Genomic DNA, 70,563 nt, shown 5'->3' on the forward strand with positions numbered 1-70,563 from the left:
CCCCCACCTCCTTCTCCCCCTCCTCCTCTTTCTCTTCCTCCTCCTCATCTTTTTCATTCTTTTATTTTGTGCTGGCACTAGGGCTCGAACTTGGGGCCTTTTTCTCTCACTTGGTTTTTCTGCTCAAGGCTGGTGCTTGTGCCATGGCTCTGCTTTCCTCCTCCTCCCCATTCTCCTTCTTGGTAGTACTGGGGTTTGAATTTAAGGCTTCAGACTCACTAGACTGTTGCTCTACCCCAGCCCTTTTTGAGTTTTTTTTTTTTTTTTTTGGTTGGTCGTGGGGCTTGAACTCTGGGCCTGGGCGCTGTCCCTCAGCTCTTCAGCTCAAGGCCAGCGCTCTACCACTTGAGCCACAGTTTTCTGCTTATGTGGTGCTGAGGAATCGAACCCAGGGCCTCATGCATGTGAGGCAAGCACTCTACCACTGAGCCACCTTCCCAGCCCCTTGAGATTTTTTATTTATTTATTTTTTAGGTGGGGTCTTGCTTTTGCCTAGCTAGCTGGACTGGAATCACCTTACCTAATCATCCCGTGTTATTGGGATTACACTTGGGATACCCTGACTTGTTTGTTAAGGTGGGGGGTGTCTCAGTTTTTAATCCCTATATTCTTGAAGAATACGTTCATCCTATGCAGCAGTGGTCTGACCCATAGTCCCATGTGGAGCTACTCCATAATTGTGGGGCTCCCTAGATCCCAGATGGCTTTGGGTATGCATCCTCTTCCTCACCAGCCTTTCCCAAATTCTCCATAGCAGAGCCCCAGAGACACTGTCAGCCCCGTCAGCTTCGCTGTCCACCCTTTTCAGGACCAGACTTGGCTTCTGAATAAAGGCTACACTGTCCACAGGCAGCCCCAGCCAGGGGTTGAGCATGGTGGATTGTCTGTAGAGCCTGGCCAATTTTTGCCAAGTTCAGACTCTTCTAATTAGAAGACCTTCACTCAAGCCTCGCATTGCATTGGCGGGGATGTGGTCATCTCATGCCTGCCCCAGGCACTTGATCTCTGCCGGGTCCTGTCCTTAGCCTTTTAGTCTTCCCTGGGTTATTACATCGTGTCCCAACTGGCTCTCAGCCCTGGCTTCCCCCGACCCCCAAGGGTATTGGAATTGTACCCCTGAACATGTCACTAGTATCAACAACGAGGATGCAATCTGTGTGCTACTGGTTGACTTACCCGGTGTAGTTTATTCACCTGTAGGCTCTGTTTCTACCAAGGGCTCCCTATCCCCAGTCTACAACATGGGTGGGATGTAGAGTCAACTTTCCATTATTATTATCCAGGAAGTGAGGACCTTGTATTTGCTTTCTCCAGAGAACAAAGGTGTGTGTGCGGGAGGGGGGGAGCGGGGTGGTGTGGACTAAGCTTTTCTTCCCCTAGCTCCTACTGCTTCCCAACCCTAGTGATGGCTTCTCAGACAGTGAGCAGAAGAATCTACAGGGCTTTCTGAAAATCTCGTCTTGGTGCTACCTGTGTTCCACGGAGAGGCCCCTGTACTGATAAACACACGCATCTGAACTCATCACAGGGAGGATCAAACCGAGCTGGAGGTAGGGGATGAGACATGCAAAAATGGACAGCCCGGGGGAAGGCGGGGAATGGAGGGCTTTTAGTTTCCTTTGAGTTCCGCTTGCAAAATCAGAGCAAACCAAACCTCCTGTCAGGGGTTCCTGCCCGCCTTGGACCCTCTGCTGGACCATCTCCAGTCTCCTGCCCTCCGGCAAGAGGAGAACCCAACGGTGCAGTCTGCCGCGGGGCTGGAGGAGTAGGCTCTTAACGCAGCGGGACCTTTCAGATGTTCAGTCAGTGACATCCGCAGGTCGTGCCTGCCAGCATCTGTTCAGAGAGACACAGCTTCACAAACTCCCTGGGCTGGAAGGGACATTGGAGGTCATATCTATCATCTAGCCTCTGCAGAGGCTGGCATTTCCAGACCAGTTCTAATCATCCAAGAGTTTTTTTCTCTCTCTGCAGTTGAAACATTTTTTCTGACTTCCCTTGAAGACATTGCTAAAGACAGGGTCTACCTGCTATATTCTTTCCCAATGAGGGGGGGGGAAATGCACTGTATCTCACTGTATCTCATATGCACACATGTGTGTCCCCAGATTTGGGGACACCGGTCCCTTTTGTTCTTCCTACTACCACTATGAGTGTAGTCTCCATGGTTACAGCAGCTTCTCAGAGGTGCCTGGGTTTTTATTCCCCCCACCTTCCCCATCTTCCCCTAAATGTCTAATTGGTGAATAATCAGTTTAGGGAACGTGCCGGGAAGTTTCCGTCGGCATACACATTTCAAGACATAGATTTTATATATTCAAAATCCTCCCCCCTCCAAAAAAAATAAAGTGCATTGACAGGCATTTTTGGCACATTCTTTTTTTTTTTCCTCCCACTATAAAAAGAAATTTGGATTGACTTTAAAAAATTTCAAGTTAAACAAGATTCAGCGAAAAGAGATACGGCCTTTATGCTCTTCAAAGGATGTGAGCCGGAGAGAGGCTTGGAGCTAACCTAATTATGTTTTCTTTAATGTGGAATAGCTATTTGTCTGACATTTCATTTGCATCTAGTATCACATTCAGATAGCTGGGACATTGATTTTTTTTTCTAGGGCACTCTTTGAACATGAAAGTGTATTTTTTCCTTCTTTTTAATATTTTTCCCCCTCATAAGAGCAGGGAGAAGCATGGATCGATCATTACAGGGTTGGATAAAAATGAATATAAATTTTATTGAAAAACAACCCCAGCAACAATGTGGAGAAAGCATGTTCAACAAGTCATCGGCCCACACAATACACACATCATGAGAAGTAATCACCTCTTCACGTTTCCAGCTACTTACTTCAAATGAAATTAAACAGACCCCTGATAAGCCGACGTCTGCCACCTGATGTGTACACTACCTTTGAAATCTTTGCCAATAGCCAGTGATGTGGTCCTAGGGTTAACCCCGTGTTTACTGTGGGCGAACTGGTGTCTTTTCGAGACTTAATTGGTTTTAGAGAGCCCCTAATCCTTCCAGTGAGCACGGCTTGGAAAACTCCAGAGCCAATGGGAAAACTTTGCTCCTTTTCAAGCCCCTTTGAGGAAGAGAATTTCACAAAACTTTCTTGGCAACACGTCCCTCCTGCTTAGCCACAGGAAATACTTCTTTGTGTCTAGCCTAAATCTTTCATGCTTCAGCGAATCTATTTATTTCTCTTTAATCTCAGCAGACCAGGAGAAGTTGGTCCTGGTGGGGACTGTGTAACTTAGTCGGGGGAACTCACAATGATCATAATCACACTGAAAACAAGAGTTCCCACTGGGCGTGGTGGCACTTCCAAAGCAAGCTGAAAGGAAGTTAATTGCTCTACCCTGTCCCACACTCCTGGAACCCTGGAAGCCTTCTTGGGGCTGAGTTTGATCAGTTTCCATCCGTTATTGGCACAGAAGAGGGTGTGATCAAAGCTGCCCTATCGAGGGTTTTGTGTCCAGGGTTTTTGTCTCAGGAAGAGATTTCCAGGCCAAGTAATAATAATAATAACAATAATAATATTTCCACATTCCAGCATCTTTTTACCAGGCCAGGGAGTTCCCCAGTTTTCCCTCACAGCTGTGTGAGGTGCATGCACGTGGAAACGCTGGAAAACCACGAGAAAGCATCCAGTGATTTTAACATAAAACATTTTAACAGTGTGTGTTTTTTTTTTCTCCCTCCCAACTTTGCATCAATGGGGAATGAATGGATCCAGCCTGGTAGGTTTGCTGCTCTGGTAGGTCTGCTCTCGAAACCACCACCAGGGGGCACCTGTGTGCCATTCTATCCCACGACTGGGGAAAAAAAAAAAAATTGTCAATCAGGAGACAAAGATGGGGATTTGAATAAAAGCCTTCAAAATGCAACTCCAGATTTCTAGCCTGAGCAGCATGCGTGTAAAAATTCATGAAGATTGGATTTCATCTGGTATATTTTTTCCCCCTCCTTCGGTGGAAAGAAATGCAGGTGATTTTTTTTTTTTTTGACTGCGCCTTACAGCAGCTGTCTTAACAAAAGGAGTTGCCTGGTTAAATGAGGAGGGAGGGGGCATTCTGGTTCCCTGGTGGTGCTAGCTCTCTCTCTCTCTCTCTCTCTCTCTCTCTCTCTCTCTCTCTCTTCCCCCCCCCCCCGCCCCCCCACAACTCCTGTTTTGCTGGGTGGCAATGTATTGATTAACTATGCTTTCCCCCCCCCCCCTTCAAATTTAAGATGTAAGTTGTCTTCTGCAAAGCTCGCTTGGTACCCAACGATAGGAGTCAAAGAAGGCGCTCACTAATTTGGAGAAAGCGCACATTTCATTTCAACCCCTAGACTCAAAAGATGTGAGAAAAGGCTGTTTGCGAGATGCAAACATGGAGTACCAGTTATGCCTTCAGAATATTCCTGTGATGATGATGATTCTTAATTTTTTTTGACATGAATGCTTTGGTACCGGGTGGCCAAGCCTATCAGAAGAAGGTGCTGGGCACGGGCCGAGGCCCGTGGGTAGAGCCCCCCCCCCCCAGATGGGTGGAGGGAGGTTGGGCACCCTGTAAATGGGCCTTGGGCTTAGGTTCATGCTGGGTAACAGGTCTAAGGAATCATGGAGTGAAGGATCGGGAGCCTGGAACTCCAGAAAGGTGGATCTCTCCAGCCCTTCCTCCCAATAAGCCCAGCCTTTTCCGCTGTTGCTATGGAAACACCAGCCTCAGGCACTGCCCAGGGTGCGTGCTGGGCATCTTGAAGCTTCTCAGGACAGGCCTGAGAAAGCAAGGGGACCTGAATCATACCCTCAGTGGAAGGCAGGACTTAGGGGTTTCTCTTCTCAAAGGAAAACAAGCAGAGAGATGGGATCGGGGCTTTTCTCAGGGACAAATGCAACAGTGTTCTCTGGTAGTTTCCCCAGCCTGGCTTTGCTGTGGGGATTAGGGTGTGTGTGTGTGTGTGTGTGTGTGTGTGTGTGTGTGTGTGTGTGTGTGTGTGTGTGTGTGTGTGTGTGTGTGTGTGTGTGTGTGTGTGTGTGTGTGTGTGTGTGTGTGTGTGTGTGTGTGTGTGTGTGTGTGTGTGTGTGTGTCCCTGTGGGGATTAGGGTGTGTGTGTGTGTGTGTGTGTGTGTGTAGAGCCCTGTCATTACCTGAGCGAGGTGTGTGTGTGTGTGTGTGTGTGTAAACAGCCCTGTCATTACCCGTCTGTGTGTGTGTGTGTGTGTGTGTGTGTGAAGAGCCCTGTCATTACCTGAGCGAGGTGTATGTGTGTGTGTGTGTGTGTGTGTGTGTGTGTGTGTGTGTAAAGAGCCCTGTCATTACCCAAGCGTCTCCAGAATTGCTGCTGACCCACCTGCTCACCGGTCTCATCTCCTGACTTAGAGACCAAGTTTCTGGAGGCCCAACAGGATGAGGCCAGGCCTGGAGCCCAGGCTCTTAAAAGAGTCAGGAGGGCATGTCCAAGCCTTGGGCTGCACTTAGGAAGGCGCAGTGAGTCTAAGGCCTTTCTACCTTGGGCTGGAGTTGCAGGACTGTTATTGGCATCACTTCTTCCCGATGGTTTCCCCCACCCTGCCCTCCCCCTTCTCCCACCCAGGACACCCAGGGGTGCACACCTGTCTACTTAATGCTCTTGTCACTTTTCCAGTAACTCATGGAGATGCTCAGCTTTTAGCCTACTAGCTAGCTGTGGGGCACCTAACTTCCTCTGCATCCCTTCTTCTTCTTTTCTTTTTAAATGCAGAACTTGTGAAGAGCAGACAGTGGCTAATGAAGAGACAGTGGAAAGTGGAAGACGGTCAGGTCCAACATCCCCAGGAAGAGGAAAAAACAAAAACAAAACAAAACCACAAGCATGCTCTTTGGAAGGGGGCTCTCTGATTCACTGGTAACTTGGGACTTGTGAAGTATGCTCCTCTCCGAACGAATCACAACCAAGCTGGCAGCCCGGACGGGTTCTCTCCTTTCCCACCATCAACCCTACAACCACGACAGCACTACTACGAGAGAGGGGGCAGCCACGCACGGGGGGATGTCCAGGTCACAATTACCTTGGATTTACATAGCACCGTTTTCATCCCAAGGGTCCTTTTGTCTCTCGTCTCCTCAGCCAGGGCCGCACGGGGTTAAAACAACCTAGGACGCGATCACCCCAGAGCTCGTGTGCGGCAGTGGCAGGGAAACAGAAGCCAGAGGCCTGGAAGAGGTTCGTGCAGATCAGAGGTGAGTGCTTGGGGCTCTCTGTATTTCTCTGGAACCCTCCTTGGGAGAGGATTGGCCCTGGCCTCTTAAGAAAGGTGGGGTGCAGTCCTTCACTGGGCGCTCACTTGATATTTCAGGATGTAGGAGTAGAAGTTGTGGTTGGCGTTCTCCAGCACCATGATGTACATTTCCTGACAGCCAGCTGTGCTGCAGCAGCCCTCCCAGTAACCCTCGCGGTTTAGGGTCAAGGGCCACGTGTCCCGCCCCTTCACCAGGGCTTTGGCAATACCGGGCAGCTTCAGTTTGAATGGGATGTTCCGATTGGCAGGCAGCACGCCGGACAGAGGCTCTAGCAGCTCATTGTCCTGCGCCCAGTTGCCGAAGATCTCAGGGAACACGGGCCAGTTCACCTTGGTGTTGGCACAGCACAGGAGGTAATTGAAGACAAAGCTATAATTGCCCGGCTCCTTCCTCTTCTTGACGAAGATCTTGAAAGCGAACCTGCCGGCGTGGGGCAGCTGGACTTTGAACTCTGTCCGCTTCTCTCTCTGCATCTGGAAGATGTAACGCCTCTGCGTCTCCTCGGTGATGGGACTGTCATCTCCGTGTAAGGACGCCAGGATGCTGATCCCTTCCCCCAGGCGGAAGCTGATGGAGCAGCGCCCGTCACTGGTATGGATGATGGGGTCAGGATGGGAAGGTTTCATGATGCCCATCTGCTCTGAGAACCAGCTGGGGCCCACCGGCTGGTGAAGCTCGGTTGGCAGCCGGACACCCAGATCCACGTAGTTGCACTTGATGATGTATTCAAGCACGGAGCTGTAGATGTCGGAGTCGCCCTTGGCGAAGATCTGGAGCTTGTGGGTGCCCGTGGTGGGAGGGTACACCTCTAGCCTCATCCCATTCTTCTTCAGGCTCAGCAGCCCGTGCTCCTGTTTGCCATTGAGCATGAACATGAAGAGCGTCGGGGCGCAGCTCTCGATGGTGATCGTGGCCTTCCCGTTCACTGTGGACACAAAGTTAAGGTCAAGGTGAGGTGGGATCCAAGGCTGATCTGACTCCTGTGTACATGTGTGCGTGTTTCCTGTGTGTGACTAATAGTGTTTGCTGTGTGTCTGGTGTCAACACTTCCAGGATTTATTTTTGGTCGGTCATGGGGCTTGAACTCTGGGCCTGGGCGCTGTCCCTCAGCTCTATAGCGCAAGGCGAGTGCTCTACCACTTGACCCACAGTGCTACTTCCGGTTTTCTGATGGTTCACTGGAGATAAGAATCTGATAGGCTTTCCTGCCCGGGCTGGCTTTGAACCGTGATCCTCAAATCTCAGCCTCACAAGTAGCTAGATTGACAGGTGTGAGCCTCCGGCGCCTGACTCCATCTTTCCTCTTTAAGACAACCACCAAGAAAGATTCCATATGTATTGTAAGTATGAAATCAAGTGTTAGGTGACGACGAACTAAGGAATGGGTGGTTTACACTTGTATGCCTCTTGAAAAGGCGAACTCAACTCAGTCACAGGAGTGTAATGTTACCATGCCGTGGTGGATTCTTTTCCTATGGTTTGATGGCCCACGGCAGCCTGAAACAAGCCTCCATCAAATGTCAGCTCAGGAAACAGAGTTTCAAAGTGATCAGCCCTACACTGTTATTTTAGCGGCGGGAGCCGCCAGGTGCAGTGTAGCTTTGTCGGAGTGTGTGGGAGCTGGGCATCCTGGTTAAGCTATCCGGTGAGATGTAGAAGGGGCAGGTCACCTGGGCCTACCTTGTGCTCCTTGACTGCCCCGCCCTGCCTCCCTGCAGTGTGGGGTAAGGTTTGGGGCCCATCCCCAGCCCAACCTGGTTGATAGCCTCCTGTCTCTCCTGTCCCACATGCATGGAGGCCGAGCTGTGGAAGGTGCCCTAGGCTTGGGGTGCTCTATACATCCCCGTTCTGGGAATGCTGTCAGAACAAAGCCTGCATCTTGCTTACAGGAGGACCAGGGGGTCTAAGCAGGCCAAGCCGAGCCCTCATTGGCTCAGGGAGCTCAGGACCCTCCCACCCTGGCTCACGCCACAGGCCAGACTGGTGTGCTAGGAAACCTGCCACTCTCTGGTGCATCCCCCTTTCTGGCTTTCTCCAAGGTGATCCATGGCTCTGCCCGGTCCTGGTGGTCTGATGCAGTCTTTCTCTCTCTCTCTCTCTCTGCTGTCTGCCAACCCCCACAGTCAAATGTGTGTGTGGACCAGGGTGGGCCTGGCCCCCAGGTTACCTGTTCTGATCATGGAGGTGTCTGGGCGAGCGCTGAGCATCCCCTTGTTGTAGAACTCGCTCTTGTGATACATGTTGTTCTCAAACTGCCTCAGGGACTGAGGGGGTTTCAGTAGTTGCCAGTTCTTGTTGTCTGGGAAATGGTCCTCGATGAACAGCGCGGGATGGGTGAGGAAGTAGAATTCATTGTAGCTGCAGAAGAGAGAGAACTGATCACCAGCCATCCCGGGAAGGGGGTGGAGTGTGGGTGGAGAATGAGGCCCTTGCTCCCAGCGGAATTCTGGGAGGCCTCTTTTGACTGACAGCGCCCAACGGAAGGGAGGGACGTCGGCTGATAGCCCGTGTGAGAAGAGGGGCTGCTTCCGGTCCTAAATGTGAACACCGAAGACTCCTCAGTGGTTTGTTTTTAGACTCTGGAGTCAAGCGGGATCTGAGGCCTCTGCTAAGGAGGAGGCCGTGGCTTAAAGTTGAGGACACCCGGGGTTGGGGGATTGGGGTGGAGGGAGGCAGTGTGTGGCTCAACTCCAAAAGGAAATTTGAAGGGAGCAAAGGTATAACCAGCAGGCCAGCTGTGGCAGTGGAGGAGGCATCCGGGGACAGAAGACAAAGCACCCCAGGCACTCTTTCCACCTGTTCCCCCTCTTATCACTGTGCCTGGTAGCTGTGTAGCCGTGGCCTTCATTGCTGGCTCCCTGGGTGGCCCTATCACAGGAATGTTCTCGAATGATGGAGACCGGAAGAAGAATGGAGGCTCAGCCTGAGATGGGGAACCTCCACTCTGCCGGCATGCAGAGTAACAGAGGAAGATAATATGTCAGAGCGTGAGAGCCCGGTGTGTACGATGTTGGTGTGCACACGGCTTGTATTTGTTGTGAGTGTGGGAGTGTCACGATTTCAGCTGCACAAATCAGAATGCACTCTTCTCATTGTCCCGTATGAGAGGAGCCTGAGCCTGCTGGTAGCTATAGTGATCCAAGACAATCTTTTTTTTTTTTTTTTTTTTTTGTCAGTCATGGGGCTTGAACTCTGGGCCTGGGCGCTGTCCCTCAGCTCTTCAGCTCAAGGCGAGCGCTCTACCCCTTGAGCCACAGCGCCACTTCCGGTTTTCTGGTGGCTCCTTGGAGATTAGAATCTCACCGACTTTCCTGCCCCAGCTGGCTTTGTACCTCGATCCTCAGATCTCAGCCTCCTGAGTAGCTAGGATGACAGGCATGAGCCACCGGCGCCCGGCTATCGGAGACAATCTTAAGTTAAAGACATGGTTGACCAGAGCAGGATAGAAGTCAAATCTAGTCCACAGCCCACCCGTCCTGTCCCCATGCCCACGGAGCAGACAAGACTCATACTCACAGGAAGGTGAATTTGGAGGTGGTGGTGTTCACCAGGCCGCTGCCCCAGGTGAGGTCCAGTAGGTGCCATCTCCCCTCCAGGAACACGGCATTCCAGGCGTGGTCAAACTCCCCGGAGAAGCTCTGACCTATCTGGTAGCCAAAGCCCTTGGAGTAGCCAGCCACGGTCATGCATTGTACGCCAGCAATCCTGAAAAGGTGGTGGTGGGGGAGGGGGTTGATAGAACAAGGGGTCTGAGAGGACTCCTACTGGGGACTGGTCCTTCCTGTCTCTTCCTTTTGTTTCCCTGCCTCTCGTATTCACAGATGATTAAAAAAAAAAAAAAAGCCAAGTGCTTTTATCTCTTGGCACGGGGACAAGAGGACATGGTTTTGGTTGCTTCTGCCAGTGTAGGCTGGCTGCAGTCCCTGCTGCCTGCTCTTCCCCTGAGACTGTTCAAATCACTTCTGGAACGTCTCCCTGGAGCCTACTTTACATGATCCACGAGCAACTCTCCAGGAGGAGAAAAATGAGGGCAAGGGGAAGGATGGCCTCGCAAAACACGAGGCAGGGGGGAAAAATGATGTTTTTGGAAAACAAAACCTACGTATAAGGGCTATACACAGAGGCCAGGAGAGGTGTGGGTCCTGAGGACAGAAGACAGCTTCAGCTCTGGTCCCCCAGATAGACCTTCCCAGGTTCATCTACATGGGGACTGGAGGGGCAGGCAAACCCGTGTGTCTAGTGCTGTCTTTAGTAGGAACTGTCAACTGCTAGCGTCCTGCGGTCTGACTGACAGCTCTGTCCTTTGGAAAGCGGGTACAAGAACCACTACGATGTCTGAAGACCATTCGCTGATGGCCCAGTGCTTTTGGATTCTCCTGTGAGACACGGATATCCGGACACATGGGTTCTTATCAGTTTCTGGTATCACGAGGAGTCCTGGGAAACCGCAGTGTTGAGTAAAATGGCTTGTTTTGCATTCAGGTGAGCTGGCTAATGGGGCTGACAGGCCCCTGGCTGTACCACTGGCTGGAGCTTGTCCTCTGCTTAGAGCAAGGAAGGAGACCTACTGAGCCACAGAAGGACACGTTGAACATCCACAGACTCCAGGCATTGGGGTAAGTGAGGGCAGGGACTGAGGTTGGTAGCTTGGATACCCTTGGGAGGCTGCAAGGGGGTAAGCCTGCCTTGATCAGCCGGAATCTCCCCCCACCAAGGGGGTGAAGTGGAAGGTTTATCTCTAGAAGCAAATGGGGGAGAGGTTGTGACAGTCTTACCCACCCGGGAAAGGAGTGGAGGAGGAAGAAGTAAGTGACGACTTGGAGCTGAAGTAGGTGGGCCACTTGGTCCTAGCCAGGAAATCAGGGCTCTAGCTCCAGCCTTGTCCAGCTCATCATGGGCATGAAATGATCTCCAGGGAGTCAGTCTGCTCTGACAGGCGGAGGAGGGCTGGAGGGAATGCCTCCAGCAGCAAAAAAAGATGAAAACCAGCGTCTGCTGGTACATTGCTCGACTTTGACATGAGGATCTGTTATTACCTGGCAGCCATGTGCAAGATGAATTGGAAAGAGGAAGTCGGAGTGTCAAGCATTGTTGCTAATAACCTAGTTTTCATGGAAAATGAAGTAACCTTGCGTGTATAAGACAATAATTGTAGGACTAGCAGGGTTTTGTATCCAGTCTCTGGCGGCCAGCCAGGATGACCCATGACCCTTTCACCTCATCAAAAGACCACTGGTTGTATTCACGTATATCAAACCCCAGAGCGGGTTTGATAAACCCAGGGTTTATCATGAAATGACAAGACATGGCCGTGACATAAAATACATTGTTCCAGAAACCCAGGTGAGTAGCTGCCCTACCTGTGTTCATGATTGGAAGGCAGACATACCTGCAGATGTCAATACAATGCAACACCAGTATATAAAACAAAAACCTAGCCAGGCACTGGTGGCTCACACCTGTCATTCTGGCTACTCAGGAGGCTGAGATCGGAGGATCATGGTTCAAAGCCAGCCTGGGCAGGAAAGTCCATGAGACTCTTTATCTCTAATGAACCACCAGAAAACCAGAAGTGGTGCTGTGGCTCAGGTGGTAGAGTGCTCGCTTTCAGCTGAAGAGCTGAGGGACAGTGCCCAGGCCCAGAGTTCAAGCCCTACAACTGACAAAAATAAAAAATAAAAACCAATAATAAAACAAATCCCTGGGAGCCCAACAGAGGGGGTATTCGCTTTGCTAGCTAAAGCTGGGAGAACAGTGGAAAAGAAAAAAGGGCAGAGGGCTGAGTGTGGTGGCTCAAGCTTGTAATTATAGCTACTTTGGAGGGAGAGATCAGGGGAACACAATTGGAGGCCAGCTCGGGCATAAACGTTGGCGAGACTCCATCTCAACCAACAGCTGGATGCAGTGGTACAAGCCTGCTATCGCAGCTATGGGGCAAGTGGCACACATGTGTTATCTCCAGTGACACAGGGAGGCACAGATAGGTGGATGGCAGCCCAGGCCAACTGGGGAATGATGCGCTGGAAAAAGAGCTAGTACAGAAAAAGGCTGGTGTGTGGCTCCAAGGGTAGGCACCTGCCTCAGAAGTGCAAAGTCCTCAGTTCAATCCATAGTACTGAAGCGAAGGAGAAGGAGGAGGAAGAAGAGGAAGAGGCAGAAGAAAGAAGGAAGAAGGAAGATGAAGAAGAAGAAGAGGAGGAGGAGGAGGAGAGAAGGAGGAGAAGGCGGCAGAAGAAAGAAGGAAGAGGAGGAGGAGGCAGAAGAGAAGAAGCAGAAGCAGAGGAAGAGGAGGAGAAGAGGAGGAGGAGGAGGCAGCAAAAGAAAGAAGGAAGGAAGGAAGAAAGGAAGAGGAGGAGGAGGAAAAAGAAGGAGGAGGGGGAGCAGGAGGAGGAAGAGATGAAGAAGGATGAAAAGCACTTCTACCTGCTACAGAACTCAGCTAGACAGCTGAGAGCCTAAAATATCACCCAAGGACATCTGTTTAACAACCTCAGACTGCAGAATCTTGCTTTTACTTTCGACAGTTTTGACAACCCCAGAATCAGCTCCTCAGCAGGGGCTGATGCGTGTTTCAGTCCACCAAGCAAACGTGCATGCAGGATGCCCGAAGTAAACTTCCCCAGGGCACCGGGAAGTTCCCGAGAAAGTTGAGACCCCCACCCCAGGGCTCAGGGACCCGACCACAGCAAATCCCAGGGCTGTGAAGGGCCCTGTGGCCATCGATGGAGGTTGGATAGAGATGGATTGCACAGAGGTCCAGGCAAGCAGAAGCGAGAGCAATACCTGCTTCCCCTGGGACTGTGGCTTCCATGAATACATTATCCTTCTGACTTTAAAAAAAAAAAAAAAAAAAAAGAGAGAAAGAGATCCAGGCTGGGCACCGGTGGCTCAGGCCTGTCATCCTGGCTACTCAGGAGGCGGAGATCTGAGGATCGAGGTTCAAAGCCAGACGGGGCAGGACAATCCTTGAGACTCTTTTCTCCAACGAACCACCAGAAAACCGGAAGTGGTGCCGGGGCTCAAGTGGTAGAGCGCTCGCCTTGAGCTGAAGAGCTCAAGGCCCAGAGTCCAAGCCCCACAACAACCAACAAAGATCCGGGCATACCAGCTAAGTGTGTTGTGTCCTCCTGCGGTATTAATTGAGTAGGTCAAGACTACAACTGTCATTTTGTACCAAGAGGGTCAAGGCCCTGCTTACAGGAACTGTGTGGTAGGACCGTATGCCAGGCTCCAGCAGCGGTGTGTCTCCCATCTCTCCCAGGATGTCTGAGCCAAGTGGGAAAAGAAGGGAGGGAGGGAGGGAGGGACCGCAGTTGTAAGGAAAGGCAAGGAGACATGCTTTCCGTTCGGTACCTTGTTGAAAGAGTGATTTCGGTGCTGCAGCAGGATAATAAACCATGGCTTCTCTTTCATGGTTTATGTACTTGCTCTCCGGCACGGCTGACAGCATGCGTACATTTCTGCTAAATGTTACCGTTCCCCCCTCCCCCTTCTTCCATTACTCCTCATGGCTTGGTCAGTAACTTGTAATCACCGTAGTAATTCTCGCCCCAAGGGCTGCGTGGAGTGGCATGAAGTGTGCCCTCTTCTCTAGCAAGGGAGGGCTGGTTCAGAGAGGGAAGTCACCTTGCGCTGCGAGCTAGGAGCTGAGGTAAAATTGGGATACAGTCATCCTGAGGCACAGATAAGAAGCAGCTCTATTGGGCCAGGCCATTCGTAAAGCAAGCTTTTGTTCTACTCTATAAATCCGGAGTTGGCACATAGAGTGAAATTAAGATGATCTGTTAAAGTAATATAATTCTTATTTTTTTATTTTTTGGTACCAAGGTTTAAATTTAAGACCTTTTACTTGCTTTACTTGTAGATTCAGTGGGTACTATACCACTTGAGCCATGCTTCCAGCTTGGCTTTTTGCTGGTTATTTTGGAGACAGAGTCTCCTAGACTATTCTGCCCAGGCTAGCCTTGAACTGCGATACTCTAGATCTCAGCCTCCCGAGTAGCTAGGATTGCAGGCAAGAACCACGGCCATCTGGCTCAATAATTTATCTTTGATTCTTCCCTCGGTGCATCCGTACGGGGAAAGGGGAATTTAGGTGTCTCAGAGGCCTTACAGGAAGAAGTCACGTTTGGCAGTCATTTAAACTTATCTCCTGGGGAACTGGCATCTCACGGAAGGTTTAGATGGTCACTCCCTATCTTTTAGAGAATTTGGGATCAAGCGGTGTTGTAAGACTTTGGGGGGATGACCAGAGTAGCTATCTGCATGTGAATACCTCAGCCTCTCTGTGGGTGGATGGAAACCCAACTGTCATCTGACTGGGGATAATCAGCTCACTCAGCATCAAAGCCTCTAGTTACCCCCCAAATCTCTGGGAAATCTGCTACCTGGTGGGACCTAAGCCATGGTAACCAGAGAAGAGAATTTACTGGAGGTAGGATCAGTGGCAAGAAGCCTGGAGAATTAACTTGGACCCACTGCCAGGAGATTAGACAGAATCAATTAAGGCTACGGGCAACCAAGGCACAAGGAGAGGACATTAATGTTTGATGACAGGAAGTCAGAAAGAAACCAGACCAGCCATCCCCTGCAAGAGCACTAACAAAAGATGCCACACATGGGTAACTGGGGAGAGACCACGAGAAGATCAATGATGCTATCAAGAAACATCTACGTTCCCTACCAAAGTCACGTGGTTAAATCAGTCATTAAGGAGGCCGTGGCAAGGAGATGGAATGTCCTGGCGGGAAGTCAAAATGGCTGCCCGGGAACAGCTCTTCCCTGACAGCCCTGCAGGGGTAAATCAGCAATTGGAAATTGCATTGGCTTCCGTGATGAAGGGATGAACTAATGAATCCACCAGACCTCTGGCAGTTATATGTTAGGGGGTAAAGATTAGGGAGGTGATGCATGTGTAGGTTACTGATCCTTAACATTTAAGGCAGGGGGAGGAATCTTGCTCATGGTAACCGTGAGGTTGGAGCTAAACTTCCGGCGATGCAGAGCGCCGAGCTGTATTTTAATGAACAGCTGCAGGCCAGAATATGGCCCTTGTTAAGAATCTGGACCAGGCGACGAAGATGACAGTTTCACTCAAGGCAGGTGTCAATTTCCTGAGTCTATGTGGGCCAGCCCAGCCTGGAGGAAATTTCCATAGAGCAAAAATACTCCCAATATCCAAAAAAAAAAAAAAAAATAGATAGGGAAGGTTTTTATTATTATTATTTTTTTAAATGAAAATTCAAGAACTCCAGAGTCAGGTGGAAAACCTCAGATGAAATGTTCCTACCCAGTCCTGTCTTGCTAACGAGGTGATAGGGTTCCCCCGTATACAGAAGAGGAAACAGAGACTGTAAAAGCTTCAACCGCTTATCAAAAGGAGCCCAACAGATAACTGATCGCTGACAGACGGAAACCCAAGTCTTTCTGGCTTTATATCTCGCACTCCTACGGCACGCTAGAAAGAAGACCCTGGATAAAGAAACATAAATCTAGAACATTTTCACACTTGCAAACTGAGATGAAAACCATCCTCTCTGACAGATGCTAAACACATGTGGTTCTTCAGTTATTTAAAAGAGAACACCCTAATCTGCCTAGAAATGCCGCTGTCCTTTCCTGTCACTTTATAACTATCCATTAGCCTTGCAGAACGACCCATTATAATGATCCATTCTAACTCTCTAGCCATTGAGGGACTACTGTGTATAGGTGGGAGACGTGGGTACTCCTAGGGGAGGTGGAAGAGGAGAGACTTGAAGATGAAGAAACCAGTAAGACTCAGGGACCTCATGTGTGCAAGGCAAGCACTCTACCACTGAGTCACCTTCCCAGCCCCCAAATTATTCTCTCTCTCTCTCTTTGTTCATTCCTCAGTCAAGCTACCAACATGGCCACATATATGCCTGAAGACAGACAGACAGACGCTACTCCCTGACTACCCGGCGTTCTAACTGACAGGTTTTTCCGAGTAGATACTTTGATTTCTCCAGGTGAGACACCTTCCCAAAGGATTTTCACAGCCCTCTTGGTGTGAGCAGCTACTGTCCTTTTGTTCCCCGACCTGCCATTCATTTAACCTTCAGCTGCACGGAGATGGGAGAAGGCGGAAAAAGGGGCTTTTATAACTAAATTATTGCTGTGCGTTCGTCTGCCATTATGTTAATGCATCACGAAGTCCAGCAGATGGTACAGGGTCAATTACACTGATGCTGAAAGGGAGAAATTGACCTTTGCGGGACTCCCTTGGATTTCAGAGCAGAGTTTGCAAATTCAGGTTTTGGGCCAGGCATGGAAGGAAGCTATCCCGTGCACAGGAAGCAGGGAAGAGGGACGGGGTCGGGTCAGCAGCACCCCCTTGCCTGTCATACCTGCACATTCTTTCAAAGAGACCAGCGTAGCCATCACAATTGGTCTTCTTGGTCTTCAGGATGCTCGTAGGTTTGAAGGCTCGGCGATTCTTCTCCTGAGCAGCCTCAATGTCATACTCTGGGGGAGGGGGAGAGCAAAAAGGGGAGGGGTCCTGAGGAAACAGGGCCCTGCCGTTGCTCGGTCCAGCCTCGGTAGAAGAATCTGAGACACTTGATCTCCAATTAACCAACAAAATGCTGGACTGGAGGCCTGGCTCAAGTGGTAGAACCCCAACCATGAACAAGTGAAGCAAACCATTTTGAGGCCCCTGAGTTTAAGCTCTGGTAATGGCACACGCACGCACGTGCATACACACACACACACACACACACACACACACACACACACACACACACACAAAGTGAGCATACCTATGTGGTAGCAGATCCATATCCAAATGGCGCGGACTCTTTCTAGATCGCTGTGCGCTTCCTGAAGCAGGTCACGCACCAGCTCATCCAGGCTACTCTTGACTGTCACCTGGGGAGCAGGAAGGGTGTGCTGCTTCAGGGCTGGGAAGAGGGCCGTGGGGGTGCCTAGCTCTATTCACTCACAGCCACTGCTGCTCTTCCTCCAGGTGAAGAAGTTGGGAGAGGAGGCTTGGAGGGACGGGCTGGCTGAGTGTGGATCACAAGCAATTTTTTTTTTTTTTTAAAGAGAAAATGAGGTTCTCCCGCTGGGACTTCCCAATGTCAAAACTTACTGTAAGGCAAATGTTTTGTATCAGCATAGACTCTTATAGACCCACCGAATAGAACTGAGAATTTATAGAGAGAAGCCCATATACTTCTATAGCCATTTGAATTTTGATCAGGGCGCCAAATCTATTGAGTAGGGGAAATAATATGGTTTAAGAACAAACAAAATCACAAATTGCCCTGGCTGGAAGAATTGTATTTCCATGTGCAAAAGAATGATATTGGATACTTGCATTGCATAGTATACAAAAATAAAGAGGAAAAGTGGATCAGTGATTCAAATATAAGAGATTAAGCCATATAATTTTTAGAAGAACTGGAGCCAATCATTGTTTGGCTATGGATCCCTAGATAGGATCCTAAAATCACCCCCAACAAAAGGAAAAATAAGTAAACGAATTTATTGAAACAAAAAAGATCTGAACATTAAAAGGTATTATTAAGAGAAAACAACACAAACTGCATACCTGATAAGGGCTTAATATTCAGAATATGTAAAGAATAGATTTACATATTTATTTGCTTATTTATTGTTGGTTGTAGGGATTGAACTCAGGGCCTGGGTACTATCCCTGAGCTTTTGAGCCACAACTCCACTTCCAGTTTTCTGGTAGTTAGTTGGAGATAAGTCTTACAGACTTTCCTGTCCAGGCTGACTTTGAACCGTAATCCTCACATCTCAGCCTCCTGAGTAGCTAGGATGACAGGCGTGAGCCACCGATGCCCTGCTCTATATACATACTTATATATAGACACTTTTCCAAAGGAGATACACAGATGGCCAATGGATGGGGTGTTCATTGGCTTTGGACAGGGATCTGCTGCCTGCTTCCCATCCAGTCCATCCAGAGTCATCAATCAGGGAAACTTAGGATATGTTCAGGAGGCTTGGCTGCTTTGATTTGGGGGACCTTTATGGGCTTTTGGCTAGAGGGCCGGCTCTCCTACCTGTGAGGCATAGGTGTCCAGTTTTTCAAACTTCCTGAGGTCCAGAGGCATGGATTTGAGACTGGACTTGTCCCAAGGATAGGCTAGAAACACAGGAAAGCTCAGTCAGCAGTTGGGACCCTCCGTGGAGAGGTTACGGTGCCCAGGTTCCCTTCTTTCATTGCAACGGCCTGGCCTTTAACACAAGTCCCACAGCTGGAAATTCTAGCCCCAGGAACTGTAGTCTCCTAGCTGGTTTCCCTGGTCAAAGTAGATTGGGAACTCTTGGAGATGCACAGAAAACACAAGCCTATGTGTAGACCCAGAGATGCCAGCCACTGGCTTAACCTTGGTCAAACCCAGACATACTGGTGATCGAACGCCTTTGTATCCCACAATGTAGTTTTCTGTGGCTTCCTCTGGGAAGCACTTAAGGCAGTACCACTAGCCCTTGACAGACTCCAGGCCTTGGCCATGTGCTGGGGGGGGGGGTGTGTGTGTACGCAAGGTGTTACGGGATAGCCGTCTGGATCTTACAGAGGGAGGTGTATTTGGCATCCCTTGGGGTCACTCTCTTGTCCATGGCCATCTGGGACACCCTAAGAAAGCCAACTGTGGTGGCCTCACAGGTGCTTGAGGTGCTGGGAACAAGCCTCTAAAGGAGGCTGAGCCTCAAAATGACTCATCTTACCCAGCCTTTCTCATAAGAAGCCTGTGTGTGTGTGTGTGTGTGTGTGTGTGTGTGTGTGTCTGTGTCTGTGTCTGTGTCTGTGTCTGTGTCTGTGTCTGTGTGGCAGTGGGGAGGATGGCAGGGACAGAGATACAGGAAGAAAGAAACCTGAAAAACTGATGTCACAAGAAGAGTCCCAGGCAATGCTGAGAGGTTGATCTAGAAAGCTCACGGGGCTAGCACCATCCTGATTCTCCTTCAATCCTCTGGATTTGCAGCCCGTATTTCTTTCTGGGGGGGTACCAGGCCTGAGAATCATCATCCCCACTTCCCCCCAGTTTGTAGGTCCTGTGTCAGCCGTCCTCCGGCTAGCCCCTTTCAGAATGGGGCATAACTCGGGAAGACTCCTACCCATTTTTTTGCGGGGGGGGGCGGGGGCAGGCCTGGGCGCTGTCCCTCAGCTCTTCAGCTCAAGGCAAGCTCTCTACCACTTGAGCCACAGCGCCACTTCTGGTGATTTATTGGAGATAAGAGTCTCATGGACTTTCCTGCCCAGGCTGGCTTTGAACCATGATCCTCAGATCTCAGCCTCTGAGTAGCTGGGATGACAGGCGTGAGCCACCAGCACCTGACTTCTACCCAGACATTTCGCAGTGCCCTTTTCCTCTAGAGATTCTAGGGTCCTGCTGCTGCCTAAAAGGAGTCAACAGGCGATCGAAGTAGATTTGATGTGGATTTATACAGAGCAGGATTCCACTCCCTGTACCTCTCCCCTGGCTCCAATTTAGAAGAAGGATGGCATACCTAAAATGGGCTGTAAACCCTATTTTACTACCTTTTCCCTTTCTTGATTCCATTTTACAATGGTTAACATTTTTAATATCGAAACACCCACAATGGTTTATGCTTTATTAAATCTATTTCCCGAGCAGGTCCTATAAGGTACAAATAGGATTTTTTTTTGTATAAATACATTTAAAACACCCAGTAGCATTAACTAAATTATTCTAATTTTCAAGTGCAACAATAGGAAGAATCTGGGGCTACTCCGAGCCCCAGATGATACCTGGTAGTGTATCAAGGGTGGGTGGAGAATTCAGGCAAGGCAAATGAGGCCCCCCACCTCAAAAAAAAAAACCCACCCAGGTTGTCTATCATCCTATTCCATGTTTCTTCCTCTGCCCCGCTACCTTGCAGACAAGTTTAGCGCTCCACTAACACTCACGTCATCCTGAACTGTCTTGATGTTTCCTATAAGCGGCTGCTTTGTGATCGGAAGGGATGACTTCTGACACCCGAGCCTTCTCCTATGCACATGTCCATGCAGACATTGTTAATCAATCATGATGCTCCTCCCTCCAAAACCATAGGTGGCCCCACACTCCCAGTGTCCCAGGAAGCCATTGCTGATCGTCTGGAAACTGGCTCATGAAGCCAATTCAGTTGTGTGTTCTTGGGAACTGGCCCTAGACAAGAAGACCCGAAACTTACCATGGGCATCTTTTCCTCCAGGCTGCCGGGGTCGGGTGTTTCCATTTTTGTCACCTTGCAAACCTGTAACATGCCAATGGTGCAGAAGAAACAGAAATACAAACACAGATGATTCTCTTAGTGGCAGTGCTGGCTTCTGATGTCTCCTCCTGTTCAATCATTTTTTTTTTTTCTCATAGCTTCCTACACCCATCCTCTTCTACCCTAGAAGTGGTGCTAGAATTTGCCATGAACTTCCTGGTGAGGCCGGGAAACCTGGAAACCAGGAGTGGATGGATGATGGAAAAGGGAGTAGAGATAGAATATTCTTTGACCTTAATACTTGGAATTATACAAGGAGCCTGGACTCAACTCTTGACCACATCCTTGTGCCAGCTTGGAACATGGCCGAGGATGCTGAGAACATGAACCAGTTCCTTCCAGATAACCCCAGGACTAGACCAGTGGTGGGTCAAAGTAAAACTAGAGGAGGAGAAGGCAGTTTGTTCAGCCCTTGGGAAACTCAGAAGGCTTAAGAAGTTGTCAAAGGGCAAGTGAACTCTGTGAATTCAGGATGGTGAAGGCAGAATGGTCAATGGATATTAGATTCCATGCACACACACACACAGCACATAAAGGAACTTTTCTTGAAAGCAGGTCAGGTTGGTCTCTAATGAAACGAGTGGAGTTGGGTATGTGGGAATGCCAAAGTGAGCAGATGCCCCTAAAAGCCACTTTAAGCTGTTAAATAAAACAGTGGAAGGTTGCAGACATACACAGGCCATTCTCAGAAGCAGCTGTTCCATTGTTTCTCACATTTGTGTGTGATTTCCATTTCTACCATCTGATGGAAAAATGGGGTTTCCTTGATAAATACCAGAGCTAGTGTTTCTTGTGAACTATTTCTGGCTTGGATTTCATTTCTACTATTGTTTTCCTCCCTCCTTTCCTTTCCTTTCCCTTTCCCTTTCCTTTCCTTTCCTTTCCTTTCCTTTCCTTTCCTTTCCTTTCCTTTCCTTTCCTTTCCTTTCCTTTCCTTTCCTTTCCTTTCCTTTCCTTTCCTTTCCTTTCCCTTCCTTTCCCTTCCTTCCTTCCTTCCTTCCTTCCTTCCTTCCTTCCTTCCTTCCTTCCTTCCTTCCTTCCTTCCTTCCTTCCCTCCCTCCCTGCCTCCCTTTCTTCTCCTCCCTGCCTCCCTTTCTTCCCCTCCCTCCCTTCCTTCCTTCCTTTCCTCCTTCCTTCCTTCCCTCCTTCCTTCCCTCCCTCCCTCCCTCTCTCCCTCCCTCCCTCCCTCCCTCCCTTCCTTCCTTCCTTCCTTTCTTCCTTCCTTCCTTCCCCAGAGCCACATTGGTTTGCCCTCCTGAGATCCTAACAGCTGACAGACAGTCTTAAAGGACTTTAGCACATGGAGTGGATATGATAGGGACTCTGCAGCCTCCCTTCCTTGGCCTGTGGTCCTCCTGGGGCCAAGAGATGAGCACCTACAAGGAGATGAAGAAGGGATGTGGAGGGGGCATGGTGGTCCTTTTCTGTACACATGCACTGAGACCAGCTAAATACAGCTTCAGAGTCGAACCTAGGTTCCGACTCATCTCCCGGCTGGGTAAAACTTGGGCAGTTAGATCACCTTTCCGAGCCTTGCGTGGCTTCTCTGAAAAAAAAAAACACACACACAAAAACATGGGGATACTATTGTATATGTTAAAAGGGCATAAGGTTATTGAGTGTTAAGTGCTAGGTTCTTGGCAGTTCAGCAAGATGACACCAGCAACAATGAAATGCACATTCAGCTACAGACGCCCTGTGTCACGTCCCAGGCCCAATCCCAAGAGATGCAAGAACAGAGGAAGCCGGTAGGGATGAAGTAGTTACACTTCTCTGCTTTTGTCTGAGTCCACAGACCCCTTCCCCCCCTGATTCCCCCTCTCCCCCCAGATCATTCCTCCCTATCCTTCAGAAGGTGCTTAGGCTAGGGTCTGACCCCATCCTGCTACCCTCCACCCTCCCTGCTAAAGCCCCATAGGATGAACAGCCCTGTACGTACGTACGTTTGGCCAAAGAAAACTTCTTGAGGAGCTGGGGCATGGCGTCACAGGGGTGGACTTCCACCGTGAGCTGCGTCCCTGGAGAGAAGGGCGATATTCTCAGTCAGATGAAGCCAGGACATGCTCATTAGCTCGTGTCAGGTATTCAATGTACTTCAGTGCTTTTTTCTTTTTTCTTTTTCTTTTATGGTGGTACAGAGGTTTGAACTCACCCAGGGCTTTGTACTTGTGAAGTTAAGCGCTCTACCACTTAGCGTGCACCTCTAGCCCCTTTTTGTTTATTGATTTATTTTTCGGGTAGGGTCTCATGCTCCCCCCCCCCCCCGCCCCTCAGGGTTCACTTTGGAATGACAGTCCTCAAACCTACATTTCCCACAAAGCTGGGAATTACAGGGATGATCTACTCTGTCTGGCTAGAGCACTCCTTTGAATATACAAGTCATTCTCTTGTTGTTGTTTGTTTGTTTTGTTTTTCAGAACTCCAGACAACAAGCCAAGCACCTTCTGGATCTGGGCAAAGATGGGCAAAAGCACTCCCCACCTCTCTCTCTCTCTCTCTCTCTTTTGGTCGGTCATGAGGATTGAACTCTGGGCCTGGGCACCGCCCCTTAGCTCTTCAGCTCAAGGTGAGCGCTCTACCACTTGAGCTACAGCAGTGGCTCATGGGAGATAAGAGTCTTACGGACTTTCCTTGCCCTGACTGGCTTTGAACCTCAATCCTCAGATCTCAGCCTCCTGAGTAGCTAGGATGACAGGTGTGAACCACCAGTGCCTGGCCTAATGCTCTCTTGTATCAGAGATGCATGGGGCCAAGAATAAGAGGGCCAATACTTATTAAAAATAAAGTATTTTGCCGATTCTCCCCCCCTCCCAATTGCAGACATAGTTATAGGAAGAACATGACAGAGAGAGAGAAAATGAAAGACCTAGATTTTATTTTTGTTTGTTTGGCTAGTAGATCAGAAAGTAGGTCTGAAGGTAAGGGAGTTCAAGGGAGCCCTTCTATAGCTCAGGACCCACATGAGAGCCACTCATTCAGAACCTGGTCCCCATCCCACAAGCTCCTCCTCCCATCTGCAATATCCAATCCCTTCTCTCCTGCCCGCAGCACCCCGTCCTCTGGGGACAGGGCTGATTCCCAGCTGACAGGCTCCTCCTGGCTCTTCTCACAGCTGAGCTGCTGCCTAGCTCTGCCTCAAGGACACTGTAGGGTTCTCCGTGGAGTCCTGCTCTTTGATCAGAGCTTCCAGAGGCTTCTCTCACTTCTAGAATGTCCTTGGCCCGGTTAACCCGTCTCAAGGTGAACGGCACTGGCTAGTTTCATGCATCCTCAAGGTGGGACTTGGAGGAGAGGGGATGGTAACTCTTAATACTCAATATAAGTAAGACTCCGAAAAATGCTAATATGACCGGTCTCTGATCCTAGGCACCATTTGGAGCAAGATTCACAGTTGGATCTAAACGCTAAGTGTAATTAGATGATCACAACACTTGACAGTGACTGTAAACAATCACAACCAAATGTAAAGGAGACCCTGGTTGGGACTTTAGGTTCCTGGTGGGCCTCTCCTGACTTACATCCTCACTCCAATAACACGTCTGCAACTACAGCTCAGGCTGGCTTAGTAAAGGTATTTTAGAGAGTATTTCTCTCTCATCCTATGAAGGGGCCCTATCACTTAAGTCTGAGCCTGTCTGGGCGCCCGCTGTGTAAGGAAAGGGTCCTTTGCAGCCTTGGCTACCCCTTAGCTTCCAGTGAGCTCTGGAAAACACAGCTCTATGCAGGACCCCTTGGGTAGGCTGGAGGTCTCTGGGATGTCCCAGGTCTGAAATCATGGCAGTTTGACCCTAATACATGTGTGATCATAAATAAGCCTCTCTAGCCAGGCACCAGTGGCTCACGTCTGTCATCCTAGCTACTTAGGAGGCTGAGATCTGAGGCTCACGGTTCAAAGCCAGCCCAGGTAGGAAAGTCTGTGAGCCTACTACAGGCTTACCTGCCTGTCCCCTACCCTTTCAGAGTGGAGATGTGCACAGGCCACCTTGTGCACAGCCTATGAGGGGGCTGCCTTCTACCCACGGTGGAGATTTCTCCCACCTGAGACTTTCTCTCTAAACTGCTTCAGGCTTCAATCAGGATTTGTCTAACGGCTTAATTTTCCTCAGAATACCTAATTCAGGGAGGGCAATCAGGTTTTGGGTTGTTCATTAAATCTGACTGATTGAAAGTGGCTGCCCAGAGCACTGGTCAATTAACAAATACCATCAGGCATACATGTGGACATGAATGTGTATGTGTGTGGGGGTGGGTGGGTGGGTAGGTGTGGGAGCCCTGGGATTTGTGCTAGATACTTGCCAACATGAATGTAAGGCGTTCATTAACTCTCTATTAGCAGGGTACCACGTTTGATTATTGCTGTATTGTTAATTATTTCCAAAGCAGAATCAGAAATATTTTTCTGCAGCAGCTCAGGGTCATGAGGTCTTAGTTAAAAGCATTTGTAACGTTGACAAGGCCTTGGTTAAGGTATTCACCACAGTTGTGCTGTTTTTCTGCCCCAGGAGGCTGTAATTGGGAAGTGGTGAGCTAGGACAATCCAGGGGCAAGCATGCTGGCAGGTAATGGGACTATCTAGCTCTCTACACCATTATTGGAGCACCAACCTCACTGGGTACTACCAAATGCAGTACAAAAGCCCTGTTCAACATCTCTGGTTATGAGATGGTCGTTTAGTGCTCTATAACTTAAATCTGAGCCCACTGTGTAATGAAGGGGTCTTTTGCAGCCCTGGCTGCCCTTTAGCTTCCAGTGAGCTCCTGAAAATACAGCCCTATGCAGGACCTCTTGGGTAGGATGGAGGTCTCTGGGAAGTCCAGACCCTAATACATGTGTGATCACAGAAAAGCCTCTCTAGACAGTTGCCGGTGGCTCACATCTGTCATCCTAGCTACTCAGGAGGCTGAGATCTGAGGATAATGGTTCAAAGCCAGCCAGAGCAGGAAAGTCCACAAGACTCTTATCTTGAACTGAAGAGCTCAGGGACAGTGCCCAAGCCCAGAGTTCAAGTCCCATGACCAACAACAGCAACAAAAAAGAAAGCCACTCTGCCCATGAGCAGACCCCTTACATAGGGGTAAGGATTGATGACCTGGAAGCACCAGAAAACTGCCTTCTCTTTCTGTCTCTGTCTCTTTCTCTCTATGTCAGTACTGGGATCAAACACAGGGTTCCATATATGCTAGTTGAGTGTTCTACCCCTGAGTTCTGTCCCAAGCTCCACCTGCTCTATTTTAAATTGTCGCTTGTAATAGACTGTGAGCACCAACCTCTAAAGATATCCATGCCAGAATTTCTGGAACCTGAGAGCATTACCTTCTCTGACCTGGAAGATTTTGTAGATGTGATTAAATTAAGTCTCTTAGGACCGAGAGATTATCCTGCATTATCTGATTGGCCCCTAAATGCAACCACGTACAGCCTTATAAGAGGGAGACGGGGAGAGATTTGGTTATTTATAAGGAGAGAAGGCAATGTGATAATGGATTCCGAAACTGGAGTGACACAGCCACAAGCCAAGGAATGCTGGCAGCCTGCAGAAGCAGAATGTAGAGGCAAGGAATGGATTCTCCCATAGACCTTCTTCCAAAAGTGCCCAGCTGACAGTGTGACTTGAGCCAACTTCAGACGACTCACTTCCAGAAATGACAGAAAACCACTCTGTGTGTGTGTGTGTGTGTGTGTGTGTGTGTGTGAGTGTGTGTGTGTGTGTGTGTGTGTGTGTGTTACCTTAAGCTACCAAGTTTGTGGGAATTGGCTATAGCATCTCCAGGAAATGGATACACCCCGGTCTCCCCTGTCCCCATCATCTTGAACTCTTTATTTTCTCCTTTAGGATTTCCGGAATCACTGTTTTATTTGTTAGGATTATCCATCTTCCCTTACCAGGATGTGTCTCGTTTCACAAGTGAAGTAAGTATTGTTCACTCATTCTTTTTCTTTCTTTTTGCCAGTCCTGGGGCTTGAACTCAGGGCCTGGGCACTGTCCCTGAGCCTCTCTGTACTCAAGACTAGCGCTCTACCACTTAAGCCACAGCGCTACTTCCAGCTTTTTCTGTGTATGTGGTACTGAGGAATCGAACCCCGGGCTTCAGGCATGCTAGGCAAGCATTCTACCACTGAGCCACATCTCCAGCTCATCTACTCTCTTTCTAATAGAATATCTCTTGAGTTTTGCTTTGTGGTGGGTGATGTGAGATAAGTCCATTTCAGTGCGGCCTTGGCTTGCACTGGTATTCATATCTGTCCTGGTAGATCTTGGGGGACCCACGAAGCAGGCTCTAGGGGCTTGTCCTAGAGTTTCCAGCCAAAAGAGATACCAAGGCAGACTGCAAATAGCTGGCCCCTTGTACCAGTGACCTATGTTGGCTTTCCCTTTCTTATTACCTGACAGTGCCTTTCCGCAGAGAGGCTAGGTCAGCCCACGCTTCACAAAGCAATTTCCCTGAGAGGGTTCCAAATCTCACATAACCTGCTTCAGGTGGAGTGAGCTGCCCCTTGTCCCTAGATGCAATCACTTCATTTCTGTGCAGGGTAAATACATCAGTCTTACTCATGCCCGAATCTTAGGACTGAGCCTATAAGGGGTCTTTGATGTCAGGCCCTCTGGGTCTCCAATAAGAGTGATTATTAACCACAGTGGGCATGGGAATTTCTCACCAGGCCTTACCCTCTGGTCTGCCCTCTCATGTGCTCTGATCTGGTCAACTGTACAAACAGCTCGGGGATGCTCTTGTCTGCCATTCCTAAGCCCCCAGAGCCTGTCTTGAGAAAATGAAGATTCTCAAGGCAGCAAGCTCAGCATTCCATGGAATGTCCCTCTCCTCTGCCGCCCCTCCTCCCCCTGCACCTGCCCCCAGAATTCTCAGTCTCAGGATAGGCCAAGGAAATACTGAGACTCAGGAGGGAGAGAGGGAGTGAGGGAAGGAGGGCTGGTGGGCCAGGAAATGTGAGCAGGCAGGGGGAGGGCAGATTCTAGGGGAGCTGCAGAGGAAGTTGACACTGGAGCCACGTGAAGGTTAACAGCCTGAGAGCCTACTGGGAGAGAGAAGGGCAAAGGCTTTTAAGGCTCTAACCCTTGCTGATCATGTGCTTTTCGGATACCCGGACAGCCCTTTCCAGCCTCAGTTTCTCCCTTTGTACAAAGGAAGTCAGTAAGAGCCCCTGTCAAACGAGGTTAACCATGAAGCTGACGGAACGCAGGGTCAGTACTCCATAAATCCTAACTGTGGTGATCATAAGGTGATGGTGATGATGAAATTCTGTGGCTTCGGGATTTTTTTTTTTTTTTTTTGGTTGGTTGTGGGGCTTGAACTCTGGGCCTGGGCGCTGTCCCTGTGCTCTTCAGCTCAAGGCGAGCGCTCTACCACTTGAGCCACAGCGCCACTTCTGGTTTTCTTGAGATCAGAGTCTCACAGCCTTTCCTGCTCGGGCTGGCTTTGAACTGTGATCCTTAGATCTCAGCCTCCTGAGTAGCTAGGATGACAGGTGTGAGCCAGCGGTGCCCGGCTTGGGATTTATTATTATTTTTTTAAATATCTTGATCCCAGGTGAAGGGCAAGACTTGAAGCAAACAGTCTCTCAGTGTTTTTTTCCCCTCTGGAGCTCAAGGGGAGGACATAGATGCTCCCATCTCCATGGGGCAGAGAGACGATCTGAATGATCCCTACAAACCAAGCTTCATATCCCAGACTGTCTCCGGCTGGGGCGACAGCTCCCAGGAGCAGAGCTACAGGGAAATGCACCGCAAGCAGCCAGGGATTCCCTTACCTTGGTTGTCATAGGCGGTGATGACTTGCGGCTGCTGAGGGTGCTGCTTCTCCGCCAGGCTTTCTATTTAAGGAAGACAGGGAAGACTGCGGTGACCACTGGGTTCCATGGTGGAATTTTCCCCTGGCAGAGCGGGGAAGCTGTGCATTATTGTGCAAGAAAGGCAAGCTGGTAAGAACTGGGCCCCATCCACGCGGCCTGGACCTCACGTGGGCCCACTCAGGAATGTATCTCCATGGTGTGCACACCTGCGAACCATTGACCTGTATGTAGTTGGACACCCACACACAGAGGTCAAGGCCCCGGGGACCCCTTCCACTGCTCAGCATGAGCCAATGCAGGCCGATGACACCCCTAATGGTCTATGAAGCTCGTCACTCCCAACTTCACAGCCCCAGGCAGCGTTTCCCAAACCTCTCCTCACAAATGGATGTCTCCCGGATTCTTTCCACCTTTCTTTGAGGTGGGCCGACCTCTCGGAAATGGAACCCCAAGTTTCCTGGCCCCTAGCTTGGGCTCCTGACCCCGCCCTCTGAGAAGAGCAGCGCAGAAGCCTGCTCCCCTGCTCTATCCTTGGCGTTGAGATGAAAGGGCAGATTGGTTTAGTTGTCCAAACACTATAGGACATCTATTTTTTATTTTGGTCGGTCGTGGGGCTTGAACTCTGGGCCTGGGCGCTGTCCCTCAGCTCTTCAGCTCAAGGCGAGCGCTCTACCACTTGAGCCACAGCGCCACTTCCAGTTTTCTGAGTGGCTTATTGGAGATCAGAGTCTCACGGACTTTGCTGCCCAGGCTGGCTTTGAACCACAATCCTCAGATCTCAGCCTCCTGAGTAGCTAGGATGACAGGCGCCAGCCACCGGCGCTTGGCTAGGGTGTCTATTATAGGCAGATTCTCTCCACCTTCTAGGCATATGCCGGTCTCTGTGTGCTTCCTTTCACATTCTCTGAGAAGGACGACATCACCTGTATCCTCTTACAGCTGTTGCTGTGGTTGTGGCCCTGGTCTTCCCGAAGCTGTCCTTACGCAGAGGGGTAGGAGGTGGAGGGGGGGAAGCTGGTGACTAGGAGGAGGCCCAAAATTATGGCAGAAGGAGGTTTTGCCACCAATGCAAACCTGGCCTCCATCTCCTACTGTCCTACAATAGGCCCAGGACTGGAAGCAACCAGCAGGACCACAGCGCCCCAACCCTTGGGATGCTCTCCCTGAACAGATTCCATTCATATGACTCTTCTAATCAGATGGGGCTGCCCCGCGATCATGTGATCAGACCCCAACTGAGTAAAGCAGAAGCCAGTCCAGGGGGCGGGCAGGGAACACGGAGCCTGGGATAAACTTGCCAATCACCCAACAAGGCCTTACACTAGGAGAAGCCCATCTGCTTCATTCAGCCTTCTCCTCTAAACAGGCTTCCTCCCCCACCCCTACCCCAAGCCTCCAGGTCTTAGCTGGCCAGTTCAGGGTGATGTGGCATGCTAGGATGGAGCCCCAGGCCAACCTCAGGAGAAGAGAGCAACGAGGTTTCTTCCTGTGGGCACAGCTGGCCGCATCTCCGGGAGGAAATAGGATCTGGGAAAGGGAATCCTCGAGGAGGGTGATTGGCTGGCATAGCTGTTGGTGGGGGTATTTATAGTCAGGGCCGCACAATTGGTTTCCCTGTCGCTGTAAGGGCACCAGTCACCGGTGCTGCTAGGCAGACTTGGGGCAAGATCCAGGATAGCAGCCAATCACAAGCAAGGGAAGCCCGTTGCCGGGCAAGCTTATAGGGGAGGGAAGGGGTGGGTGGCTCTGCCCAAGCACCTGCTGTCTCCCAAAAGTTTTGAGTGTTCCAGGATTTCCCCCCCACTCCCCCCACCTCCCCGTCCTTGCCAGCACCCAAGCCCAAGGAGCATACAGAACAGCAACGGGGTGGAAAATGTGGCCCCTGTCTAACCACATTTATACACGTTCTACCAGCACCAGCTATCAGCTTGCCTTCTGCTGGTTACTAGGACTTGGTACACCAACAAGGCGGGTATGGGATAAAGTCACCCTCCAGGCCCTGCACTCTGATTCCTGGTCTCTGAAAACACAGAAAGAAGCTATAATTTTAATGTATGCGTGCATGGAAAAATGCCATTTAAAAAGGAAATGTTTCACTTAACTATGCATATTGGTGGAGTGGTAAACCTGTCATCTTTTCTGGATTCAAGAACTCTCCAGGGTGGCCCTCCAGCCCCGCATTTGCCCTAAGCTCTTAGTTCTCAGGGTGGGTTCCCTCCCACCCTATTCAAGGAATGACTTTAATCACTTGTCTGTGGACAGACAGGTTGCACCAATGCCTGTGTCACATATATCACAAGAGTTTCATGATTGTCTCATGACCATTCCTACACTAATTTGTGTTTTGTTACTTCTTTCTACTAAACTCCCCTCCTCCTCTCTTCCTTCCCAATCAGGAACCTAGAAGATGATCAAAACAGGACGAACTCAGGCTGTTTTCCATCCATTTCTGAGAAGACTTCAGATGAATGTCAGACATCTCAGACAAGGTAAGAAAGAGCTACAGTGAACAAGAATACTGTAACTTGTGTGTGTGTGCGTGTGCGTGCGCGCGCACATGTGCGCCCATATCTGACCTTTTTCCTCCTTACCCACTCACACATTGATTTAGCGTGTGGACTTTCATGGTTATTTCTGTGGCTGACAGGTTTTTAGAGGTCTGATTCTTATTACAATCCTCACTAGCCTACAGCATAGTTTCTCTGGCTCGGGTATCGGCTTCATTAGGGCTAGAGCTGGTTATCAGCTGATGACTATAGTAGCAAGGGGCCATTGTACTGATGCAAGCCTCCTAGCCAAGATGCACCCTGGCAGGATGGAAGGAGAGTCTTGAAGATGACTCCTACCCATGAGCAAGAAAGCCTGCCAGGATTTTGAGACTCTATGGCTGTGAACGGTATTACGATGTTACCATCGTTAACACATGACCATGAAGACGGGGCATCTTCACTGTTTCATCCCCAATATGTCAACATTGAGCCTGGCAGATGGTAAACACTAAAAAGATTGGTTGAGGGAATGGATTCACTTCTAGAAAATTTGTCACCGTGAAAAGGATGGCATCGTTACTGGGTCTTGTTCAGTTCTAGTCCCATTTCCTCATCTGTAGAAGGCTGCGTGACTGGGCTTCAGAGAGCCAGTCATCTGATTCCAGGGCTCATACGATGGGTCTGATGGAATTCCCTAGTAGCATTCTGGGTGGAGGGTCTGATTCCCATTAGAATTCTCTAGTGCTTGTTATGTGCGTTGCCATCAATATTTGTCCATAAAAGCTAGACTAATGAGTTTACAAGGGATACAGGGGGGAAAAATCCTTGATAGCCAGCCAGCTGCATCCATAGATTTCTGAAAGATCCCAAGGCTATGAGGAAAACAAGATGCCCTGGCACCAGAGAGAAGTGGGTTTGGAAGTCCGTTCCTTTTTATTTGCTGGGCATTAGGCCAGCAAGGTTCTACAGAACCTTTACCTGGTGTCTCTAGACAGGACACAGAGTCATGACTGTCCTCTCTGGAAAATACTTCAAAAGAATGGATAGCCTTTGATGATCAAGTAAACTCTACTTCCTGGAGGATCATACTCAAACCTTACCACCCCAAGGGAAGGCTAACTCCTCCCTTGCCAGTCTTCACCTATAACCTGGCCAACAGACAAGCAGGTATGCTCAAGTTCATAGCATTGTTCCTCAGCTACAGCTTCTAAGGAGAGCAGGTTCCCAATGGTCCCAGTAGCCTGGCTCGAGTCACAAGTAGCCACTTTTTGTTCAGCGTCTGAAGGCCGAATAAAATGAAAGCCAACCTCTCCATTTACTTTGCAATGTATTGAGTTAGAGAGCTCGCAAGGAGAATAGAAAGAAAAAGGGATTTACCTTGGAAGTCATTTTCTTCTGACGTCTGCCACTTCCGGATTCCATTTTTGACACCTTGGAATTCTGTGGGATAACCAGGACTGCCATGAAGCTCCCTGCTAAAGGGAGAGCTCAGGGAGAGAGCCACGCTTCAGTTGCGGACTTCTCCTCATTCAAATGGGGTTAGTAGAGCCTGGCTATCTCAGATTCCAAGGAAGGCTGCGTTTGAGGAAAGGGACGCCACCCTACTATATAAAAAACCAACCAACAAACAAACCCCAAACCCACTAAAATAAAATGCTAACATAGTAGGTTTCAATGGCCAGTGAGCCCCCAGGGGGGAAGTTCTTCCATGCAGATGCCCATTTCCTACTTCGACATTCCCCACACATAAACACGAAAGCACTGTTCTGGAAGACAGGGGCCATTCATTTTTGCCTCCTTATTTCTTTGTACCTGTGGCGTGTAGTCTCGATGTCTGCTGAAGTAGGTAGTAGGCAAAGCCTGCCTACTCCTATAGGTACGGGAAGTAACGGTTGCCTTCCCTCCCAGCTTCCCTTGCAGCTAGACCATGGACATGTGCGCCCAAGATCCGGCCCACTAAGTACACTTCTATCCTGCTCTGACAGTGATGCAATGTGAAAGGGAAGGGAAAGGAAGTGGTTTCACTGGAGCAACTCTGAAGTGGTAGCTGCAAGGTCAAGTTCCTGGCATGGGACTGATATACATCCTGGTTGTGTTGGGCAGGGGCGGGGGGTCACTGCAGTCAAAGTGAGTCACTTGTGTGGAAGTGCGCCTTGGTATAACCTTTGGTAGATTTGGTAGATTTCGTCATCAGACCAGCTCTGTGGCACATAGTGCAGATCAGTTCTTTCGGGGACTATTCCCAGAAGCTCAGCCTGGAGTGTCTGGTTCTCCATGCTTTGAACCACTCAGAAGCCCCCAGGTCCTCTTAAGCCCCCTTTCGGTTCTGCAGAGTCTTCCCAGCCACTCCCACACGATAAAAGTCTGGAGATTACCACGGTTCATGACATAACTCATGAAGCAGAGTGCACGAGTCACATAGACTTCTGCTACACTTGAGGCCCTTCCAGACTTGGTACAGGCAGCTTTAGGAGAGGGGGGGTCTCTCTCTTCCATGGCTACAGGACTAAGTGAATTCCTTCCTGCATGTGCTTTCTGAGCCAGTGTGGTTATAAGGAACTTGCTGAGAAAACTACGTGAGAGTCCGTGAGGAAAGGGGAGAGGGCATCTGCTGGCTTTGACAGTCCAGATCCCTAGTGACCAGATTTCCCTGTGCTCTCCTTCCTGTCCCTCGGATGCCCTTCTGACATCGGGGCCACTGGGCCTGTCTGTGTTGTGAAAGTGGCTCAGACTTCATTCTTCTGACATGGGGCTCAGGCCTTGCTTGGCAGAGGCAAGGAAGAAGCATCCTGGAGGGGATAATGGCTCTGCAGAGGGAGGGAGAATCTGGGGTTTGTTTGCAGACCTTGGAGGGCCGGGCCCTTCCTTTTCCTCTACTCTGGTGCAGGCCATTTGTGAACTGTTGATACAGTCCTCTCTATGGCATCTTCAAGAAAGTGCCAGTATTTATCAAGCAGAGGCGCCTTTAGCTTCAGATCATGGACATAGCTCCTAGGTGGCACATTGGTCTGGTGCCCTGGAGCTTTGACCCCTCACGGCTATTCCCAGGCCTGGCCTTCTTACTCTGAGTTTCTCTGTGTTCTTTGCTCTCTCTGTCTCTCTCTGATGGCTGAATCTTTGGGATAGATGTGATTGCAGGAGACTGGGAATTGGGGGCTCCTGGGCCTGACCACCACAATAGGGCATACCGTAGGGGGGATCTCATGTTGGTTCTGAGATTCTGCTCTTTCCTACCTGCAAAGACCTTGGGTGGGCTATTTTCTTTCACCCTGCAGTAAACAACTCAAGTAAACAGTCCCAGGCCTCCAATCCTCCTGAGCCCTCCAGCCTATTTCCTTTCCTTGATTGCCTTCCCGACAAGCTACTGGGCCACCTTAGCCTGTAGCTGGTAGGTCACGGCTGCCCACAGGACAGCCCTTTCTGCAGGACAGTTAAGACAGCAGATAGATGCTTGCTGTGCTCTGAGGCTCTGGGGAGGTGGGAGTCAAGGCAGAGCAGGACTGCGGGGGGCGGGGGGGGTACTGTAGGGTTGGGGGTGTGTGGATGCCGAAGTCATTTTCTGCACTGTGGTCAGTCATCCTTCCTGAAGAAGGCATGCAGACACCATTGCTGCAGGCTTCTTTGCGGGGGGGGGGGGGGGGGGGTGGCAAAGGGGGGAAATCCAGGACACCCCAAGGCCTCTACACGTCTTACGGGCTTATTGAACATCCATCTTTTTTTTTTTTTGAAGAACCATATACATGCTATTCGCACTGTGTACCCTGCGAACACTCAGGCCTGCTTCCCACCCATGCTCACTCAGCACCCAATCTCTCTTGTGAGTTTCCCCTTCCAAATCACCAAAGGGAGGGACGCGTTTGAGCGAGCAGTGTGTGTGTGGGTGGGGGGTGGGGACAGCGGATTCCCAACCCCCCTCCTCCCCCTGCCCCATCCTTACAGCCACCTGCACGCACCCCTGTTTCTCTCTTCCGTACCTTCTTCTCCATGTCACCTGGCTCAGGAGATGAGGAAAACCGAGGCAGGAGAGGAGACTTCAGTTGTTAAGGCCTCCCCGACCCCAGGAGCTCCTTAGCTTATCCAGGCTTAGGTGTGTGCATGGGCCTGGTCCATAGTCACACACACCCACACACAGAGAGAACTTGGCCGGCTGGGGGTGTAGGTGTGGGGAGAGGATGGGGTCCGGGTGGCATCAGCCTGAGGCTCTGATCCCCACTGCACACCCCTCACCCTGGGGGCGGGCAGGTAACCACCCCACCCCTCCCCGGGCCTGTGCCCCAGGGAGTCAGCCTGGGACAATGGCCAGGCAGGCGTTGCCATGGGGACCCCCAGGGTGTCCTGGGCAGCAAGTGGGGTGGGGATAAAGGAGAGGTGGGGGGGCGTGCGCCCAGGTCTTCCTCTCCCTGCCCACCCTCCTCCTCCTCCTGGTCGGAGGGAGCCCAGCCTGGGGAGGAGGGGGGAGGTGCGTCCCCCACACACACACACCTGGGGTGAACCCCGGCTTTACCTGCTCGGCGCTGCTGCAGCGGCTGCAGCCTGGCGCCCGGCTCGGCCCGCGCCCGCGGCGACGGCCGCTCCTCCGGGTGCACGATCAGCAGCATGTCGATGGCCACGGCGGCCTCGGCGTCCTCCTGCAGCTCCATGCGTGGCTCTGCAACGCTCTTCTCCTGTCCTCCTGCGCTGCAAATGGCCCCGGCCCCGGCCTGGCCCGGGACGCGGTGGGGGGGGGGGGGGACGGGGGCCAGGGCGCGCGCGCGTGCGCGCACAGGGCGCAGGGCGCGGGGAGAGGGCGCTGCACCCCCCCCCTCCCCATCCGATCTGTTTTGCTGACTCTGCCAAACAGGCCATTAGTGGAGGGGAGGGAAGGGGGGCTGGAGGGGGAAACTCACGCCTGGGATGGGCGCTACTCGCAGACAGCACTGAGTCACCTTTGAAAGGAAATCCCCCCTCCTCCACCTCCACCGCACCCCATTCCATCCTATCCCATCCCCACCCCACCCCCCTCCTAGATCTGCACCCAAGCCACTGTCTCTGCACAGTGGACTTGGCGGGAAGGGGGGAGGGCGGTTGCAGACTTGGGTTTTGCAAAGTTTCCCTCTCCCCCATCCCCACTCCCACCCACCCACCCTTCTTACTTATTTATTTACTTGCACAAAAAGCACTGGTCCCCGGGCTCCCAGGACCCTCCTCCCATGTGGGGGTAGGGGTGCTGACCTCATCTATTTCCAGCTTGGGGAAGCTCTAAGCAGAGACCCCCCCTCCTTCCACACCTCCCCCCTCCTCACACAAGACATTATACACATTGGGTAAGGGTGGGGAGGGAGGAAGGGGGAAGGCTCCAGGTGGAGTTCCAAGGTATGTGCAGGAAAGGACCAGCTTTCCCCCTTTGGCTTCATTGGATGAGAGGGTGGGATCTTGGGAGGTTGATAGGTTTTGCTTCGCCCCCCCTCCTCTCTTTTTTTCTCTAGGAGGATAGATGGGCTGGGAATTGGGGAACAGGGAATTCCCTCCCCCTCCCCACCTTCCCCCCTTCCAGCATGGCTGCTTTACACCTACAGTGGGTATCAAGCTATGGGTCCTCTCCCACCTGAAGTGCAAGTATTAAAATCACCATTCCTTTGGCTCTTGCCCTGAGGGGAAGGGGGAAGAAGGAGGGAGGGAGGGAGGGAGGAGGAGGAGGAGCAGGAGGCAGCTGGGACGCTGGGAGCTGTCTCTTGGCTGTCAGGGAACTGGACCTGAGAACCCCTTCTATTTTTAGCCAGGCCTGGCCTGCCCAGCCCACAACAGCAGGACGTTTGGCTGGAGGTCTGCCTATTAGGAGTATCTGCCTGGTAGCTTTTGGCACTAGGAGGAGGCCCACCCAGGGTGGGGCATAGTTCTGTCCTTTGAACTTCCATCATTGATCAATACCACCCACACCCAGGAGGCCTTGGCTTTGGGACTCGCCCCCTCCCCTCCTCCCCAGGGGAGTATCTTCACAGCTCCCATCTTCTCCTTGGAACAGTCCAGGCCCCCACGCCCCCAGGACTAGCACTGCCAGGAGACTAGCCATTTCCACTCCATTTTTCTCACCGTAACACTTGGTGGGTGGGGGGGGTCGGTGGTGGTGGTGGTGGTGGTGGTGGTGGTGGTAATAAAAATGCTCCCAGGCCACGTAAGTTGTCTGGCATATAAAACATAACAAGTGGTCCTCTGAATGTCAGCTGCTACTCTTAGCTTGTTTTAAGGGTGAGGAAGGAGACAGGTGGAGAGACAAGTCAGTGATGGGGGCTGGGAGGACGGGTCGCACCCTGAGATTCGGAAGGTCTTCTCCCAAGGCCTGTAGGCTCACAATTCGGTCTGTGTCAAGGCGGCTGAAGTATCACTGCTCAGCATCTCTATCCACTGGGCATCTTCCACTGGCTTCCAATAAAGTCGAACTGGAATCCCTAGATAGCTCAGCCTCGTGGGCACGGATGCAAGTAGAGAGAGTGACTTTCAAAGCAGGTTTCCTCATGCTAACACGAGGAGTCTCATTTCTGGCTTACATGTGTATAAACACACACACACATGCACACACATGCACACACACACACACACACACACACACACACACACACACACACACACAGCACGGCCTAACTCTTTCAAGGGCTTTCTCTCTCCTCAGAAGCAGCGGTTGAGCACTTGGAGTCACAAGGGTTTTACTTCTCTCGGATTCCCTGAAGCAAGTTCCTCTCTCTTTCCTGTGGAGACACGGTGGGCAGGCCGATGCTGGATAGGGAATGTGCAGGGAAGACAGGTTTTTTCTTCACGGGTGCGGTGGTACCGGTGGGGAAGACGTAGCAGGGGTGGTGGCTGTCACAGGTTGGTGGTTATAAGCGTTCACCAGAGTGGGAGAATTTGTGGAAGAGCAACCTTATCAGGCCCTCATTTCCTGATTGCTTCAGCTCTTCTGGGGATGAGTGGTCTCTTACCTGGGGAGCCCCTTTCTAGAAAATCTTCTCTCTTGCTTATACTGGCTTCTCATGGGTCTGATGGCCAGCCTGGATTAGTTGCTTCTATTCCTGTGCTTTTGTTTTTGCTGTTACTTCTTCTTGGAAAATCTCTTTGCATCTCCCTGGCAAGGACATTCTAGTCATCCTTCGAGCCCTCAAACCATCCCTTGCCTCCTCCCTGATGCTTTCTGAGAATGCCAGGTCTGTGGTACCATTTGTGTGTGTGTGTGTGTGTGTGTGTGTGTGTGTGTGTGTGTGTGTGTGTGTGTGTGTGTGCATGCATGCACATGCACCAGTCTAGAAGCTTGATCTAGGGCCCTGGGTGCTGGCCCTGAGCTCTTTGATTCAAGGCTAGTGTTCTACCACTCAAGCCACAGCTCCGCTTCCAGATTTGGGCCTTTAATTGGAGATGAGAGTCTCACTGACTTTTGTACTACCCTGGCTAGCTTTAAACTGTGATCCTCCTATCTCAGCCTCCCGGGAAGTTAGGATTACAGGTGTGAATCACCGGTGTATTCTGTCACTTGGAACAGTCTTAACCTATAATTCCTCCCCGCCCCAACCCACTCTTAAAAAAAAAAAAAAAAGAAATTGGGATTACACTATACAGAGTTTTGCATCACGAGTTTTCCCCCTTCTCAACATGTGTTAAGAGCTTACGAAGATCTCTCCAAAGCCAAGTTAAAAAGCTGCCTCATCACCAATTACGTGGATGTACCACAATCCTCTTTCTGCTTTTTCTTACGGTTGGAGTTTTAGTTTGTTTTATATTGCCTACCTTTATAAATAATGGAATGATAAATAATCTCTGTGCCTACACCTTTGACCACCACATATCTGGTTATTTCCTTAGAATAGATTCTTGGAAGTGGAATTACTGAGTCAAAGGTTAGGACTATTTTAAGGCCTGGGATATATACAATGTCAAATTACTTTCCAGAAAGATTGTACCTGTCTGCAATCTCATGGGCTGTCGATGTCTGCCTTTCACTCACCATCCCAAACAGCAAATATTACCATTAGGTAAACCTTCCACATGAGGATTATTGATATGCAGTATCGCTTTTGAAGGCTTATTGTGTATTACCTTTGAGAATGACCTCTCTCTCTTTTTTTTTTTAAATATAAATTTACTTGCATGTGTTCATGTGTGTGAGACGTTTGGGGTCCCAGGCCCTCGTTCCTTTATCCTACTGCTTGGGCCATAACACAATGTTTATGGAGAGAAGGAAGACTCTTCCAATGGCAGGTCGTTCCTGTGTTATAGCAAACTCTCTGGGGGGAAACTCTTTGCCATACTTCTGTCCATTTTGAGCTCTCTGAGGACCGGGTCACTGTCTGATTCATTCTCGGATCCTCTCCGTACACCCAGCCTCCGTGCTGTATACAGGAGGTACTCAATAAATGTTTTGAGTCAAATTGGACAGAATGAGTACTCCCAGCCAAGTAGAGATTTCTCCCTGTAGCCTAGAGGCAGAGCAGAGCCTCCCAGATTTTTGTAACCTGTCTCCCTCACAGACCTTCAGGGAATGCTGGGAGAGGGAGGTTAAATGGGGACAAGCGTCTCTCAAGATAACCTTCTAAAACATTCTAGAGCCTGAATTTGGTGGTGGTGGTGGGGCGGGGAGCTTGGTACTGGGATGGACATGCCCAGGTCCTATGTAGTCTTGACCCCCTACTCTCACCCCAATCAGGAGCCAAAGTTGTAATTTGTGGTTTTCTTTTTAAACCCAATTTCCACTCACAACCTTTCTGTCGGACATCTCTCCCCAATCTGCCATTAGCCATTCCTTGTCTCATCATTTCTGTTCATGACACCTTAATTGACTTTCCATATTCTCCTGTCCATAGCTCATTAAGATCCCATCTTCTTGCTCATAATCCCATATAAATGTGGGTCGCACGTCATTCCGAACTCTTAAGCACTTGGGGTTTATACTCTAATGTATCTTGGCCTTTTCCTGGAGGATGGGAGATGATGAAAATCAATTTGTCTCTCACCACCATTTCCCAAATATCTCAAGCAATGCCAAGGGAGGTATCCAGTGGCACATGAAAGCCCACGGAGAGATTACCTCGTGGGCCTTGCCAAGTGTATATGGCTGAGCTCTCCACATGTCCCTTTGCATGTTCCTCGATGTATCCGCCTCTCTGTGTGCACAGGGCTCCGCACACCTGCTTCAGGGTCCCCTCTGGGCCCTAGAATCTGGCTTCTGTTCAGAATTCTGCAAGTCTGTTTCCAGGAACTCGCCCATCACTTTGAGGCTGGATGAATGGATTTGTGTCTGTTCTGTTGACCGAGAAAGGATCGAGAAGCTTAGTCTTCCAGTTGTCCTGGTGGTTTCTGACAGGGCTAGTTAACCCTAATGGATTTGCCATTCCTCACGTTTCAGTAAAAAGAGGGGGAGCCCGGGTATCTTTTACGTGCTGGGTTGACCTTTGCAGGATCCTGGCAAGGGTCGGGGGGAAGTGAGCTGTCTAATGGAGTGATAGGGTCATGGGGATGTCTTTAGAGAGACCGAACAGAGCCACAAATTAAGCTAGAACAACCTTTCGATCGTGACCGTAGACCTCCCCCGGCACCCCTCCACACACCCCCCTGCCACCAGGATCCCATTGGGTACCCCATGTTGTTTGCCCATCAGCCCCCAAGAGAGACAGGCCCAGCAGCCTGGATGGATCCCAGGGTTCCTCAGAGCGCCAGCTCTTCATGGCAGTGCAGACTCGACTTTGCCTGTCCCCGGGGCAGAGCTTCTAATAGGAGCCGAGGGTATTTTTAGTTTCACGTGTGCAGCCGCACGCAGGACATCACAAGCCGGACAGAAACAGCAAATAAGCCACGGTTCCTTATTAAGTTGGGAAGGCTAGAATGAGGAGGGGCCCCCCGACAGACAGCCTGGTGGAACTTTGGCTTTTTCTTGCAGGTCTCCTTTTGCAGAGAACTCTCTCTCTCTCTCTCTCTCTCTCTCTCTCTCTCTCTCTCTCTCTCTCTCTCTCTCTCTCTCTCTCTCTCGGTAATTCACTGAGAAAGATTGAGGTCAGGGTGATTATGCATAGCCCTGGCTGCAGAAACCTTAAAAGTGGGACATGCTCACCTCCTGTGGCTGATCTCTCTCCTTCCGCTGCTTTGCAATAGTGAGGCTGGGGTGGGGTGGGGAGGAGGAATGTTCAGCTTTGGGGTTTGGCTCTCAAAGCTCCAGGGGTACAGATGGAGTCCTTCAAAGGGTCAGATTATAAGTTCCGGCAGGATCCTTACAGCCTCACATGGGAGATGGTTGAGCCGTATTGATTATTAATATTGCGAGCCGACAAGAAAGTTGTGTGGGGGGGGGGGGTCAGAGAGATACAAGGTCTTGACCCCTTGAACATGTTTGGCAAGTGAAGGGCTGATATCCACTCTCCATGGCTCCCTCCCCGCCACCTGTGAACCCCAGTGACAGCAGCTGTGTCTAAGACGCCCTATCCATTTTTAAAACATTTAGTCCACACTCTCTCTGTGCCAATTCTGTGCCAAAGGCTGTAGGCCTAGAGCAGGGCAGCACAGATGACACCATTCCTACCGTCGGGGAGCTCTCCATGGAGCAGGGGCCACACAGAGGGGATACGCATGTGAACCCCGGTGTGGATGGAATGTGAGCCTGCCCATGGGCAGGGGAGAGGGAGGGGAGCCGTCGGCAGGTGTCCAGCCTGTGGTGTTGAATGTGAGGACAGCAGAAGCTCTGCGAGTACAGTCAGTCCTTCCCCGAAACAGCTCCCAACAGCAGGGTTGGGCCCAGGGCCAGAGAGGGGCAAATGTCCCCCTTTGGTCTATTCTTGCCTTCTGAGCTTTGACCTGCATGGGGGTGGTAAGATTCCCTAAGTGAGGACTTGGGCAACACTGTCATGGAGATAGCGCCCATTGCTCCCTCTTGCACTATCAGTCACCATGTGCGTGGATTAGGAACGGTGAAGACAGAATGGGAACACTGATTGGGAATTCATTGCATCCTTCCTGCCTTGGCCCAAAGCCAACTGTGGCACGTCCTAGTTGGCCATCTGTGTATCCATCCACCAATCATCCTGTCATACACAGGAACGCTGCACTTTCACGTCCATCCATCTCACTTAGCGGTTTACCCATCCATCCATCTCTACCTAGGCATCTCTTCTCAACTCTTCTTCCAACCTCAGCCTTCTATCCCATCTACCTAATATGGTCCATCCATCCATTCTTCCTTTGATCACCCACCCAGCCACCCACCCACCCATCCATCCATCCATCCATCCATCCATCCATCCATCCATCCATCCATCCATCCACCCACCCACCCATCCATCCCATCCATCCATCCGTCCATCCATCCATCCATCCATCCATCCATCCATCCATCCACCTACCCACCCATCCATCCATCCACCTACCCACCCATCCATCCCACCCATCCATCCATCCATCCATCCATCCATCCATCCATCCATCCATCCATCCATCCACCCATCCATCCCATCCATCCATCCATCTACTCATACACCCATCCCACCTATCCATCCATCCATCCACCCATTCACCCATCCATCCTTCCATCTGCCCATCTGTCCTCCATCATCATCCAGTTACAACTCCTTCATTCCATCTTGAGCTAGGCACTGTGTCTGCTGCTGTGGAGATACAAAGATGAAGGGTTCTCTTGTAGTCGACCTAGGGAATGAAAAACTATTCATTGATGAAGGAGGCAGGGAAAAGGGGTTCTTGGAGGAAGCTTTCAGTCTCACAAAGAATCTGGGTAGAGGAAAAGAGAGGGAGATGAATGAAGACCTATTAGGATACTTGGGACTATCCTTTCTGAGAAGATTGAGATAGTGGGAAGGAAGGAAAAAAGGAAAGAAAGGAACAAAGGGAAGGAAAAAAGGAAGAAAAAGAAAGGGAGGAAGGAAGGAAAGAAGTAAGGTAAAGGAGAAAGGAAGAAAGAAAGGAAGAAAAGAAAGGAGGAAGGAAGAAATAGGGAAGAAGGTGTTACCTATGGTTTGAATGTCCCCTGGTCTTCAGATCTTAAGTTTAAAATTCTAATAGCGATGGTATGAGGAGGGTGGCTTTGGGGAGGGGATTAGTTCCTGAGACAGAGCCTTCATGCATGGGATAGCACTCTTAAAAAACCAAGAAGGTGCCTGAAGCGGGAAGTGAGGCCTTTCTGGATGCTGTGTCTGCTGGCTCCTTGATCTTGAGCTTCTCCAGCACCAGAACTGTGAGGGAAAAAGGAAAAAAAAAATCTGTATTCTGCGCAGGCCTGTGGTATTTTGTTACAGCCTTTAGAATGGACTAAAACGGAAGGAAACAAGGTCTTGGGCACACATACACTGTGTAGGGCCCTATGCTAGGTACTTTCGCTAATCTCGATCATTCTAAACAACAACTTGCGATGTAGCTACCTGTTTTTTAGAGTGGGAATCCAAGAGGGCTCCTGTTCCGCTTTTTCCCAAAGCAGGAAGAACAGGGCTAGGTTGAATAGGCTTGCGAATATCAGAATGAGCGTTCGAAATGAAGCAGGTCTAGGATGATTGAAGAACCTGCTCCTGGACAGGAACTTCTGGACCACACTGCCCAAAAGCTCACGTGGTAGAGACCACAAAAAAAAAAAATCTATCAGCTCACAGGGCGCCCAGCGGGGAGGAGATTGCAGGGCATACACAGCTGTCAGATTCGGATGCCAGGCCATACCTATTTGAAGTAGTGACTGCGCCAGACCAAGATTCCAGCTGCAAGATTCCAGACTCCCTGGCTGGAAATCACCAAGTAACCATACCAAAGTAATCTTACGCCGGATCTATGAGCACTCGCGCAGCCGGGGGTTCTAAATCTTCAGTGTGGCACTTGTGGTTTCGGATCTCCTCCAGGGATGGGGTGGAGGCAAGAGGCAATGGCTGCAGGAGGCAATGAGCTGCGCTCTCACCTGACAATCCTTCAGTCAGGGCTTCATAAACCCTAGGCCTGGGCCTCTCTGGCAATCATGGCCTTACCCCGCTTTGCAGATCTGCGTGCAGTCCTCTCTGTTGGACACCAAACTGTCCACTGACCATTCTAATAACCCTCTAAGGATTATTGGTCGACAACCTCTAACCCAAGGCTGGAACATTCTTAAGTGGCTGTGTCGGTGGCCCAAGCAATCAAGAGATCTAGGGAACATCTCAGGGTAAACGGGGCTCTTCTGCAGTTGACCCACACAGATGCCCCTGCAGAGCTTGTACCATAGGGGAGGTGGTAGACACTGGAGGAGGGCGGTACTAGCTAGACATTCCACAATTAACGTAGCACTCATTCACCCCAGCCCTAACTGCTGCCCCACAGACCCCCACCGGCTCTTCAATCCCCGGAAGTCTCTTATGGAGAAAGGAGGATGGGGGGAACAGGAAGAGAGGCCTGAGTTACCTCAGCCGTCCTCCCTCCCCAGCTTTCCCCCACCCCGCCCCCCTCAGGCATGGCAGGCCACCACCTGCCAGCTCAGCTGTCCTCCTTGCTCTCCATGTAATCCCTGCCAGGAAGAGAGGGGGAGGGAAACATGAGCTGGGCCTGCTCCCACCGCATCCTGCCATCCTGTCCTCTGTCCAGCCAGGAGCAGGGAGAGGGCTGGGGGGCGGGGGAGAGGGAGGGACAGGGAAGGGCTCCCAGGCCCAGCTGCCTACTTTGAAGTCTGCCTTCTCCTTAATGGGGACTTTTTTTTTTTTTTAAATCGGTCGTGGGGCTTGAACTCTGGGCCTGGGCGCTGTCCCTGAGCTCTTCAGCTCAAGGCGAGCGCTCTACCACTTGAGCCATGGCGCCATTTCCGGCTTTTTCTGCTTAGGTGGTGCTGAGGAATGGAACCCAGGGCCTCGTGCATGCAAGGCAAGCGCTCTACTACTGAGCCACCTTCCCAGGCCCATTTTTTTTTTTTTTTTTAATTTTGAATCCTAAACAGAGCTTCTAGAAATTAGGGAGTCGAGCCTCACATAGGCCAACGTTAATCTCAACTCCCCCTGCCCTGGGCTGAGGCAGGTGGAGATAGTGGGGAACATGTTCTCCACACACCAGGCATATGACAGCGTCAGCCCATTCCCCACCCCCCTCCCCACCCCAGCCCCTGGATGTGAACACAGGTGTGCGGCCACAGCACCACTTCATCCTCGGGTTGGGGGGGGGTGGAGCATGCTGGAGGGGCAAGACACTGAGGTTTGGGGGACCTAGGCTGTGGCTGGGAAGGGATGATGTCACTTGTCTGTGTTTTTCTAGAAAACCCATCTTCTGGGCACCTGGTGGGGGTGTGGCTGCCTTGAGATAACTTGTGCGCATGTGCGCTACTGGAAGAATCCTTTTTCTTCTCTGATCCTTGGTTTCCTGGCCCGGGGGCGGGGGGGGGGGGGCGGGAACGGTGTAAAGAGGTTTATCAATTCCCTGTGTGTTAGCTCCTTTTCCCCAGCTGTGGTGTGTGTGTGTGTGTGTGTGTGTGTGTGTGTGTGTGTGCGTGCGTGCGTGCGCGCGTGTGTGTGTGTGTGATGTGGGCATAGGCCCCGAGGCCTCTGGACTGTCCTGACCATGTCTGTCCTGGAGAAGACCCCTGTCTCGCGTGTGCTGGACCTGCACCCCCACCTCAGAGTTCCTCTGAGGCCAGGCTTTTGGCTCCCGGAGTGGCCAGTTGCGCAAGTGAGGCAGGGAACTCACTGCTCCGGGGTTACCCGAGGGAGGCGGGCAGGCAGGCAGGCCCAGCCCTGGGCTGGGCCAGGCCCTGAATCACACTGGTGACAGTAACCTGTTTGTGGCAGGACAGTTTGCACTCCCCAGGTGGTCGCTAAAGGGCTGGCACGCGGAGGGAGGAGCCTGTGTGATGACAAGGGCCTGGGGCCAGCGGCCTAACAGCCAATCTGTTCCTAGCCATAAGCTTGGATGGCTCCAGAGAGGGAGGAGAGGGGGGAGAGGGGAGCAGAGGGAGGAAAACTAGGGAGAGAGAGACAGAGAGAGACAGAGACCAGGGATGCTCAGAGACACTGAGACACAGGGACCCCAGGAAGATGGAAGGAGAGACAAACACAGAAGAAAGTCAGAGGGGGAAAACAAAGAGACAGAATAGGCCAACAAAAGGACAGAGGGATGGAAAGAGATAGAGGTGGCGCAAGAAATAGCGGAGAGGAGAGGAAAAGGTGACCTTGTCCTTCCAGGTTATTTACCTGGTCCTTTCCTGGCAGCTGAGGGAGACATTCACTGGGTAACTTCCACCGTGGGCACGATGTAGCCTGTACCGAGCCGGGCCTTCACCCTGTGGGAAGGCAGTCGGCAGTGTTGGGGGTGGGGAGAGGTTGGTATGAGGGGTAGGGGACCCCGGGAAGACAGCAACCGAGGCCCAGGGACAGACACAGCCAGGAAGTACTCCGGAGGTTCACAAATAGGGCCTAGCGCAGGAGGGTATTTATTTATTTACTTTTTTTTTATGGGTAAGATGATATCAAGCAAATTGGGCAATAAAATATAAATCCGTACGGTCAAGTTCAAGTTATATTTAGTAATAGGTCGACCTGACGATATGAAAACAACAGGGTCAGTGGAACACCCCTGGCTTTGTCTAGCTGGAAAAGATGAAAAAGAGACAAAGGGGCGGGGGGAGGGTGGGAGGTGCTGGGAAGGTGGCTCAGTGGTAGAGCGCTCGCCTAGCATGCATGAAGCTCTGGGTTCGATTCCTCAGTAAAAGCTGGAAGTGGCGCTGTGGCTCAAGTGGTAGAGCTCTGGCCTGGAGGGAAAAGCAGCTCGGGGACAGCGCCCAGGCCCTGAGTTCAAGCCCCAGGACTGGCCAAAAAATAAAAATACAGGAATGTGCCAACTCCCTCAGAACCATGATTCCTCTGGGGAGAGAAGGGGAGGGAAGGGAAGGGGGGGGGGATTCAGAGAAGTCATCGATGCATCTGTGATATTTTACTTTCTTTGAAAGAAGAACTGAAGCAAACAGCTGGGGGCGGGGGGGGGGGGAGGTTGGAACCCAACCAAACATTTATCTTTGTTCACTCCCAGTGGCAGGCACGTGGGTATTTATTATTATCAACTGCGCTCTTCCGTGTTCACTATTTCATAGTGAAAATAATAGATGTGCAAAAGAAAGTGGGAAGAATTAACAGGTGTCCTTGCTTCCATGGGAGCCCTTTAAACGGCCAGTGTATTCTGGGTACAGCCTGTGTTGGGGCCAGGTGTTCACCTGGAGATGACCTGGCTCACTGTGAGCCAGGAGAGGCTCTGTGTGCACCAGACGACTCACACCCAGGACACAGGGGACGATCTAGGTGGCCCAGACATGGGAACATCCGGAGGACAGACAGGTTGTTGAGTCGATGCTACTCAAAGTACGTTAGGATGGCGCGTTGAAGACGCCCACCTCTTCAAGGTCCGTCACCCCCTTGCTTGTACCCACAGAGGAACGCAGGTGTCATTCTTGAGCCACTACCATCCGGTTCAATCCATACTATTCCCCAGTCGCCGCCATTGATTCCCTGTGTCGCTGCTACCAGCCCGTTCTCGCTTCCAAAGACCAGGAAATGATCATAGCTTCTGCCCTCTTGGGGCTGTGGTGAGGAATATCTTGACATTTCACATAGGAAACGCTTGGCACAATTCCCGGCCCAAGGCACACAGTCAGCAAATGCTAAGGGTGATTTTGACCATTGCGCGCCCGTGCTGTCTTTCTCTGTCTCTCTCTGTCTCTCTGAGTTGCAGTCCAAACACAGCTGCCAAGGAACCTTTACCGTTCAGATCCAATAATGTGTATGGCTTGAACGTAAGGCCGAGGAGAATGTGGCTTAAGTTGATGATTGTGGCTGATTTTCTTGCTGATTAGATATGAGATAGCTTTTGTAATTAGGTCCCTAGGAAGCTGGGGAGAAGGCAGATTATCAGGAATCTGGCAGAAGTAAGCTGACTGGACCAATGGGCCCTTCCTTCCTTCCTTCCTTCCTTCCTTCCTTCCTTCCTTCCTTCCTTCCTTCCCTCCTTCCTTCCTTCCTTCCCCCCTCTCTCTTTCTCTCTCTCTCTCTCTTTCTCTCTCTCTTTTTCTTTCTTTCCTCCTTTCTCTTATTTTATTTCTTTTTTTTTTTTTTTTTGTCAGTTGTGGGGCTTGAACTCTGGGCCTGGGCCCTGTCCCCCAGCTCTTCAGCTCAAGGTGAGCACTCTACCACTTGAACCACAGCACCACTTCCGGTTTTCTGGTGGTTCACTGGAGAGAAGAGTCTCATGGACTTCTCCTGCCAGGGCTGGCTTTGAACCGAGATCTTAGATCTCAGCCTCCTGAGTAGCTAGGATGACAGAGGTCAGCCACCGGCACCCAGCCGGTTCCCGGTCACTTCATAAATGTTGCTTCTCTTCCCATGCTGGCTCTCAATCTTCTAATTCTTCTTCTGGCTCTCTTATGGATTCACCTGCTTGTTCTGATTTGTGGCTTTAGCTCCAGCTCTGCACCAGACATTTAGCCCTTGTCTTGGTCGAAGCCTCAGCTGTCCATTGCCTGTACGGTGCAGTAGCTTCTTCTGTGTCTTTTCTACCCAGCAGGTGGGAGGAACGCTTAGCAATGCATCTCGTGTAGCTTACACTGTCCCAGTGGTTGGCTTCCCCTTACCTTGCTATGACCTGTGAGGGTCTGAGTGGCTGGTCACAGGGTTAAGCTCCACTCTGGGAGGCCATGTGTAAAAACCTTGGGCTCAATGCCCCAGTACTTCAGAAATGATGGGAAGTTTCCTCTAATGAACTAGAACAAGTCAAGATATGGCTCTTTTCACCACCTCCCAACACTGTAAGAGAAGGCAGAAAAATCGGGCAAGAAGAAGGAACAAAAGAGCATCTAAACAGGAAAAGCGAAAGGCAGGATTTCATCTGAAGGTGACCTTAAGTCTACCCTAAGCAATTCATGAAGATAACAATCAGATTTAACAATGAGTTAAGTAAGCTGGCAGGACACATAAAAACCAACCATATGCGTACATCCCAAGAATGAAATCAAGAAAACAAATGGTGCACTGCCTTACACCATAAATACAAAGAAACTCAAGATGGATGACAAACCTAAACATAAGAAATGAAAGTATAAAACTCCTAGAAGAAAACAAGAGGTTTTGGATTAAGTAATTGTTTCTTAGATTCAGCCTGAACTACAAGCAACCAATTAAAAAAAAGAAAAAGAAAGAAAAAGGTGTGTGCTGCTGCCGAAGACACCATCAAGCCAGCACACAGAATGAGAGAAAGTATTTTCAAGTCATATTATCTTGTAAAGGACTTCTACGTAGAATGTGTAAATAACGAATACAACTCAATAAAGGCTTTTTAAAAATCAAAATAATGGGCAAAAGATTTGAACATATACCTCTCTAAAGAAGATACATAGTGACCACTGAGAATATGAAAAAAAAAGTGAAGCATCCTTATTAGTTAAGGAACTTGCAAATCAAAGCCATAATGGTCAGTTACAATAAGAAAGAAAGATGACAAATTCTGTCAAGGACATAGAGAAACGGAGTCCCTCATACGCTATTGGTGAGGATATAAAATGGCTCCACCACTTTGGAAAACAATTTGAACTGTTTTTTTTCCAAAGAATTAAACACAGTTACTATGTGACCCAGAAATTTAAAACACATATTTGCAAAGAAACTTATATACAAAGTACATAATTAGCATTATGCATAGTAACCACAGAGGGAAATACCCACCAATTTATCAGTGGTATACAAAACATGATTCACAGCAGAGTATTATTAAAAGTTCACATACAGTATTACTCCATTTATGTAAAATGTTCAAATGGAAGGAACAGAAAGTAGGATATTAGTGCGATTCAGCAGTAAAAAGAAATAGGGGGCTAGGCGCCAGTGGCTCACGCCTGTCATCCTAGCTACTCAGGAGGCTGAGATCTGAGGATCATGGTTCAAAGCCAGCCTGGGCAGGAAAGTCTGTGAGACTCTGATCGCCAACGAACCAGGAAAAACTCAGAAGTAGATCAGTGGCGCAAGTGGCAAAGCACTAACCTTGAGTAAAAAAAAACAAAACCAAAACAAAAAACCTCAGGGACAGTGCCCAGGCCCTGAGTTCAAGCCACAGAATTGGCACGCACGCACGCGCACACACACACACACACACACACACACACACACACACACACACACACACACACACACACACACACACACACACACACACACACACACACACACACAGGGCCAAGTCTTACAGTATGTGGGCCTCTCAATTAAAAAAAAAAAAGATTAGAAACATAGAGGAGGAGTCTGAGAATGGGGTGAAAAATGAGGAACGGAGACTGGAAGTGCCAAGAGATCCCTGAGCCCCTCGGCCCAGTTGTGCCAGAAGTCAGACTACCTAGGAATGTTTCAGTCACAGGAGCCAACACTTCCTCTACTTCTGCGGTCACAGTGGATCAAGTTTTTTGTCACTTATCCCCAAAGGAGCCCGGGCTGGCTGTCCCTATGTCCTCCGAGACCACCCAGGAGTTGTACTCTTCCATCACCACCTATATATTCACCTCTTCCGTTTAGAAAACAATTCTTTCCTGACTCTGCTTTGCTCCTTTTCTCTTCTGCATGGCACTCCATTCTCCCAAAGTGTGGACACCCTCTTCTGTTTGCCCTGCCTGCCTTTACATCTACACCCTCCCCTTCCAATGGGCCTCCCCCACTCTCCCTGGGCATTCTACTGCCCTTCCATGGCTAAATCCAGCGAGCAGTCCTGGTGTGGTGGTCATCTTCCTGGTCTTTCCAGCCATGTGGACCCCAGTCTCCCCAGCTTGCAGGGTTCTGAGTTCATTGGCTGTCCCTTTTGAACTCTGCTCCTCAGCTTCCTCGGTGTCTCCTTTTTCCTTTGGTTAGCCCTGGATGTGCGTCCACTGCTGACTGCAGACTTGGCCTTTGTGTCTTATCTTCTACTTGCTTTTGCTGGGCTGCTGCCTCTACATTCAGTACTTGCGGCTGGATTCCTCACAGCTGGACCTTTTGCTTGGGTTTCATATTGGAGTTCTCCCCTCCCTCTCCCAATGTTTTTTTTTTTTGTTGTTGTTGTTGTTGTTGTTGGTCCTGGGACTTGAACTCTGGACCCGGGCGCTGTCCCTCAGCTCTTCAGCTCAACCACTTGGCTCTACCACTTGAGCCACAGCACCACTTCTGGTTTTCTTGGCGGTTCATTGGAGATAAGAGACTCACAGGATGTTCCTTGCCAGGACTGGCTTTGAACTGTGATCCTCAGATCTTAGCCTTCTGAGTAGCTAGGATGATGGCTGTGAGCCACCTCGCTACCCAATCGTGCTTTGTCCCTTGTTCAACATTTACAGTGTCCTTTCTCTCTCTTCATCCCCCTTCAATATGGCCACTCATGCTGGCCTCACTGGGTGCCTGGTCTCTTTCCCTCTTCCTGCCTTTGAGTTCTCAACACAAGGCTCAGATCTACATTGGATGCGGCCTAAGCCCTTGGGTTTCATCAACGAATAGGGTCCCTGAAGCTTGTGACGGCCTCCCTAGCACATTAGAATACATGAATACTTCAAAACTCCACCTAGTCCTGGGCACATTGTGTAGTGATGCTCAGTTGTTTTCTTTTTAGTAGTCTTGCCAGCACCACCACTATAGCACTGGCCGTTGAGAAAAGGGGTGTGCCATTGTGGATAGGAGCTCCTCTTTTGAGGAGGCTTTGTGCGCTGTGAGGCCTGTGGAGGTGGAAGGATATTCCAGAGAACTGTGGCATCCATCCCCCTTGGTCACCTCACTTCCAGAAAGGGGTCTGGGAACACAAGTGGATTTTAACTGACCCTGTACCGTTTTAAGATTCTTGCGGCTTCAAATGGTGTAATCCCACTGTATAGTTAACAGACAGCTAAACGACACGACAGTCACTGTCGGGGAGCTTAAACATGTCTTGACCTTGGGAGGCGAATGGGAAGGGCAGACGATTTGGAAAGAGGAACGGTGGACCAATGCAGTTGTAAATGTGTGTACCGTGAAAATGGAGCCAGGGGAACCGGTTGAGACCCTTAGGGGAAGGGTGGAAGGGGTGATTCTGGTCAGGGTATACCGTCTACCTCAGCGAACAACTCACCCTTGTGCCACGGCTCGAAGGTAACAACAACAAGTAGTAATGGTTTTTAACACGCCATCCTTTCCTGATGGGAAAGAGGTCTGAAATCTCTGGCCTAGATGCTTTGCAGACATAATTGTGTCTGGTTGGGAGTGCCCAAAGCCCCCACCAACCCCTTTCTATTGAAAGGCCGAAGTACAAAGACTTTGTTCGGTTCCTTTGCGAGACCCTGAACTAGTGGCTCGGTGAGAGAGCTCAAAGAGATCCAAAAGGGATGGGAACTACTGGCTGACAGAGGAGGTGGCTGGACTTTTCCAAGGACTTCAACGAGCGCCTTTGAAACTTCCTGCTATTCAAGTCTGTTTAGAGCCGTCTTCTGAAGCCCGAGATCTTTCAACTCCGGTGTCTTAATTCTTCCCTTCTGCTCTGGCAGCTCAGCCTCGAGGAGCTTTACAGGGCAGTAAAACTTGTTAGTGATGCCACAGGACAGGTGGTATATGGCACACGAGCCTCGGAGCACACTGGGAGGGGCGTAGGGGCAGGACGAGCCTCAAGGGCTGGAGAGAGTCTAGGGGAGGTGGGGTGGGGGTAGGAGGTGAATTCTTCTTACAGGGCACTCCCAATTTTGAGAAAGGTGTGTGTGTGTGTGTGTGTGTGTGTGTGTGTGTGTGTGTGTGTGTGTGTGTGTGTGTGTGTGTGTGTGTGTGTGTGTGTGTGTGTGTGTGAAATCACCATGAAATGAGAGCTGAGAGACAGGATAGAACTAGCTTCTGGGACGATCCAAGCCAGAACGCGTCACTTCGCTCGTGGCACTTTATAAACGGTGTCGCGAGGGACGGTCACCCTGCACCTTCCAAGGTGCTCCACGGACACGTGGCTCCACGGTGGCACTGGCAGGAAGGCCAGGAGCCGCAGAAGGTCAGCTGAGGCAGGAGATCTTGACTTTGGGGCAGTGTGTGTCCTCAGGAAACCTGTTCCTGACGTGACACGTGACACACACACACACACACACACCACTGAAAAATCACATGCAAATAGGTGGTCACCTTTCGAAGGTTGGAGGACAAAGCTTTCACTTGATTCTCACCCCAAGAATATGAATAAGCCCTAATTGGAGGTAAAATACCAAACGAAAGCCTGACCACATATAGGTCAGAGGCCAGGACTGGCGTAGGTGGCAGTACAGTCTGGATACAAGGATTTTTTTTTTTGAGCAGGAAAACTCCTGGGACTTTATCCATCACTGTGGGTGAGGTAGAGATGGAGCCAAGACACCTCACAAGACAAGGAAAGACTCCCAAGACAATGCAGCTGTTATGATTTTATATGCATAAACTCTAGCACTCCTTCCCAGCTACCTACTCTCATCCTATTTGAAACAGAGGCCCAGAGAAGTCAGAAATCTGCACAGACCCAACCAGCTAACACACAGCTCTTCCTGGAGTAGCAGCCCCAGCCTCGTTAGAGCATCTGCTGGGGAGGGTTATATTCTGAAGGCTGGCCCCTTGTCTAGTCCCGTAGCCAAGAGTGCGTGCAGGGTATGTTCTGAGTGGTGTCCAGCCTCTGGGTGGCAAACTTGGGAGCTGTGCCATGTGGACCGAGAGGCCCTGGCCATTATGCCTGATAAATGATCTGAATCAATTGGTTTCATTAAGAACAGGTCAAGGAAAATTGGTTCCCCCAAATCCTGCTACTTCTGAGTGTCCTAGAGAATTGGGTTCTAGGTCAGCTGCTCACCCTGGGTATCTTTTATCTGAAACCTACATCACTGAGAAATGAATCTTGCGATTGTGCCTGGAGACGTTCGTATTAGAGGCCAGGAAGAGAAAATGCACACGAAGACTCGTGAAGTTATTAGCTAGGCATCCTTGCCCCATGAAGCAATCGCAAAATCTCCCTTAAAAAAAAAAAATCGATGGAGATCTAAGGAGTGGGCAGAAACACAGGAGGAAGTGGTGTGGAGCCTTGAGATCTGTCCCTTCTGAATTGTTAGGTTTTTATCTACGGAACGCTCTTATTAGGATGTATATACTGCTAACCTACAGTCTAGGAAATACCTTTGGGCATTTTGTGCTTGAATCCATTAGTTCATTCATCTGTTCAAGCAACTACTCAGCCTGCACGTAGGAAATACTCAGAATAATGCAAATGAAGAGAACTAGCATATTTCTTATTCCTCGCTAGACCCTCTTCTGAGTACTGGACTCACTACTCACAACAGTGCTTAGAGGAAAGTACTGTTATTCCCTGCATTCTGCAGATGAGGAACTTGAGGTACAGAGATTGAGCTGTGCATCTGTGAGTCACTACAGCATCCATAGTGACAGTTACCTTTTAGTAGGGACCTCAGATGGTGTAATAGCAGCCACAGCTCTGCTTTTACACGTTTCTGAAGATCCTGAAGCTCTCCCAGGTCCTTCCCTACCTCCGAACGTTTGCAGATAGACTATCAGTAGCTCCTATCGGGCTTTATTCCTTAGAAGTGGGTAAGGGAAAGCAGAACTTTCAGGCATGAGAAATTAGAGATGATACATCTGTGTCAGAAATGTGGTTATGTACTTTACTAAAAAAAAAAAAAAGAGGTTTTGCATGGTTTATATAATCTGACATCTGATCAAATTTTTTCCTTTTCCTATCCCTTCCTTCCTTCCTTCCTTCCTTCCTTCCTTCCTTCCTTTCTCTCTCTCTCTCTCTCTCTCTCTCTTTCTTTCTTTCTTTCTTTCTTTCTTTCTTTCTTTCTTTCTTTCTTTCTTTCTTTCTTTCTTTCTTTCTTTCTTTCTGTACTGATCCTGGGGCTTGAATGCAAGGCCTGGGCACTGTCCCTTAGCTTTTTTTTTTCTCAAGGCTGATGCTCTATCACTTGAGCTACACAATTCCACTTCCAGCTTCTAGTTGGTTTCACGGACTTTCCTGCCAGGGCTAGTTTTGAATTGTGATCCTCAGATCTCAGTCTCCCTGAGAAGCTAGGATTATAGGTATGAGTGCTTTTGGCATGATTACAACTTTTTAATATTTTGAATCCGTACTCTTGAAGAAACTAGCCTTGTACCTAATTCTGTGAGTATAGAATTTGCTAAGAGACTCCTGATAGATGCATAGGATTTCAGACTCGGAGGGGCCTAGGAGGTCAAGTCTATCCTTCTTTCACTGTGGAAGACTCGTAGACAAGACTGACTCAAGGTCAGAAAGCAAGAATTGGATGTTCGTTAAGAATGATCTAGGTCTTTTATATAGGACCAAGATTAAATAACAAGACAGAAGGACCGTGTTTTCTTTTCGAGGGTTGAGGATTGTCATCAACCTAAACCTCATCACTTATTAGTGGTAGAAAATTCAACGAGAGAGAGGGAGGGGTGGGGAAAAGGGGTACGGAAAGGACCTGGCTTGGTGCCCAGCAGTGTCCTTGGGGGTGTTCCACAGATAGCAGCGATATTGCTGTTATTGTTACAGAAAGCACAGATCCTGGACCATCCCCAGACGAACAGCCAGCTCTTGCAAGAGTCTGGAGCTGGCCCTGGTCTCCCTGAAAACTTGTTTATTGGCCTTGTGGTTTGTCTGAAGAAAGAGCTGTCTGTCCTCTCTCAATTTCTCAGGCCTTCAGAAGGTAGGCTCGAGTTACCGGGCACATACACCTGTTGTTCTGGGCTGGGCGGGCTGGGAAACTCGGATGAACAAGCACACTTCTGACCGGGGTTGGGGGTCACCACTGCCCTTGGCAGGCTGAGGTTCTAGTTGTTCAAGAGCTTTCTACCTTGGGGCGATGGCTGGGGTTTCCAGAGCAGAGGTGTGGTAGGGGTTGTGGGCCTTCAAACTTCTCCTATTTTATTCTGCACCCGCCCCTCCTCTGCTATCCAGACTAGGCACACAAATCAGCTTTATATGAGCGCATTTCACATTCACAATAAGATGAGTGACTTCTAGCCCAGGGCTAGGTCAGAAAAATATAAATAGCAGCCACTATGCAAGTAGCAAACACTAACGAGGGAGAGGCTTCTCAGGTACCAGGAAGGGTGCTCAAGGATTCACTGTCCACCGTCTCACGTGAGCCTCGAGACATACTGTAGGCGTAAAGCAGCGTCAGAGTCACTGTGCTGGATAGAGGTGGAAAAACAGGATGAGAGACAAGGCATGAGCTGAGCTCTCAGTAGCTCATGCTTATAATCTTATCTACTGAGAGATCTGGCTGAGATCCGGAGAATGGTGGTTCAAAGCCAGCTCAGGCAGAAAAGTCCATGAGAGGACGACTTCTTCTTCTCCTTCTCCTTCTCCTTCTCCTCCTCCTCCTCCTCCTCCTCCTCCTCCTCCTCCTCCTCCTCCTCCTCCTCCTCCTCCTCCTCCTCTTCCTCCTCCTCCTCCTCCTCCTCCTCCTCCTCCTCCTCTTCTCCTCCTCCTCCTCCTCCTCCTCCTCCTCCTCTTCCTCCTCCTCCTCCTCCTCCTCCTCCTCCTCTTCTTCTTCTTCTTCTTCTTCTTCTTCTTATTATTATTATTATTATTATTATTTTGGTTGGTCATGGATCTTGAACTCTGGGCCTGGGCGCTGTCCCTCAGCTCTTCAGCTCAAGGCGAGCGCTCTACCCACTGGAGCCATAGCGTCACTTCTGATTTTCTGGTGGTTTATTGGAGATAAGAGTCTTTCGGCCTTTCCTGCCCGGGCTGGCTTTGAACTGGGATCCTCAGATCTCAGCCTCCTGAGTAGCTGGGATGACAGGTGTGAGCCTCTGGCACCCAGCCTCCATGAGACTCTTATCTCCAATTAACCAGAAAAAAAATCTAGACTGCAGACATGACTTAAGTGGTAGAGCCCTAGCTAGGACTAAGCAAGCCAAAGGAGGATCTTGCAAAGAAGGGTCAGCTAGACTGCTAACCAGCTAGCACAGGCTCTGATATGCCCAGAGGCACCGGATCAGCCTGCCAGAACCTTCCTGAGCCTAGCAATAGGCCAGGATGGGGCACGGGGGGGGGGGGAGGAGGTTGGGGGGCTTGGGGAGGGTGTGAGAAATCGAGGGGACCAGGTGCTCAGAACTCTCAGGGTCCCCGCAGAGTCACGAGTCACTAATGGAAATAACCACTGGGGCATGGTTTGTCATGCCCCGATTCCAATCACAGACCTGTCATCTAAGAAGAATATTGGAGGAGAAATACCATTTTCCCTGTAAACCCAAAGGTTCCCTCCCTTCCCTCCCCATCCCCCCACCAGAAAGCTGAAGCTGGTAGAAACAGCCCTGATTGGAAAGACGAAGGGCCGTACACTGTTCTGGCTCTTCCAGCGAGAGGTGGCAGCACTTATAATTCACTGAGAGATGAATTTGCAGCAAGGAGTGTGTGTGTGTGTGTGTGTGTGTGTGTGTGTGTGTGTGTGTGTGTGTGTGTGTGTGTGTGTGTGTGTGTGTGTGTGTGTGTGTGTGTGTGTGTGTGTGTGTGTCTAGTAAGCCCATACACACAAATGGTGACCTTTCCCCGCTTCCTTGGACCAGACACTTGGCTCATTGGAGGTCACGGGGCCCGTGTTTGTGAGCAGATGGATGTGGGGCGGGGGGGGGGGGGAGGGTGTGTGGTGGTGGTGGAAGGGGACAGCTGTAGCACGTGCTTGGTCCCTGGTGGGAGATGTGGGGAGAGTCACGGCCCAGCCCAGGCAGTTGGTAAGGTTCCACGGCATCCCTGAGGGAAAGAAGGGGCCCTGGGCCATTCCAGGGAAAAGCCCAAAGGTGGGTGTTGTTCATGAACGTCTTCCACTCCTGCAGCCAGGACCAGAGGACAGGGGAACAGAGAGGGTAATGCTCCCAGGCAGCTGAGGTTTCCTCCCTGACCTGCCACCTGTAACCCGTGTGACATCTGATAAGTGAGCAATTATTAATATCAATGGGTTGTTAATTATCAGTATGAATGACTCTCATTGTTTTGGAAAATTAGCAGTAGTAGATGCTCAGGGCCGATGTGTGTGTGTGTGTGTGTGTGTGTGTGTGGCTGAAGTGGTAGAGTGCTTGCTAGCATGCTTAAGGCCTGGTTCAATGTCCAGAGCTGCAAGAGGAAAGACAAGAAAGGAAGGGCAGGGAAGGAGGGAGGGAGGGAGGGAAGGAAGGAGGGAGAGAGAAAGGAGGGAGGAAGGAATGAAGAAAGGAAGGGAGAAAGGAAGGGAGGAAGGGAAGGAGAAGGAGGGAGGAAGGGAGGGAGAAAAAGAAGGAAGGAAGGAAGGAGAGAAGGAAGGAGGAAGGAAGGAAGAGAGAAGGAAGGAAAGAAGGAAGGAAGGAAGGAAGAAAAGAAGGGAGGGAAAAGGAGGGAGGAAGGGAGGGAGAAAAAGAAGGAGGGAGGGAAGGAAGGAAGGAAGGCAGGCAGGAAGGAAGGAAGAGAAGAAGGGAGGGAAAAGGAGGGAGGAAGGGAGGGAGAAAAAGAAGGAGGGAGGGAAGGAAGGAAGGAAGGAGAAAAGGAAGGAAGGCAGGCAGGCAGGCAGGCAGGCAGACCAGCCCTCTGCTGACCAGCCAATCGCATCATCCTGCATTGGTGTTCCCTTTCCTCAAATGGACACGCAAGCCTGGGACGAGCCTGCGGTAGTTAGAGTGTGGTCCCCCTTTTCTCGTTTACCGTGCTGTTCCCCGTCTGTACCTGGCACACAGTAGAGGTTTCACACCACTAAACAAATAAGGCACCACAGGGAGGTCTTGCTCCTCCCCTTTCTCCTACCACTCCGCCTCCATGATTTGGCTCCGATGTCATGATATGGCTTTGACATGAACTGGTTTTCTGCGAGGAGCTGGGTTATTAGGTGCATGTCGGTGGTGCTTTCTGATCATCTGGAAACCTGTAGTTTCCCCGAAGGATTATTGGTGGCAGAGGGCTTTCTACCAGTACTCTCAGGACCAGTCAGAGACAAGACGCTTAGCAAATGAGGTTGGAGCCTGAGCCTCTTCCTCCCCAACCCAAAGAAATGCCAATCTGGTGAATCTTTTTTTTTTGCCAGTCATGGTGCCTGAACTCTGGGCCTGGGTGCTGTCCCTCATCTCTTTAGCTCAAGGCTAGTGCTCTACCACTTGAGCCACAGCACCATTTCCAGCTTTTTCTGCTTATGTGGTGCTGAAGAATCGAACCCCGGGCCTTGTGCATACAAGGCAAGCACTCTACCACTGAGCCACCTTCCCAGCCCCCACAATCTGGTGAATCTTAAGATACCTTCTTTCCCCTTTTCCTCCACTCACAGACAAGCTAGAAATACTATTATTGGAAAGAAAGAGCCCAAAGATGTGATCCTAAGATGGGATTGCTTTTCACAGGGCATGCTACCATTTGAGACATGCCCACAGGCCTTTTTTTGGTTGATTTCTCTTTCAAGTGGGGCCTCCTGCCTAGATCCAGGACCATTTTTTGGCATCTAATAGAGGTTTATACTCAAGAAAGTTAGAAAATGAAAGCAAGGGGAAGGAGGAAGACACAGAAACAGTAATATTTAAAACAACAAAAACAAGGAGCCAGGTGGCTCACGCCTGTCATCCTAGTTACTGAGGAGGCTGAGATCTGAGCATCACCGTTCAACGCCAGCCTGGGCAGGAACATCCGTGAGACTCTGATCTCCAATAAACCATCAGAAAACCGGAAGTGGCGCTTTGGCTCAAGCGGTAGAGTGCTCACCTTGAGCTGAAGAGCTGAGGGACAGTGCCCAGGCCCTGAGTGCAAGCCCCACGACCAACAGAACACAAACACAAAAACAAAAAAAGACAAGGAGAGGGAGGGGAAATGATGGAGGCCCATCCTGGAAGGCCTCCGCGGTTTGAATCCAGAAGCTACTCGGATAAAGAATCATTCTAACCCCAGCCCTACCCCGGGTAAGGCCTGGTAACCAGCCGTCTCTTTGCACTGGAACCAAGGAGGCTCAGGCCTGCTATTTACAGTGTCAGCTACCAGACACTGGGCAATGCCCCTCTTCTGTGAGGCAACCTGCCTTCATGGCCCCTGGGTGCTTTTTTTGGACTAGCTTGGCAAGCCGGGGCTTGTCCATGGGCTGAAATGCTTTCTGCAAATAGTCTGTGGATCTGAGAATGGAAGAGACCAGGGCTGGATGGAAGGGAGGTGCGGGGGTCGGGGCGGGGGAGAGGGCAGGCCTAGAAGAAAAGCAACAACTCAGGGTCTGCCAGAGAGAACAGAACCAGCCCGGTTCTCCTCTAGCATGGGAGGTAGTCGGGCCTTCTTTTAGAGAGTCCTTGAATATAGAATGCTTCAGGAAGAACATGTCCGGCCTTGGAGGAGCAAACAACAAAAAAAATCAAACAAAAATAACCTGCAGAAAGCTGGGGCTCCTCCAACCTCTTAACAAATACATATATACATATATATATTGTATATATATATATATATATATATACAATATATATATATCATCTATTTCCTCTTGCTTCTACTCTCAGTTCTAAATGTTCAGGGACTGAATACAACAAGAAGAAGATGCGTGACTTTGTTCTTTTCTTTGATTGCAACTTTGATTGAGCCGAAGTCGTCCGACTCAGGACCTTCTATCCCTTACTAAGTGCCCTAAGCCATTTCTTCAGTGCCAAAAGAAAAAAAAATCAAAAGAATTAGGTACAAAACCAAGAGTGATGAATTGGAAAAGGTAGAGCCACTGACGCTAACCCTCGATTCCCTCGGAGGGGAGACTCACAGGGATTCGGGGCATGGGGGGGGCACCACGAGAAGGTCACGGGGTCAGGGAGGTCTGCGGGAGGTGGAGGGGAGAGGGTGGGACAAATGAATGGGACTAGAAAATAAGGAATGAAGAACAAGGCAAGGGACCCCAGCTAGGAGATCAGTCATGAGCTGTAGGCACACCCACACACGAGAGACGTCCGGGGACTCTCAGAAATAACTTGAGGGAGGGTACAGGCAGTTACCAGAGAGTGGTGACTATTTATTTCCCTCCCCACACAGAACCTGCCTTCTTGGAGGACAGGAAAAATCCTCCTGTGTACCTAGCATAGGGCTTGCGTAAACACTTCTTGAGTTAGCAGCTAAACACCTGCCAAGCCCAGTACTTATTCATAAATATCCTCCCAGTGAAACTTTGCATCCTCCCAGGAATAAGATAAGGTCCCTCCACATTTATGGAGACAGTCCAGAAGGAATCCAGACTTCTTGGGCCAACAGAGCTGAGTTAGCAGTTATGGAGTCGAGGTGGAATCACTTAATGTCTTGATTAAGAAAAAGTAGACTATTCTGGGCCAGGCGTGGTGGCTCATGCCTGTAATCTCAGCTATCCAGGAGGTGGAGATTGGGAGGATCACTGTTAGAGGGCAGCCTGGGCACAAAGTTCATACCTTCATCTCATCCAACAAGCTCAATCTGATTCTTGAGATTAAAAAGTCAGTGTATGACGAAAGTCCAGTGTGATTGGTAAAGGGAGAAGGTGGTCATGGGTAATCTCTAAGGCCTGGAACAGAGTGGGAATGAATGAGGTCGATGGCATAAGTCATATCATAAGCCAGAGCCAGATCATCCTCTGAACTATTAAACTATGGTCATGGTATTAAATTAGTTTTTGTGCGTGTGTTGGTTGTGGGTCTTGAACTCTGGGCCTGGGCACTGTCCCTCAGCTCTTCAGCTCAAGGCAAGTGCTCTACCACATGAGCCACAACACTACTTCTGGTTTTCTGGTGGTTTATTGGAGATAAGAGTCTCATGGACTTTTCCTGCCCAGGCTGGCTTTGAACCCTGATCCTCAGATCTCAGCCTCCTGAGTAGCTAGGATGACAGGCGTGAGCCACTGGTGCCCAGCTAGTCCTGAGTGGATGCGTTCTCATTGCAAAGAGAATACAGCCTCCTCTCCATACAGAACAAACAACAGGACTTAATGCTTTAAAAAAAAATTCTCTGGGAGAAATCAGGCAGCCTGTTTTCCTGCTTGGCCTCAAAGTTGTAGCTTAGCCTTCCCGGATCCCCCCCAACATACCCATCCCAGGACACCTGGCCGCCCCCTCCCCGCCCCCCCCCCCCCCCCGTTCTTGGGCAGGAGAGTTTCAGAGGACAATCTTGGGTCTTAAGAAAATAGCCTTGGGCCTCGGGATGGCTCCGGACCACAGCGCATCTGCCTAGAGGAGATGCCAGCCCAGCCGGAGACAGAAGCGTGGGATTCTCACCTCTCCATCTAGCCCCAGACAGCCTCACACCCACTTGCTGGGATCATTTCTTTTTGGCATTGTCTCTGCTTCTTGCCAACCATCCTTCTCAGAATCTCAGGGAAGCCGGGGCAGTGGACGGGAGCGGAAAATGCACTCAGATCGGAAAGACATCGTACTCGATCCAGGCCCCTGAGCCTAGATGGTTGATAGTTACCTATCAGACACTTCTGTCTGTCATCAGCTGCTCACAACAGACTCCAGTTATGCCAGATGCCTCCTGAATCTCCAATCCTGTCCAGCACTCTCCTCTCCTTCCCTCCTCTCTCCTTCTCCTCTCCCCTTTCCTCTTTCTTCCCTTCCCTCATCCCTCCCTTCAAACACCTTTTCCTCTTTCTATGCTGATTGATTCAGATATTTTATCATAGCATTGGAAAGCTACTGTCTCTGACTCTTTTTTTGGGGGGGAGGGTCGGTTGTGGGGCCTGAACTCTGGCCTGGGCGCTGTCCCTCAGCTCTTCAGCTCAAGGCCAGCGCTCTACCACTTGAGCCAAAGCGCCACTTCTGGTTTTCTGAGTAGTTTATTGGAGATCAGTCTCACTGACGTTCCTGCCCCGGGGCTGGCTTTGAACCGTGATCCTCAGATCTCAGCCTCCTGAGTAGCTAGGATGACAGGCGTGAACTGCCAGCGCTTGCTCGGCTTGTCTCTGACTCTTAAGATTCACCTGATTTTTCTTAGCTTGTGGCTGCTTCCTTGTCTAATTGGCAGAACAGAGCGAGCAGACCATCCCCCTTTCATGCATACCACTCAGGTCCAGCTGCCATCCTTTCCAGGATGAGCACAAGTAGAAAAACAACGCATCCAGGTAGCATTGCATGGTGGGGGAAGGCAAAGGGTTGGATGCTGAGCCACTGGGGCAGGAAGCAATGTTACAGCTCTCCCTCCCAAATTCCCTCCACTTATTTCTGTGAGATCTCAGGGACGCCTTCCACCTCCTGGCTTAGGTACAGATTTATGCCACCCCAGGTTAGCCTTCCCCTGTGTCCGGTAGATTTAGGGTGATGAACTACATGTTGGCACTTGCTGGGATGGGGTCGATGCATGCCAAGGATGTGTCGCCAGGGGAAGGACTTCTCTGTCTCTCTCTAGACTGCGGTGGGGAGCAGACAAACCCGGGGTCTCAGGATGCAATGCACACTGCAACATCAACGTAGTCTCTCTGAGAGATTCAGGGAACCCTAACGCCATGCCAAGTCTTTCTTCAAAGGGGCCCTGGGTCACTTGAAGGTGTCTCGGTAGCAGATTCAGACAGAGCGGGCCTGAGCCGGCTCACAATTGATATTCGTCTCCTTTACTGATGACACTAGAGCCCTTTGTTCAAGATCTCTCTTCCCACCCATAGACACAACTTGCCAATTTATCTTCTCCTTTATGTTTAATTAGGTTGCCGTCTTCTATTTAATATTTCCAATTAAGCTCCTAAACCCCGATCGCTCTTATAGATCTAACTAGGGTCTCTCATGGGCTTTGTCATGAGAGCTTTTTTTTTTTAAAACTATTAATCCCTTATCATAAATAACATAAACTCCAATAATGCTCTAGCCTATACTTTCCCCTGACTCTTGTCTCCTTCCACGTTTGTTACTGACTCAATTTATGTTCCTTTACATCGGTTTCCAGTCAGGGTGGCGATACTCTTAACTGACTGGCTGATCAATCTGAAGTTGTTTTTATAAGATGCCCTTAATGACTATGTCCGATTCCCCGGCAGGGCTGGAAGCAGTGCCCCTCCATCTCCCCAGTCCTCACCCCTTTTCCCACCATCCCCAGCTCTTCCGCTCTCTATTTCCAAGGAAATGGCATCTTGGGGTTTGGGTTGGCTGGTCTGCGGGATGCTAGCATTGTCAGCAAAGGAGCAGGGAAGTAAACAGCTCCATGGTCTGACTCTTGTTAACATTTTTCGTCCTCTAGGTTTGACGCCTTCCCCAAGGTCAAAAGCCCCATAAGGCCAATGGGATTGGCACTCTCTGAGCAGGGGCTGGAGTGGGCGGTACAGCCTGGCTTGTCGGGCATCGCGTGGGTTTTCCTGGTCTGTCAGACAGCCTGCTGGGATGCCCCGATGTAGCCTGGGTAGGAGGTTGGGCCACAGGAACTACCCCTGCTAGAGAGACCCCCGTTGCTAGGGGCATCTGTGCTTTGGTATGCTTCTTCTGCTTCCTTAATTTGAACCCTCACCTGGCGCTGTCTTTCAGACCTGCGGCGTCTCTCTGCTGCCACTATTTGAAAAGACTGTGTTGTGAATGACCTGAGACTTCTATAGCCCCTTTCCTTCCATGGGTCACTAGTAGAGAGGACGTGGGGCAGGGCTTCTAAATCTCTGTGTACAGGGACAGCAGAACAGAACCTACTCTATACATTCTTTAATTCTTTTTTTTTTTGTCAGTTGTGGGGCTTGAACTCTGGGCTTGGGCACTGTCCCTCAGCTCTTCAGATCAAGGCGAGCACTCTACTACCACTTGAGCCACAGTGCTACTTCTGGTTTTCTGGTGTTTTTTTGTAGATTAGGGTCTTACGGATTTTCCTTCCCAGGCTGGCTTTGAACCGTGATCCTCAGATCTCAGCCTCCTGAGTAGCTAGGATGACAGATGTGAGCCACCAGCACCCAGCTTTGATTAGAATTCTTATGCTATAGACATAGACCTGTAACGATATTTCAAACCATACATACCATTCTAATCATTCATCTAAGAAAGAAACTTGATAACCATTTTCCTAAATTTGACAACAATCCTAAAAACACGAAAAAGACCTAGCATTGACAATAATGAGCAGTGAAGCTAAAAGAAATGTTTCTAAGCTATCAATAATTTAAAACAAATTTCAACCAGCTGATCTGAAGGGAAGATTGAATTTCCATCTATTCTCTCTGGACAAAAATATTATAAAATCATTTTCATATGGAGATTTAATCAAAGAGCATGTAGCCAAATAATATAAAAAATAAGTATTGCCAGGCATGTGGGATAGTGAAGTGTTATTTTTTTCAAATTAAGTTATTTGTGTGTGTGTGTGTTATTGGTATGTGTGTACCTTTGTAATTTGTAATTATCTTCAAAACTGTAATTTTCTGTAATATCTTTTTTTTTTGGTCAGTCATGGGGCTTGAACTCTGGGCCTGGGCGCTGTCCCTCAGCTCTTCAGCTCAAGGCTAGCGCTCTACCACTTGAGCCACAACACCACTTCAAGTTTTCTGGTGGTTAATTGGAGATAGGAGTCTCACAGACTTTCCTGCCCCAGCTGGCTTTGAACTGGGCTGGCTTTGAACCGTGGTCCTCATATCTCAGCCTCCTGAGTAGCTAAGATTACAGGCGTGAGCTACTGGTGCCTGGCTTGTAATATCTATTCTTTTTTGTTGTTATTGTTATTGTTGGCTTTGAACTGCTTGCTCCACTTGCTTGTTCAGCTGGTGCTCTACCACTTGAGCCATGCCTCTGCCCCAGCTTTTGGCTGTTTATCTTGGAGATGGAACTTTTCTGCCAGGGCTCGATTCTCCAGGTCTCACCCACCTGAGTAGTTAGGGTTATAGGTATGAGCCACCATCAGTGGGCTTGCAATTTCTTATTCTAAGTAAATACTCATATTTGCACCTGACTTTGTGATATCCTCAGCAACACTCCTGTTGAAGTTGAATCCTGGTTCTGAAGGAGCCTTCAGCAGGTGGTTAGATCACAAGGGCCTCGACTTGTGAATGCTTTCACCGGCTGCCATGTTTCATGGTATGACAGGTTAATGGGTTATCTGGGGAGCAGGCCTGTTACAAACACTTACGTTGGCTCTGTCTCTTTTATGTACCTGATATTCCTTGTCACGTCCTTGTCCTTAACTAGCAAGAAGGCCCTCCTCACCAGATGCTGCCCTCGTTAATTGTGAACTTCTCAGCCTGAAGAAATATAAAAAAAAATATTTCTTTGCTTTATAAATTACCCAGTCTAAGATACTCTGTGATAGCAAGAAGCAGCAAACTTAAGAAATTTTGTGTATGTAGTTACATGTGTCTATCTATCTGTCTGTCTGTCTGTCTGTCTGTCTGTCTGTCCTATTGATCTATCTAGTTAGCATTATTATTTTTTAATCAGTTGTGGGACTTGAACTCAGGTCTGGGCGCTGTCCCTGAGCTCTTTCTGCTCAAGACTAGCGCTCTACCACTCTGAACCACAGTGCCACTTCTGGTTTTCTGAGTGCTTTATTAGTAAATAAGAGCCTCACCGACTTTCCTGCCTGGGCTGGCTTCGACCCCAAAATCCTCAGATCTCAGCCTCCTGAGTGCCTGGGGGATACAGTCGTGAGCCACTGGTAACCAACCGGCTGTGCATATATTTTTAAACCTTCCCCCCTCCATGCTATAGGTTTCCAGAGCGCAGTAAAGCCTGCTTCTGCCCTTTCTCTCTGCAGAAGACTCACGTCCAATGCCTCCAAGGGGTTGGGCAGTACTTCCCCAGGGAGCTCACAGCGTCTGTCAGAGAGCTCTCTCTCCCTGCTGAGGGGACAGAGTCCCCCATCTCCCATCAGGAGCTGACAGGTGAGCTGTCAGTCCTGAGCTGTCAGGTTATTGATTTTTTTTTTTTTCCCAAGACAAGGTGACAATCGGGACTTTTGTGTCTCTCCTGAGCTTTTCAGAGTTCATGCCCATGCACGAACTGTGTGGGGCTGCTACTTTGCATCTTCTCCTGAGGTAACTCTTTGCTCTATTCTTTTTTTACTTTTGTGGGTCATGGGGCTTGAACTCTGGGCCTGGGCGCTGTCCCTCAGCTCTTCAAGGTGAGCGCTCTACTACTTGAGCCATGGTGCCACTTCTGGTTTTCTGAGTGGTTTATTGGAGATCAGAGTCTCAGGGACTTTTCCTGCCCAGGCTGGCTTTGAACTGTGATCCTCAGATCTCAGCCTCCTTAGTAGCTAGGATGACAGGCGTGAGCCACCGGCGCCCAGCTGCTCTACTCTTAAAACAAACAAACAAACAAAAAACAACAATAACCCCTGAGCATCACAAATGTGTTGGTGATTCCAGTTCTTGCATGGTCTCATGGCAACTTCATTATTCAGGACCCTACAAATAGAGACTCGGCCTATAGATCCTCTGATCCGCTTGATGCACTAGCATCTCTTTCCAGCAGGCTCCCTGTGCCCTGGTATTTGTGCAAGCCCAGGAAGGAAGGGACCGCACTGTGGTAGCCAGGGGTTTCTCTTAGGCCCCAAAGCAGTTCAGGGATCCCAGAAGAGTCAGGGCAGCCGAGAGATCTCAGTCACCAGAGAGCCAGGGCCCTTTCCTTTTGCATCCCAGGAGACACAGGATTCTGTGGAAGGACCGGAGGGATGGCGAGAGTTAACGTGATAATATCTGTTGATTATTTTAAGCTGCGTGGAGGGGGAAAAGACATTATAAATAGCAAGGGGCCGTCACAGATTCAAAGGGTAAGTGTATTGATAGCCTTTTCCTTCTTCCTAAGATTTCTGCTGTTTCAAAACAAGATTATTCTGGGCGAGCGCATCTATTTTAATTCGGAAGATTCTCCTTGAAACACGTTTCATGGCGAGAGAGAACCCTGTCTCCTTCTTATCTCCTCCCCCCCTTCCCTACCCGCCCCAGCTTTTTTTTTTTTTTCCACGGAAAGGCAGAGCTCTGGTTTCACACACCTCGTGCCACCCTTGAGCCTTTCAAAACCTTTCCGGGCATCGCCCGGCCTCCCACGCGATCAGTGCCCTGGCCACAGGCCTGGCTTTTGGGGTTGAACTGTAATGGGTGCCCCCCGACCCTCCCCTTCCCCCAGTCCCGGTGCTGAGGAATCAAACCCAGGGCCTCATGCATGCAAGGCAAGCACTCTACCACTGAGCCACCTTCCCAGCCCCTCTCCCCCCCCCACCCCCCCAGCCCTCCAGGCTTCATTTTAAAGAAGGTGCTTGGGAACTTGTAGCTCTTGAAGATTTGCAGAGGCTCTGCACAGGTGCACAGGCATGCACGCGTACACATACACATACATACATACACACACACACAGAACATATCCTGATATTATGGGAAGGCTGAGCTACCCTTCCCCCACCTCCCTCTCTCCCCAGCCAGGCCATGCTAAAGGACTGACTGAGCATGGGGGAAAGAAAACATGACCCGAAGGCAAGCCCAGAGGAAGAAAGGGCATTCGTGCTCTTCTGGAGAAAGCGTGGGCTCCCAGCCATGACCGGTTGCTGGGCCTTGACAGGCTGATATTTCTTCACCCACACGACACGACTTCTCCGCAGCCTCCACGCCAGATGCTGAAGTCAGGCGGGCGGCTCAGATTCTTGGGGCTCCAGTTGCTGACACTGGGATTAGCACAGGGAATGGCCAGCCGGAGCGCGGGGCCCAGCGTGGCCTTCTCTTCTTCCAGCCCTGGCTGTGGTGATGTCGTCGCAAGCACTTATGATGATGATGATGATTTTTTTAAAAATGACTTCTTCCACCTTGCAGACACCTCTTCCTCTCCCTTCTGCCTGCTTCTCTTTCTCCACCCCTGTCCTTCTCGGTCAGGGCCAGGCTCAAGATTCCTGATTTCCATGACGTTTTGGGTCAATGGCTTCAACAGAGGAAATACGAAAAGAGGCCGCTACCATGTTGGGAGTTCTGCTTAAGTTAACGCGGTCGCCAAGACAGGGTGGGGGATTTTGCTGTCCCCAGAAAGTCCAAGGAATCTTGTTTACTAGAGAGAGGAGGTGGACGGGCCTGTTTCCCTCTGTCAGTGTGAGCTGCCCTTTAATGAAGATGAATGAAGATTTAACCGAGTTAATGCTGTGGAATGATGAGTTTGGTTAGGGAAGGGTGACCAGGTAGCAGAAGCAGCACAGGCATTGGAGAGTAGTTGTTTATGCATTCAGCAAATGCAAATGGATGAGATTTTCTCTCCTGCAAATCTGGGTGACTTTGACCTAGGCCTTAGCTGCTTACTCATGTGTCCTAAATGCACGGCCACGAGAGGACATGTGTGTGGCCGGAAAAGGACAATGCCACCTTTTACAATAATAAAGTTCCAGGGAACATGTGGAGGAATGATAAGAACAGAGTTCTGAAATGTTAGAAACAAACCCCTCATTGTGAAGCCAACACATAGATTTCATAAATAGAAACGCACACAGGGCAGCTTTAAAAATACTTCAGATATTTATGTAGAAAATGCTATGAGGTCTAGGATACCCTACGCCTAAGATACCCCAGCAAAAGACAAAAACAAGCCGGGTGCCGATGGCTCACGCCTGTCACCCTAGCTACTCAGGAGGCTGAGATCTGAGGATCATGGTTCAAAGCCAGCCCAGGCAGGAAAGTCCAAGTGAGACTCATTATCTCCAATGAACCACCAGAAAACCGGAAGTGGCACTGTGGCCCAAGTGCTCAAGAGCGCTCGCCTTGAGCCGAAGAGCTCAGGGACAGCACCCAGGCCCAGTGTTCAAGCCCCACGACTGACAGAAAAATCTATGTGTGTGTGTCTGGGGAGACACAGATGAACACACAACAGGATAATTTAGAATTGTTGAAGTTGCTTGAGGGGAGGATCTTTTGGAATTTTCCACAGTGTAACCCCACTTTCTTACAGGGGTATGACTCATCTTTCTGTGCCTGGCTTATTGGGAGCTCCTTCTCTTTCTCATTCAGTGAACAAAGACCTAGAGAGATTTAAGAGTTCCTCATTTCCAGGGAGTATCAGAACTCAGTCTCCCTTAAGTGGACGTAGCCTGGAACAACCTTTTTTGGGGGAAGGCAAATTAGAAATGTGATTTCAACCACTTGAAATTTTCCCTACCCATAGTGCCAGCCGATTCCACCTCTAGGAAATCTGCCTGGAAAGAAGAAATGAAGTGGTACCCAGCGATTTGTGATTTATGTCCACCAGGACTGCGCCAACATTATTTCGTGGACTCAACAATTGGAGATCACCCAACTGTCCCAACAAGCTCCCAGTTTAGATAACTCGCAGATAATTAATTTGTGTCTCCATTCCACCATCATTTATCAAGAACCGTCTGTGGGCCAGACGCTGGGGGACACAAAGATGAATCAGATACAGCCCCGATCCTCAAGGAGCTGACAGGCTGTTGGGTTCATGGGCAGATAACAGGTGACAAGGGCGATTTCTATGATGGAGTATGCTGCGGATATTAAAAAACAGAGTTAGAAAGAGATCGCTTTGCTTTCAGGCGAACACAGCATAAAGAGTTGTGTGCCTTGCCTTCTGTGAAGATATAAGGATGCAAATTACGAATAATCAGCGTGTAAAATATTAATAGATTTACCAGGGATGGCCAGATAATGAGTGATTATTCCCCCCACATCTTTTACAATCTTTGCTAGTCAGAAAATAAGTGTTTTTCTTTTTTTTTTTTTTTCCTGTCGGTTGAACTCTGGGCCTGGGCGCTGTCCCTCAGCTCTTCAGCTCAAGGCGAGCGCTCTACCACTTGAGCCACAGTACCACTTCTGGTTTTCTGGTGGTTCATTAGAGATAATGAGTCTCACGTGGACTTTCCTGCCCAGGCTGGCTTTGAACCGTGATCCTCAGATCTCAGCCTCCTGAGTA

General features: G+C 50.0%; 1 protein-coding gene across 6 annotated transcripts; it reads right to left on the reverse strand.

The window, feature by feature from the left end:
- Positions 1-5,593: 5,593 nt before the first annotated feature.
- Positions 5,594-35,529, reverse strand: Ky (kyphoscoliosis peptidase). Of its 6 annotated transcripts, none has more exons than XM_070005459.1 (12): positions 35,349-35,529; positions 32,222-32,284; positions 28,314-28,376; positions 22,490-22,564; positions 22,069-22,092; positions 20,466-20,528; positions 18,326-18,408; positions 17,051-17,159; positions 16,640-16,757; positions 9,786-9,974; positions 8,437-8,627; positions 5,594-7,194 (listed from the first exon to the last, which is right to left on the reverse strand). In XM_070005459.1, the coding sequence occupies exons 1-12, from the start codon at positions 35,482-35,484 to the stop codon at positions 6,299-6,301; spliced, it is 2,010 nt and encodes a 669-aa protein (XP_069861560.1). In that variant the 5' UTR covers positions 35,485-35,529; the 3' UTR covers positions 5,594-6,298. The 6 variants fall into 6 exon arrangements, with proteins under 6 accessions (XP_069861560.1, XP_069861563.1, XP_069861564.1 ...); XM_070005462.1 differs by lacking the exon at positions 35,349-35,529 and adding an exon at positions 34,819-35,093 and having other exon boundaries at positions 22,018-22,092; positions 22,486-22,564; XM_070005463.1 differs by lacking the exon at positions 35,349-35,529 and adding an exon at positions 34,798-35,093 and having other exon boundaries at positions 22,486-22,564.
- Positions 35,530-70,563: the final 35,034 nt, after the last annotated feature.

This window comes from Dipodomys merriami, unplaced genomic scaffold (assembly GCF_024711535.1).
Source record: "Dipodomys merriami isolate MVZ:Mamm:240054 unplaced genomic scaffold, mDipMer1.0.p SCAF_68, whole genome shotgun sequence".
Taxonomy (NCBI): Eukaryota; Metazoa; Chordata; class Mammalia; order Rodentia; family Heteromyidae; genus Dipodomys; species Dipodomys merriami.

Excerpts from the sequence above, each read along its gene's own strand:
- Ky (XM_070005459.1), bottom strand. The coding sequence starts at position 35,484 with ATGGAGCTGCAGGAGGACGCCGAGGCCGCCGTGGCCATCGACATGCTG. Across the intron at positions 22,093-22,489 it reads GAAGTTTTCTTTGGCCAAAC|AGAAGCCACGCAAGGCTCGG; the intron begins GTACGTACGTAC and ends TTTTTTTTTCAG. Across the intron at positions 18,409-20,465 it reads TGGAGGAAAAGATGCCCATG|CCTATCCTTGGGACAAGTCC; the intron begins GTAAGTTTCGGG and ends CTGTGTTTCTAG.